At 39.5% G+C, this 67,626-nt stretch overlaps 2 protein-coding genes across 2 annotated transcripts; both read right to left on the bottom strand.

Moving 5' to 3' along the window:
- Nucleotides 1-19,228: 19,228 nt before the first annotated feature.
- Nucleotides 19,229-21,314, bottom strand: bola1 (bolA family member 1). Its single transcript, XM_062422735.1, has 2 exons — nucleotides 21,258-21,314; nucleotides 19,229-20,310 (listed from the first exon to the last, which is right to left on the bottom strand). Exon 2 carries the CDS (start codon nucleotides 20,256-20,258, stop codon nucleotides 19,806-19,808), a length of 453 nt encoding a protein of 150 aa, XP_062278719.1. The 5' UTR covers nucleotides 20,259-20,310; nucleotides 21,258-21,314; the 3' UTR covers nucleotides 19,229-19,805.
- Nucleotides 21,315-26,092: 4,778 nt separating this feature from the next.
- On the bottom strand, nucleotides 26,093-61,654 carry sv2a (synaptic vesicle glycoprotein 2A). The gene is made up of 12 exons (XM_062422561.1): nucleotides 61,042-61,654; nucleotides 48,395-48,575; nucleotides 46,472-46,623; nucleotides 44,869-45,002; nucleotides 43,467-43,556; nucleotides 42,845-42,952; nucleotides 42,197-42,285; nucleotides 39,764-39,928; nucleotides 39,428-39,561; nucleotides 27,883-28,089; nucleotides 26,999-27,158; nucleotides 26,093-26,276 (listed from the first exon to the last, which is right to left on the bottom strand). Exons 1-12 carry the CDS (start codon nucleotides 61,652-61,654, stop codon nucleotides 26,093-26,095), a joined length of 2,217 nt encoding a protein of 738 aa, XP_062278545.1.
- Between the last annotated feature and the right edge of the window lie 5,972 nt (nucleotides 61,655-67,626).

Genomic DNA, 67,626 nt, shown 5'->3' with positions numbered 1-67,626 from the left:
GTGGAAGCTATGGAAATAAGTTTCTTCAAGTCCTTGTGTGTCTTTTTATGTGTTTGTCATTTGATAAATATTTGGATATGTGTGTCATGTGTATGTTGTTTTATGACAGAATTAATTTAAATAAAACCAAAACCAATCAAGATGCTCAAAACATAAAGAATTAAAAGACAAAAGAAAAATCTGGAAAACCTACAGTACATGTCTGATTTTCAGTGTGTCCTGAACTCAGTAACTTAATTTTTATGTAAACATACTGAATCTATTTTAGATGTGTTTTATGGCTTCATTTTCACCTGTGTGGTAACAACCAGATCATCCAAGACAGATTTTAAGAAGCAGTCTGAACAGGATCATGAGGATTTTTTAAAATATCATAACTCATTCAAAAACTTTTTGCGTAATTTTCTAGTATTCTCATTAAGACATCATTATGAAAGTTAATGTTTTTGACAACTTTACAGACTTTTATAACGGTTCCCATGATGCACTGACCTTTTTCACCTCCCCAATCTTTGTTTCATAAGCCATTTCAAAGGAAAATAACCCAATTACAGGCAAATCCAGTGAATTCCTTTCCCCAGATCAGTCCAAACAAAGCATTACTTATGCATCACTTGACTCCCAATACATGACCCTTCGGACAACAAACTGCCCCCCCTCCTTCTCCCTATCCCTCCTCCCCTCTGCGAAAGGGTGTTAAGACCTGTCCCCTACCCTCCCCAGGGAATGCTGGGAAAGGAAGGCCTCCACATCTGTCCCCAGCCTCAGGCAGACAGAGTGAGGCAATGAGACGGAGTGGGAAACATTCCTCCGTCCACAGAAGAAAAGAAAGAAAAGAGAGTAAGAAAGACAGAGTCAGTTGACCAACAGAAAGTATGAGAAATAACAAAAGATGTTATGACTGACATCAGATACAAAATGAAAGGAGACGTTGAGAGACGGACAGAAAATGAAAGAGTAATTTAAAGACGTTGAGATCTTTGTGAATGAGAGATGGATCTCGTCTCCTTATGAAGCCATCCATCACTCCTTCAATAGCCCAGTGGGCTGAGAGAGAGAAGCAGGCACCCAGGGCCCTCCATCAAAAGGCCGGGAGGAGAGGAGGGAGGAGAGGAGGGAGGAGAGGAGGACGGCTGCAATGTGCTGGTGGAGCTGTGATCTTTACCTCCCTCCCTCCTGTGAAGTCAGCAGGGAAAGTGATTAGGCCTGCCTCTCTGCTCCTCCTCCTCCTCCCTCTTCTTCCCTCCTTTTTCACTTCTAATGCAAGTTGTAACAGTTTTGGGCCTCTCAGTGAGGCCTGCTGCTAATTTCTTCGCCTCACTAACGTACCACTGATGTAGGCTTTCATCTCTCAATACACAACTGCAATACACCTGCAATTCCCTTTAAAAACACTACACAACCTGTTATTTTCTTGCTCTTTTCCGTGTCATTTTGAAAAACTCTAAGTCGTAAAAGTACATCCAACATTTTTATTTGCCTTTATAGCTGTCTTAGTATGCCGTTTGTTCTTGAAAGTTTCAGATGGTTATTCAAAATCCTGCCCTATTTGCATAGACTCTATGTTAAATGTAAATTGCACTTTAAAATAACAACAAAAAATGATAAAAATGAAAAATGAATCCCCAATCAAATGGATCAAAACATAAAATGCATAGAGATTTAAAGTATTACCTTGCTATATCTATTTTCATTTCTTTTTTTACATGTTAACGTTTCAATTTTCCTTTTCTCCGAAAACGCAAGCAGTACTAATTCAGAAATGAGATGTAAACACACTTTCACACCAGGGTGTGACAAGTGTGAGATGTTGTTGACCCCTGTCTGTCCCCTCTCGTTCTGTTAAGGTCCCTTAACGTTAAGGTCACAACCTAGCAGTTTTATTGGCCCTCTAAAGTCATCAGTGCTTTGGGATTGGATGAAAGCCTTCTAATGGAGTCAGTAATTGGTCCAGTTTATCAGTTTATTAGGTGGTCTGGCTGTGGGAACAGCTTTGGTGTATAAAGTAAAGTATACATCATTAGCACAGAACTGGCTCTTTGGATACAAACAGAACCACCAGGACTAAATGTCATCTTGTGTTTCAAGAGATAATTTTAAATATGTTGTTAGAGAAAGTAGAAAAATAGAAACCACACACGCAGGATTTTGAAGAATGAAAGGTTTTAAGGTCTATATATGAGCTGCTATCTTTAAATACTAACCTCAATTTTGATATTTAGCCTTTAAAACTTGACAACAATTTGCACCTCCGTTTATATGTTTAATAACTTTTAAGATAAGGTGAAGAATGAAACCTGTTGAAATTCAACCACGTGTCAATTATTTAAAAACAGGAGTCAAAATGTGACGAATTTAGCACATTTTTCTCAACTCCAGAAAAACTTGCTGTTACTCTAATTAATAATTAATTAATTCACAACTTAATGCACACCTCATTTCTCACTATTCCTAAACCTGCAAGTGAAATCACCAACTTAAGCTGTCATCTAGATATATTGTGTCCTATTTGTTGTCTGCTACTCAGAGGTGTGACAGGCCATCAAAGGCTCCATCCACGATATTCAGCAAAGAGGAAAGCTTTGGTCTTTAGTCTTTTCTCTCGGGTTCCCCATTATCTGTGTGACCCGTCACCTTAAAACACTCGGATGAGTGAAAGGTCCTGACTTTGCACTGAGCTCTGGCATAGATGTCAACCTTTGCTATTCAACCTGCACGCTCGTACACCCCCACTGCAAGCAGAAGCCACACACTCCTACAAATCTAGAAAAAGAGCCACATAATTACATGTAATTTGTAAAAAAAATTTACCAAAAAGCACATTACACATGGATATTGTTGCTATTTAATGTTTGATTCTTAAGCGCACACACATGTATCCACACATGATTAATCCACTGAGGTTTAGAGGACCACAGGAACGTGGTTCTGGATGAGCCGTCAACAAAGAGGAGGAAAACAACTGTATAAAAGCCCCCTACCCCCACCCACTGACCATCCCTCTTCCCTCCGCACCCACGGACTCCTTTCTCCCACTGACCACTGTTAAGAATTGCCCCCTCACCCCTGTGACCCCCCCAATGGGCCCTTTCACTCTGCAACAATGGCTGCCGGGGGCCGTGTTATTTGAGGCACTAAAGAGCCGTCCCACCCGCCCGCCCCCAGGACAATGCCTTCCCCCGCTGAGAGCTTTCTTCCCCTCACCTCCCTAATGACAGGTTTCATCCTCTCTGCCCTGACCCCCAGGAGAGGCTGCGGCTCCCGGCTCGACCCACCGCCTTTCTGCCTGCTGAGCCGCTCCGCCATCAGGCCCGCCTCCCGCTCACTAATACACGTGTAGACACTTTCACTCACTGACTGGACTGTATGCATGTAGGGTGTCAGGTGTCTGACAGACTGTGTTATGTTTGATTCCCGTGATATTTCCGTCCGTTATTGGGAACAAGATGCTTCAAAGAGCTTGGACACTTGTGAATACCACACATTATAAATACCTGCATACTGTACTTTAGCTACCCACTCATTAATTTGGAGGTATTGTATTGAAATCCAGCTTCCTACTCCCAACAATGCCAGTAGCGCTATTTCCATTTATTTCATTCATCGCTCATTAATTGACTTCAATATAGGTTTCATTTTTCATTGTTGCGACTTTTCAACGCTGCAAAAATCAATTAAAATACATCCAAAAGAGAAGCAAACATGAGAGGTCAGGCATTCTGTACATGTAACAACAACACATAAGCCACAACTTTAACTGGAGGTGGGAAAAAAGCCTCTTCATGTCGCTGATAATCCAGGTAAACCATGAGGTAAACCATCAGTAGGTAAACCAGGAACAAGGAAGTCAGCTGTGGTAGATCATTTGGGTACATTTACAGTGCACCTTTAATTTGCCTTTCCAAATACATTTTACTAAATTGATAAAAGCTGTATGATCATCTGATCATCCTATTTTTAGCAGTTTCAAAACTTCACCAATCACTTCTGTTAATGTTATCATAACCATGATGACAGATGCTAAAAAAATAAGTTATATTCAGCTATATTTTACTCTAAATATGTTTCCATCCACCTGTTTTCATTCTGCACAATATGGCTATAAAGGCTAATGCTGACACATTTTGTTTTCACTCTTTTACCTATCTCTGCTGTATCTCATCTAGAAAGCCCCCAGAAAGTAAAGAATACAAAGGAGGAGGATATCCAGGTGGCTCATTGCCCTAAAGGCATCTGTAGGCTTCAGCTGAGATGCTTGTCAGTCACTGGAATTGGGAAGGCTGTGTCCACGAGTTGCTGTAACTTTACAAAACTGATAATCACAATTATTTTAACCCAGTGATTGGCCATGTGTTTAAAAGTAAGACACTTGAACTTCTCACCCAAGCTCTCTTGTTTCATTCTTTATTTTTTTGTGCAACACCATGAATACCTTTGAGGAGATACTCTCCAAAAGTATGCACCATTATCCCAATTTGTACGCTTATGGGATCTTGTCCCTTTTTTATGATAGCCAACTTTATAGTCCACCTTCAAGGGGAGTCATTTTGCCTTCAGACATGTTCAGACAATATACCACCACGGTCATGACAAATACTTGGCTGACAGGTGTCAATTAAGATACGGTTTAACCACAAATCAGCAAGTATGGTGAAGACAGTCCTCTCCTGAAAAGCAATAGTCCCAAAACGACATATGTTTATGTTAAAGTGACATGATTTGGACCAAATCTGGTACTCCTGAAAGGAAAATTGGCAGCTGAAGAAAGCTGAACTTTTCACTTTCATAGTTTACATCAAAACTTTTGTGTTATTTTTCACAAATCAAAGGAAACACTTTCATATACAAGTCATTTTTACATTTGTATTAATTTAGTTTGCTCTAATGCTCTAATTATGTTGGTCCTCACTTACTGTATTAATGGGAACAATGACATTTGCTGTTGAATGCAGTCCTAAAAGAAACATCTATATATCAATCTATCAATTATATTCCTTAATTAACAGTGACACCCCAATTTAACAGCAATGACAAATGTGGCCCATGGTTGAACTTAATTGCTGACCCCTGTCTTAGATGCTTTTGAACTACACACACTGTGTCCCATTCATTTCTGCACGAAGCATGCACAGGATATTACCGGAAATGTAATAATGATAAACAAATTGTAGTTTTTCTAGGGACAGGTGTAACGTCTTCCTCTTTGTAACCTTTATTTTCTGTCATAGTGCAAAAGGTTCACATTACTGTGGAAACACACAGCAGCCTGCTCACCTCACTCCGCCTCACCTCACACACAGCTTATGGCTGTTGACAGATGAAAACCACTTCTCTTTAACCTGCTTTAGAAATGATTCAGCGTGTTCCAAACGCCCAAAGGGTAATGAAACATATTTAACATATTAACAGCCTAACAAGCTTTTGAAGTTGTAAAAAGACACAAAAATTCAGTTGGACATTTTTCTATGACAGCTGCATTATTCTCTTGTTCGGGATGGTAAAGGAAACCTCTAAGTCATCACTTACAACTTGTCACTCAAAGGCTAACATAGGTTACTGGTCACTCATTATCTAAGCCTAAAGCAACGCAACACTTTTCCTCACAGGAAAAATCAATCTCTCTGCTTTTATGTCATGTCTGTCTTTGTGATGATGATGTATCACTGTCAGAGAGACCAGCATGTATTGGCTAGTTTTGCAATTAAGAGCTGGGAAGCTCAATTACCTCGAGCCAGTGAAGAGAAATTAACTTTGCTGTAGTTAATTAATGACCCACTGACTCAGAGTAACAAAAGTCGGTCATTTTCATTCAGTTGCGTTGGAGAAATGAGAGGAAAACGTTCTTCGTGGTGTCTACAACCAGCGTATACTTCCCTATTCATTCCGGTCTCATGACTTTAGTCATGATCTCATTTTAATCCTGATAAATTGTTTCCTTTGTTGGGTATTACAGAGCTCCTATCCTGAGAACCCGGATTGGTCTAAATACAACAGGCAAAGCTTGTAAATGTCAAGTCATATAAAATGCATAATAGACATTATGATCACGTGTGTTGTTAAACCAGCTGCTGTTCTTAAAATGTGAAGATCAAATGCAGACATGCCTGTCATGTTTGAATACACATGTACTCCAGAACTATTTTATGATATACGGTTGAATGTTTTTTTTTCATTATGGTGCTGATATTTCTTCACCCCATTGGACTAGGTCTGCTAAAGTTTGTGAACCATGAGAATGGATGTTTGACTTTGTAAAACAAAAAGACAAATGGTCTTACTGGTGAAAATTGTATCTTATCTTATTTCAAATAATTGGGAGTGTCTGCAATCAGAGTCTGCATTGCGTTCTGGTCTCCAGAGGCCGATGTGAGTAGAGGAACTGGTTTCTCTGCCTCTGTTTAAGTAGACTTCCTTCTGAATATTGAAAGTTAATGAAAAATTGTCAGATAAAAACCCATATGAGCAGCTGTTGCTCAGAGGTAGAGCGGGTCGTCCACTAATCTGAAAATTAGAAATAAGAAATATTTTAGATAGCTGATCTGAACAACAATATGGTTACAAATATCTCAAAATCTAATGATCTAATATTGAGTTCCTATTGTAACCAAGACACCAGAGATGTGAGGTGCATGATAACCAGACTTTGCTTAACAATTACTCACCATCTCTGTTATTAATTTTTGGCATCCCTGGAAGTCAAATGCATTGGCAGAGAAATGAGTTTAAGCTGTCAAACTCAACACTAATGGGACAATAAGTTCCAACAGTTTATTAAAGAAGTGTATTTGTACTAGAGGAAGTTAAATATGGTGCCACCCAGCTGATAAGCTACGGTAGCTTCCTCCATTTTGGACTCTCCAGCTTTTAATTAGTGTAAATCACCTAAAAATAAGAATCATTGTGTTTTCGTTACCTTAGAGTGAGCTGTTTGTATCTCCATGGAGGCAGCTGTGTTACATTTTTCGCAATTTTCACAACCCCTGTAAATTCTCCTACACACTCGGAAAAGGAGGGTGAAGGGAGGTGTATTGATTTGGTTGCAATCTTCAGCCTCACTGCTAGATGCCACTAATTCTTCCACACTGCTCCTTTAAGTTTAATTACCACAAAAGATGGGAATCCACTAATTACAGCGAATCCAATAAAATGAACTGATTTGGACTGTTTGTTTTAAAAGCTGGTGAGACCAGGCCATATAAGAGGATAAGAAAAAAATGTCAAAACAAGGGCATCCAGCAATTGAAATCACAGTACATATTGCATTTACAGTGAATTTATATTTAAGGCCTTAAACCGAGAAAGCGTGGAAAACCACCTCATTAAGAATGTATGTTATTGGCACCATGGCTTAAATTAACCTGAAACTATGAGTCTCTAGAGAAAAGAGAGACACTTGCTATCATTTAACAGAAGTGGAGAGTGAGTGGCGGTGGGAGTGTCACTGCTGTCGTGCACTGAGGTGGAGAGAGGGCGAGAAAAGCAGCCACTGTGCAACAGTGACATGAAGGCAACAGGGTGTGACAGGATGAGCCATCAGACTTCAGGGTCCACAAGTAGGAATCCTTCACTTTCTCACACACACACACACACACACACCCTAATCCATTTGTGTATCCTACCCTTAAACACAACCACACTGCACAACTTACCTTAATTTCAAACCTAAAAGTAATGATTAACGTTAAGGGGGCTTGCTTTTTGTTCATAAGGGAGCTACCTGGTACACGCACACACATACACGAACACACATACACACAAACTTGAACACACTTTAAGCAACGCACAGACATCAGATTTTAAAAATATACAGAGATAAAAATGAGAAAATATATATAATGTGTTTATAATTTGTAACTAATTTCTTTATTAATTTTTTTTGTAAGTGAGTCATGAATGCTTGATACATTCGTAATAAACCAATAATGACAACAACCTTTGCTTAACACATTGCAAAAACATTATAAGGCTTATTCTAAAATTCTAAACTCATGGTCCTTGGCCAGCTTGCTCTCCACATGGATGGGACTTTCTGATGAATTAAAGGGCCAAATAAAAAGGTGAAGCAAGTTAAACTGACAAACCAACCCAAAGGATTTTTTCACAACCTTAATGACTACTTATAGATAAATAGCATATATAAAGCCATTTTTTTCGACTGTAATGCTTAACTGTTAACACATTCTTACATAGAATGTTTGGGTGGTGAAAGATAAAACATACAAAGATCTTTCATGCAAAGCAAAGCATGTCCTCAAGCACAATGTGGACACAGACATTTTAGACACTGTAAATAATAAACCTGCATGCATTTGAACACACACACACACACACACACACACACACACACACACACACACACACACACACACACACACACACACACACACACACACACACACACACACACACACACACCTGTATGAAGCTGGATTTTTGCCTTTATCTTGAGAGCACTTACCAACACTGCCTAACTGGAGCATTTGTGCTCCATTAGATGTACCTGCTGCGCATTCATGCATTTCTGTCTCAAGGTGCGAACAGTCCGTTTTCTCCTCAGGAACATCTGATGTCTGCGTTTAAAACAACCTGCCGACACAGAGAGCACTTTCAACTGGGATCGTTCAAAAGGCCTCAGCTTGGACATCGGTAACTTTCCTCAGGGTATCAGTGAGTTCACTGAACCATTCTCAATTGTATTTGACAAATTTGTCACTGAGCCTGAGGTTAGGCTGTTTTTCAAGCGTGTTCAGACAGATGTTGTTTTTCTAGAAATATCTACCAAAGAGTCAATAGAGTATCTCTTAATACACACATACAAAATAAACCTACTGTAGGTCAATGTTACTAACCTTACACTATTACTAACATTTAGTTTGTTAGACAGAACCATCTGAGAAATCATCCTTTGAAACAAAACATTGCAGGTGATTAGATGAACAATCTGTCATCACTGTCACCGTCTATCAGCGTTTTACATTGCGAAGCAGCTGGATTCACAAAATCATGCGAAAATCCAGGTGCACATAACTTGAAGCCTCACAAGATAGATTGTTGCGTTATCTCATGATGTCATGACCTGGTCAGGAGTCAATGAAAAATATGTGTGACACCTGCAAGTATTCATCATACAGTGTTTTTGAACGGACAGGTATCAGTTTTTACAACTAAATAGGTCTTTTGGGTACTGATACTTGTTGGTTATGTACTGGGCATGACTGGCATCACTGCCACATCTTATCCTTTAGTCTTAACTCCACCACACTACAACTACACACACACATATGCCTCACTGCTTGTCCACAACTCCACCCTGGGGGGTCACAGTGGCAAGGAGGGAGGGATTTCACGCTTGACCTTCCCCTCACAGCTTTGTGAGCCCCTTTACTCCCGCCTTGATTCTCTTGACCTACTTGGTCATCCTGGAGCAAGCCACTTATAATACCTACATCTTACCCAGCAGCACACACTCTCTCTCTTTCTCAAAACACATACACATCTGTCTCACTGATCTGTCTGTTGGTTTCTCCCTCTGCAGCGCTCTCTATGGCTGTGGCCTCGTGCTGGATGCTAAAGTTGGAAGATAAAGATTTAATCCCTTTGTGCCATATATTGTTTTTGACTGCTCACTGAATTCTGGGAAATCCGTTGCCCTGGCTCCTCAATCCTTTTATTTGTTTTTTAATCTAAATCTCTCGGGACCTCTCGTGTGTTTTCACATGTGTGGAGGCCAGGCCTATAATGTTCACATCAACTATACAGAGATGATTCCTTTGAAAACACATGCAGTCTCTGTCTAACTAGCAAAGAGGATATAATTACAGAGATAATCTTTAACAATTTAATGCTGCATTAGTAAAAATATGAGGACTGTTTTGTCTGTGGTGGTAACGTTCGGATGTCATGATAATCAACCAGTCTTGTGTTGTTTTAGAAGATTTAAATCAGCAAGTGTCACAGTCTATTCATCATGTGTTTTGCTTCTGATGATATGCCTCCACTGATCACAGTGCAGTCTCTTTGTGCCAAGCTCTGGGGATTCCCCTCCTCTTCCTCATCCTTTCTCCCCCTCGTCCCTCTACACCCCCAGAGGAGCTGGGTAGAGCGTTGGCTGCACTCAGTGGCATCCAGAGCCTCTGTTTCTCCCCTGGCGAGCACCACTTAAGGCCTCCTGTCTCACACTGCAGCCCCGTCAGTAGTTGGGAACTATTTTCCACTCAGATGAGCGCAAACAAAGACATGCATGTGCAGGAGCGAGGGAAAAAAGAGGGAGGAGGGGGTGAGGCAGGACAGAGGAGAGGAGGAGGAGGAGGAGGAGGAGGAGGCCGTTGGTGTGTTTGGTAAACAGTGAGAAAGCCGAAGGGAGCGGCCACTCGGGAGGAGAGAAAGAAGGGAAGGGGAAGTGGAGGATAGGGGAACGTGAGAAGGGGATCGTATGCTGAGGTATGACTGAGTCGGAAGCAGGCGAAGAGTTCAGTAAAGGAAATTGCAGGGGTTTCCATGTCACAATCCGCAGATGGGCTGATCACAAAGGAACGGGGTGGCACACCTAGCACTGAACAAACACATATGTATACACAGACACACAGCTGGCACTGTACATACCGCTCTATGTGGCACACATGCATCCTACTGCAATGTAAACCATCAGATAGTAGAAAGCTCAATCAGAAGTAGAACTCATTCATTCATGCTTCTACGATTACAAACACACTCCAGAGAAAGTGTGCCCATCCCTTAATGACACTAAGCTCTTCAGTGTTGCCCTGAGCCTTGTCCTATTCTGAGGATATGAGGGTTGAACCCAAAGATGACAAAGTCCTCATATCAAAGCCCACACACTCCCGGTTGACCCAGAGCTTCACCCTGACCCTGTTGTTTTATTTGGGGCCTAATAACTCTCCTAATTAAAGCCCCTTCCTATTATTTTTCCCTCCACTCCGCTGTAAAAGGCCTGGGTTTCAAAGTGCTAATAAAATAAACTGGAAGGGGCCCGTTTCTTTATTTGTATGTGTGTGAAGAGTGTGTGGGAGAAGGAGTCAGGGAAAGGAGGGGGAGTTGGAAGGACACAGGTTTTAGGTTCAGAGGGGGGTAAAAGAAACAGAGGTCAATGGAAACAAAGAAGCGCGAGACCCCGGGGTCAAGCTGCCTGGTGTCCACAGTCACCGGGGCTGGCGTTGTTGCAGGGCGAATGGCCCCGCTTGTATTATCGCCAGGGTATGTTTTGTCCGCTAGTGTAGCGTAGAATATATCACTGCGCTGCTGACAGACGAACAATAGATCACGTTTTGTGGAAGTCCGAGCGGAGCCTTCGCAGATCCTTTGAGTTGGCTGGTACATCTGGAAGAGCCAAGATTAACCCTCTGTTTACTGGCCTCGCGTATGGCTGACCCCTTTGACCTGAACTGCAGCCTGAACAATATCGCTTATGGGTTAATATAGGACTCAAAGACACCCTATAGGGGAGGGCAGCAGTGAATCATCCTCTTAGAAGCGAATGGGATACAATCAATACAAAAGTAATGCAAGTTGTTGGCAGATTAACTGGCACTTTTCATTTTGGATTCAAACTGAAACAAGACTCGGAGTTTACAGCCACACTAGCAGCTCTGTGAGGCTGCGCCTATGCTAACATTCTCAAATTAACAATGCTAACATACTGATGTTCAGCAGGTTGACCAATAATATTACCATTTTAGTTTAGCATGTTAGCATGACAACATTTGCTAATTAGTTTTAAACAGAAGGCAGATGGGATGGCCTTTATTTTAGCACATATTTGGCAATAAACTAGTATTGCGAAGTTCAAATTTTCTTCTGATGGTGACATGTGATAAAAAGTGAAGGGATCACCAAACTAATCCCAATTCATCATGATCCAATAAGTGTGGGGAAATCTCATTCTGAATCGAAAATGTCAAACTGATGGCAACTTCAGTTTTTCCTGAGGAAAAGTCAGGGGATCTGCTTTTATGTAATTTAATCTATTTTCTAGCAGAATTAATTATTTCATTGTATTCTATATTAAAATATTTTAACACACTTTGTCTGACTTTGCTGTGTGTGTGTGTGTGTGTGTGGGGGGGGGGGGGGTCCTGCAATATATAATGACAATTGAACTAACCTTGAACCTTTGTGGCGCAAAAGGAAATGTCGGTGGATCGTCAGAGTTATTAGGATTAATTCTCTGGGCACTGTGGATATACAGTGTGTGTATGTATGGCAATCTATTCAAAACCTCTTGAGACATTTCACTAAATATCAAAAAGATTAACAAAGCCCTCAGGATTCTTCTTTTGGGCACCATCAATGTCTGTACAAAATTTCCTTGCAATCCATCCAATATTTGTTTAGATATTTTAGTCTGAACCAAAGTGGTTGACCAACCAATTGATCAGCAGACCAATGTTTCCCTCCCTACGTCGCTAAAAGCTGAGAAATAATAACTAATACAAACATTTATGTGTATGATCTAAAACCAGGGTAGAGCAGGTGCAAAGTGACACCACTGACCGCACAAGAAAACCTGGTGCTAATCAAGTATTTTTTATGATATTTGAAGCTCAGCCATAAAAGTGGTCAATCTCTGTTAACTCTCCCTTTGGTTTTATGATGATAAACATGTCGGAGTTGAGGTTTACAAGTGTGGCTGGGTCTCTCTGCAGCGACTGTAAAAGCAGCTCTGTGAATATCATATGCTTCATAAGTCTGCTGCCTGTTCAGGTCCGCTGTCATTCAAATCCCACAAAATATTCTAAACACTGGTGTTTGAATAACTTACAACCTCTCGACTAAAAACATCAGTACTGAGTAATACCCGAGGGGAGAAGCAATAACATAATATGGTGATATGATAATAGCTTCAGGCTGTGCATGAGATATAAACATGATCATATAGGGTATCGAGTACTCCAGGGGGTTAAGTGAATGTAATCCTCCTTGAGACACAGTGCTAAAGAAGGGGGGAGAGAAGGGAGGCAGAGAAAGTCAGGGTTCAGCCATGAGCAACCAGGAGCCCTGGAGAGGCTGAGGAAAGATTGTTGGGAATCATTATACCAAGAGTGGGAATATGGAGCATGTTCAGCTCACCTAGACATGAAGAGCAATGTTGAAAATTGGGAGAACTTCGATGAAAGTTGATAAGAGGTCAAAAGAAGTTTATGGGGAGAAAGCTGCTGGAGGCAAAGGGTAACTAGTCAAAGTGTACAAACTGGGTCATAGCCTGCACAGACCATGATGTGATTGACAGCGAGTGGAGAGGGACGGGGTGCAATAAGAATGAAGCACATGTTCAAAGCTAGAAAGCAGGAGTGGGACGATCACAGAGGTTGAGCAGAAAGGTTGAGAGGGAGTTAAGAGAGGGTACAGAAGGAGCCCAAAGACAAGGCCTTATCTGTGACCCATCTGTCTTGACATGCACACTCCTCTGTTTAGTGCCCTTGAGGCGAGGGAAGGGGAGCTGCATGCGTGTCAGTAACTGAGTGTGCAGGGCTCAGGGCTTAGGGCGAAGGCCTTGGCCTGTGCACTCTGGCCCAAAAACCAGCCTAACCAGCCCCATGCCTTAACACCCCCAGGAAAAACTCCCATGACTTACTGCGGTGATCATGTGATTGCCTGAGCTGCGCAGGCAGAACAAAAAAACACATTAACACAAAGGCTGTCACACATCAGCGAAGACACAGATGTTACTTTCTTTGACAAATAACTTCTCAACTTTACTGTCAGCTGATCTGTCACAAACTTGTCAGTGGCTCCATTTTGTGTGTGTGTGTGTGGGGGGGGGGGGGGGGGGGGGGGTCATTTGGATAGACTCAGGATCACCAGATATGCAGTGGGTCTGGTGACTTTGTGCATTCAAAGAATTGTTTGAGTTGATTCACTTGAATAATTTGCGAGGAAGGTAAAGTAAGAAATTACAACCAGCTACCCGGCTGCTGAGAAACTGTGAGGACATTTGAACCTCTTAAAAGTATTTTTTAAAATAAAATAATTTAAGGAAGGTATTTCAGCAGGACTGCAGGTGATTACATCATCCCGGATCTCATCACAGTTAAGAAACACTGGGGTTTGTTGAGTTTAAATGTATATTTCACTTGATGCTAGCTTATTTCTCCAGGGTGGATTAACCTCTTGACTGTCTGTCTCTCACTTCAGTAGTTAATAGAGTTGTTGGTCTAACTGAAATAAAATATAACCTCAAATATTTTGTTTTGATCAAATAGTTGTGTTATCTGCCGTGCTGCAAGCTACAGCTGATTTTGACCCAATCTTAACACATCATTTTGGCTTTGGTCATGGCAAAAAAAACAACTTTTAATGCCCCAGCAGCCTCAAAAAATAAGGTGCAGAGGTTTACCTAAAATTGCACCATTTCCCAGTGATGGTGTGCAATAATCAAGAGATTTTTTCAGTCTGCTGTATTACACAAAGGTGTTTTAAAAATCTAATTTCAGAATAACACTTCAGCTGTGACTGGAATCAGTTTGTGAGGTCCCCGCCAGTTCCCATGTCTACTGTCCACAGCAGTCCAAGTTGGTTTGCATCAAATCCAACCTCCTAAGATGTTTGACTTTACTTGCATGTACAGCACACCTGGGAGATTTACCATAATGAATACCTGATGTGGTGAAGCAGTTAATTCCGCCTATAAAATAACTCCCTTCCTCCTTCCTGTGGGCCCCGGCTGTTGTTTATCAAACGAGGTAACGTCCTGTCATGTGACCCCTCCTCCCTCCCAGCAACCCACCTGTGTGGACTTTTCTCTTAATCCCTCTCTAGCCTCCCCCCTTCTTTTTTTTTTTGCACTGCGCTTTGAATACTTAGACTACTGAGTGTAACTAATTCTCCCACACAAGGATATTGTCTTCTCCCTATCTCTGCTTTTGTCCTTCCCTTTCAAGCCGGCTATTCACTGATTTCATTAGTTGGCGGTGTGGTGTGAGAGAGAGTTGACGAAGAGGGAGGGGGGGCCTTTCCAATTAAAAGGCCTTAATAGCCTATTACCATCACCTTAAGTTCAACATGAGGCCTTTTTTTACAACATGAAACCAACTAAGGATTAATCACCAGACCGGTGTGCAAGCTTTTAAAAGCAATTATTTTATTATTTAACTGTAATTAGGACTGATTAATTTGGGCTGCCTTCTATAATAGTTTTGCATATTATTCCAATTAACAATAAAGATTAAAGGGACCAAACAGTGCTACTTCTGACTGCTAATGACAAATCATTCCTATTGTACAACACTATCAGGTTTAGCATTACAGATAATAAATGTAATGATTGTTGTTCTTAGTGGGGGTTTAAATTAAATGTGTTTAGCAGGCTGCTCTCCCTGCACACATGCTGCACAGATCCTGCAGCTGACCAGGGGGCCAGAGGATGAAGCTAGTCCCCTGGGATGACCAAACCACCCTTTCTCAGACACCCATTTGTCGTACCCACCCCTACACCTCCACTCCCTCTAGCCCCCTCCTCCTCCCTCCCGATGGATGACCCTGCAACCAGCAGGGGTCAGCTGCGCAGAAGGAGCCCCCTGCACCCCAGCCCAAGGTCCGGAGCCGCGTAAATCAGCGGCTGTTCATCGCGGGAACCCTGCCCTGCCCGGGGTCCCAGCCCAGCCTGGCACCATCTGTCCCGGGGCTCTGACGCAGAGGCAGCGCTGCCAAGGTGGGTTCCCACTGACCTGCTGTACCCTCCAGGCCATATGGGCAAGACCTGGGCCCAGAGACAGATCCATCACCAGTGGAGTCTGGACATGGTATAAGAGGCTTTGTGTACATATGTGTGTGTGTGTGTGTGTGTGTGTGTGTGTGTGTGTGTGTGTGTGTGTGTGTGTGTGTGTGTGTGTGTGTGTGTGTGTGTGTGTGTGTGTGTGTGTGTGTGTGTGTGTGTGTGACTGTGGACAAATAAATGGTAGATAAATTAAAAGAAAATTCCTTATTATACAATCAAAACCACAATACACCAACAGCAAGTTTGATCTTTCCTGAACGTCTAAAAAACGTAAAATATAAGCCAGTATTCAGCTGAAGCTCATTTTTATTGCAGATCTACTGTATTTAAAAAAATATTAAATTACAAAGTTGTGTCCATGATCTGCAAGTGGGGATGACAATAACTGGCCTGAAATACTTTTCCTCTCAAATTAACTCTGAACTGGATGGATGTGATTGAAAACATATCCATAAATGGCCACTGCTATTAAAACTACCGCTTTTCATTATGCTGACAGGTTTCTACAATATAAAGCATACCAGCAAAAAAAAAGCTACAAAATCTGCAAGAATTTCCTTCTCAAGTAGAAGTACTTTTACCTTTGACACAAGTATTACTAAAGTAAATGATTACCTGTCTAAAAAGTAAATCAAGCAGCCCTTTTGAAGACAACACAGTTACGTAGGGTCAGTGTGAAAGGCCAAATGTGTCGTCCTGATTGTAACCATTTCACTAGGAATACGTCCTCCCTCCAAGAGAGGATCTTAGAAGTACTGACCATCTCATCAAGAAAGCTTTCTCACAGACAGCCCTGTGAGGTTTTAAAACAAACTTAAGTGGCGTCTTCTTCTGATTAGGCCTTAATTGCATAGCTGTAGGCTACTCTGAAAATTCCTGGTTGTCTTGCCAAGAAGTTCACTACTTTGTTCAGTAAGGGCAAAAATACTGATTTTAGAATATAGTTGAAAAAAAAGAAGTAAAAGTACATGAAAAAGCACTTGCAATTAGTTATATTCTACCTTGGGCCAAAACAATTCACGGCCTATTAGAGACGACCTGACCAACCCTGTTATTTAGCTGAAAACTGCCACAGACTAAATAGGTGATGTGCTACTCACACATGTAAAACTGTCCAACGGTTTAACTGCAAGACAAGTCCCTGCACTCCTCCTCATCACCCTTAGACGACTTGACGTCTTTTCCCTCTCCATCATAACAGCACCTGGAATAGTGACACGTAAATCTTATCGGCAGAGACAGTCTGCGGGTCCCCGGGCAGTACAGCCAGCTTATTGCTTTCTTCCCAGCCCGGCCTTGCTTCTCAACCCCCCTCCACCTACCCCCCTTAAGGCCTGACTCTAATGGGCGAGCAGGGTCATAAAGTGGTCGTGTTACTGTTTTCCTTTTTCCAAACCAGTGACACCAGTTGTTCACCTTCCTCACCGAGGCCTTTTGTGAGGCCTGACAGGCTGTCAATTCCAGGCGGAGGATGATTGTAGAAGACAACACGCATTACCTTGAGGTGACACCACATTCCTCCGAAGGCTCGTCTTTATGAGCTAACAATAACTTTGAATAGCTTTGCAGAAAAGCATTAAAAGTTCTGCTTTGGGTCTGTTGTGAGCAATTGGTGCTGTCTCATTTCTCGCTCTGTGTTGCATCAAATCTGGACAAATCTCTAAAAATATCTGGAGCAAATTAATCTAGCAGATGGATGATAATTGGGGTAAAAAGATCACTGTTTATTGAGACTCCCACCAACAGTCCCTGATGTATATTTGTTGTCTTATCACTCTCACATGCTCAAGGAGTGATTCTTGGCCGTCATCTGGGTTGAGGGAAGGACAAGAAGACCTTCACAGTGACACATACAACCCCCAAGACAGAAATAGACGCCCACCCACATACGCATGCACACACACATACTGTAAAAGAGTGTGTCATTCTGGGAACAAGCACAAACTACTAAACATTTTGTACTTTTGTCCTCTGGTTTGCTCGGCCTGTCACAGTAAAGTTGAATTTAAGGATCATCTAAATCATAAGTAAAATTAGGCAGATAATAGGTTGATTGTAACAAAGACTTGGCCCTTGATTTATGATACAGACCCTACTTTTCTGTTTTTCATGTCCTGTCATCAAAAGCATTTGGTACTGGATTTAAAAGTAGATTTTTAAGTGAATAAAATATATTGGGTGGTTCAACTTTTCCCTTGAATTAATGCTGTATTAATATTCATTAATTTACTCTTTTAGTGTAACTACATGCACCATCATAAGGAGAAATTTCAAAATGACTCCATAACTTATCAACATTCATGGTAATAATGAAGACATCTTGTATTCTTTCATCAGCCCACCCTCCTGGTTCAGTTTGTCCGAGGATATGTGTGCATACTGCCCCCATGTGTTGAGACAGTACTACTGAGATTGTCGTTAGGCGCAAAGGCACCTCACATGGGAATTACATGAGGCATTTTTTGCACAACTTGTGTTACCATTAGTACCATTTTTATCAGAGTGCTGTTATTGGAGATGATTTTGAAGTAGTTAACCATGTTCTTTAAATGTTCAATAGTAGCATAATGATGTTAAGGGCTATACAGAAAGATGGTAGAAAAAATTAAATTTAACACAAACTAACTGGATAATGATTTATTTTATTAGGGTTACACATAGTAGGTGAGGGTTACCTGAAGGCACCAAGAAAGGAACGTATCACGAGACTGACTTTCCTTAACTGTTTTTGGAGTTATTTTTTGTTCTAAATGTGTAAAAGTCACAGAAAAATTTGAACTTTTCACTCTCACAGCACCCTGTTTTGGTGTTTTCTTTGCTCTGATTGTAACCTCTATTACAAGGATGACTATGTTCAATGTAGAAGGTTGAATACTCGGTTAAATCAAGTTGGAGGACCAGTTTCTTTCAGAGTCGGCAAATGAAAAAGGTGCAGTGTAGGATTAAGTGACATCTAGTGTCGAGGTTGCATATTGCAACCAAGTGAATACCCCCCACTCCTTCCAAGCATGTAGGAGAACCAACTGTGGCCGTGTAACTTACTTAAAAAGTTAAATTTACCCTCTAGAGTCATTCTGAGCTACATGGCAGTCTCCGTGGACGAGGACCCACTCCCAATTAATATATAAAAGGCTCATTCTAAGGTGTCACAACACCAAACACAATTTGTACTTTCAGGTGATTATACACTTATCAAAACATACAAATTACATTATGACCTACTGCGTTTGTTGTTTTTTTCTTGCGAGGACGGTCTTGATTCACTCACTGTTTCAGTCCAATATAGTTGACAAATTTAATATATCCTGCTCTGTTCATTTGTTTCACTCTTGTGCTTCTGTAGCATTTAACAATAGGTCTTCATAACTGGGTTAAAGTGTTATCGCTGCCACTCTCACTTACCAACTGCATGTGCACATGTGACTTCATTATTAATTAATATCCTGCCTGGTTAAATGATCCGGTGTGAACATCAATCATACACAGAAATGTATGTACAATTTTAAAGGATACGGTTTATTTTCATTAACATGCAGAAATGCAGACATGAACGTCCATTTTAACATCTGGGATGTGATGCTGTCACACAGACGCACTTTCAGGTCATCACTGAATAGACATATTAATGCACAAACACCTCTGCAACATAGATGCTGTTGGTGATTAGGCAAGAGGGGATTTTCTGACAGTAAAATCAGCATTTCAGACAGAAACTGGGAACTATGAGCAGGAGCATAATAATGGATTTGTTTAATAGGTGTGTTGCGAGCAAAATATCAGCAACCACTAGTATAATGGGAGATTTTTGATTTAGCAAAATTAACTCTAAAACACACTGTTGATTTATTTTTACAATTATGTTTTATTGTGATAGAGTAACCATAGAAACACATTTTTGTATTATTTGTATTATCATTTATTCTGCACAGAATCCTAAGAGCCATTAAAATACCTCCAAATATCACTGTGTAAAGAGGAAACACTCATCTTTATACCTCTTCTAAAACATCCACCTGCATTTTTCACAGTTCAGTCTGACAGCAAGTGTAAAACTACTTCATAGTCCAACACTTCACTCTCGCCCCGCCTTCAGTTTCTCCTCCATCGTGTGATCTCCCCTCGAGCCTCCCAGGCAGGGCGGACTCTTAGCCAGGCTGGGGTTACTCCCCCACTGCTCAGGAGTCTTTGCTTGGATAGCCAGCGCATGAACACAATTGCTCAACTCCTCCTTCAAAGCCTCATTAACCAGACGGTGGCGCTGTATCAACGACACACCCTCAAACTGGGAGCTGACAACCAGAACACGGAAATGGGATTCAGAACCAGGGGGCACAGCGTGCATATGGCTTTCATTGTGCACCTCTAAGTGGTCCGGCTTGAATGAGTTGGTCAGTTTGGTTCTGATGGTCCTCTCAACGGGCCGGCTGGGATCTGGGTCCATGTGCGGTCTGAAGTGGGCCAGAGGCCGGGTTAAGGCAAGACTGGTGGAGACGGGCCGAGCACAGCGGAGGACACTGGGCAGCATCAGAGATTGTGGCAGGAGACCACTTAGAGGAGCCAGATGTGTATAAAAACACCTGGATGATGGGGGGGTTGAAATGAGAGAAATTAATCTTTTAGCAGGCATATTTAGTTTATAAAAGACTTTCAGGTGTATTAATGAAGGGAGTTAGTATTTCAGAGAATGGCCACTCTAACTTAATCACAGAAATACAATTCATCGATTGGCTAATGGGCAGAAAAATAATATGCAACAGTTTTGATAATTGATTAGTTATTTAAATACACAATATTAGTTTGATGACATCTGATTCTGATTGTGAAACAGCGAGGGATCGTTGGAGTTGTTGTTTCCACTGTTAAGCAATCAGCTTCCCAGTTAGGATTCCTTCAGTGTTTATCGCTTTTACTGGGAGCCTAATTATCCACAGAGGTCTCTTCCTCTGTATAAACACTCAATAAAGCAGTTTCACATTAAAAACCAGTGTTTCTCCAAGGCTGTTAGGGTGACACAGGACGTCCAGGAACGCTGTGTGTGAGACGAGCCGCTGCTAACATTGCTCAGCTTGTTCCTCTGTTGTCTGTCTCTTGTTTCTGAACTTAACATCTAGACATCCTTTATCCGCTTAAAAGATAGACTTAGATGTCAATGATGCAACCAGATGTTTTGAAACTATAAATCCTCAACACACTGATGTCTGGTGTGACAGAAATCACATAATGAGTCACTTTTACAGTGCAGGATTTTAAGTTAGTGACACTATTTCCAATAACGTTACAGCTAAGTTTACTAAATTAAATCTCTAGCTTTACATTAACTAACATGACGTTTGCATTCTAGCATTAGCCTTTAGCTTGTATTATAAACATTACACGATATCTACGCAAACTGGAACAATGTCAAAGAGCTTCTGCGCCGATCAGCTTCATAAAGAATAAACTCACACCTGTGTTAAACAGTAGAGCTAAATAATAAGTGATGAAGCTACAGTTATGAAAGGGTAGGAAGATTTTGTGTACTCACCTTGCAAGTGAAAACAGTTGCGTCCCTTCGCTGGCTCCGTCACGTAACACTCACCGGAAGTGCTAGTGCTGCTGGGTTTTGTAGTTTTTTAAGCGCTGTGTAGTTTTCTAGCAGCGTCTCTGGCTCTGGCACATTAGTAAGCTCTTTTTATGTTTAGTTTTTGTCAGCAGTACCTCATCTATGCAATTTGTGTCACAAACCGGGGGGCTAAAGGGTGTAATAAATAGATTAGAATAGTTTATTGTTTGCTCAAGCACCCCTACATTTGACATCAGCACCTCTAAAAATGAATAAATAATTATTGTTTTTGGGGTTTTGTTTTTTGTAACACTTGCAGGGCATTGTCTAATTCTCATTAGAAGGTGAGCCCCCCTAGAGGTCTGATCCTACAATCGCCCCTGTGTACAGGTATACAACGCCGCCTGAGTGGAGCTCAAATGGAAAGAGACTTAAAAAAGAAAAAAAAATATTTAAGTTAAAATCTCTCTCTCTCTCTCTCTCTCTCTCTCTCTCTCTCTCTCTCTCTCTCTCTCTCTCTCTCTCTCTCTCTCTCTCTCTCTCTCTCACACACACACACACACACACACACACACACACACACACACACACACACACACGCACACACACACACACACACACACACACACACACATACACACACAGTGAAACATACATACAGTAGCCTATATATCTGTTTTCAGATATAGAAGATGTGTATTGTTTGATATGAACAATCAGCTCTGAAAAGTTAGGTTTTTTTCCTTAAGAATTTTGATTTGTGAATATAAAATTAGGTGAAAATAGCAAATTAAACTTAACTGAGCAGATTCATAATCAGTGAATCCAAACATCGTATTTGATCAAAGTAATGTAAAGTGGGGGTGGATATGATCAGCAATAAATCATGACATTTTACTCCACAGATGTTTTGTATGCAGGCAAGACTGTTATGTGTGTCTGTTATGAGCAAAATCAACAATATTCAGAGATATTTAAAATAATGACAAATATTTCACTTTTCATAATTTTTATTCTTCATGGTTCTTTGTTATTCATTGTGATTCTAAAGGGTCAGGCGCACGACAAAGTGCAGACCCGATCAAAAATCAACAATGAGAAAAATATAAGAAAAAAAATCTCACACACCTTTTAAACAGAACTGATGTTGTCACATTTAGGCTAACTATGATTCATAACCGGTATTTAACATTGATGTATTTACTTATATTTCATTCTCATTTACAAAATACACAAAATCAAAGACAACATACAGCATTGTCCATTTGCACTTCTTTTTTTTTGTAACTTTTTTTTAATATTTATGATTCCACGAACAGTTTCTATACTTACAAACAATCAACTACAGTTTCTACAGCACAGTACAATGACAAAGGTGATAAATTCTTTGTTACATTTAATTAATGGCAATGCAATCTTATTGACAAAAGCCTCAAGGCCTAGGGTTGTTTTAGAGAGTACACACAAATGTTAGCTGTTAAGTCCTGTGTCATCAAGCCAACACTCAGCATTTTTAGTGGACAAGGCCGGCATATAGTAATGTGCTCCGATTCCCAATAGCTTCAAAGGAGAGAATAGAGACAAATACCCAAACACTTATTGCTTTGTTAACTTTTTGCACTCACGATTGACTGTTGCTCAGGCAACAATAATTATACAAAAAAACCCTGTAACATAAGCTAAGATATGTATCTGCGAGAGACAATCTTGACTTGAACGGAGCCTGAACTGAGTCACTGAGACAGGTTAGCGTTTTAACAGCAATTTCATGTTGAACAAATACAACAGTTAGCTTGACATCGTTGTTCTTAATTTCATTGGTGATACAGGACAACATACAGAGAATAGGACTGCTGACTTTTATGTGCTTAGCTTTTATATTTGTACAGTTAATGTGCATTTATAATCTATCAATGTGCTTTAAAGAGGGCAAATTTTTCTTTCTGCTTCCAATTTTTGGCTTCTGAAGCCATTATTTGTTGCAGTTTAAAAACAAGGGCACCTGGACCCTTGAAATCCAGCTCCTGGGTGAGTTATGAAATATTTTCATCATCATATAATAATTCCAGTTGTTCTTGTCTTCCAACTGCTAGATATCACATGACCAATGGCTGAGAACCTGACTGCAATAGTATATTTCTAAGGGTCAAAAGGTTTGAAGAGCTATATTATTAGTTACATTATATTTATTTGTATTTACATATATTCATATCTATAACAGAGATTTGATGGTGTAATGTGTAAACTCAGGCCATACAAAATATTTGGCAATAATTAATGAGGTGGTACTCATGGCACACTCATGGATAATAGGTCAGACGTCAATTTTGGATTCAGATTAGTGTGAGATGGGAGAGGGGGGGGGTGAAATGTGAGGAGCAGGTCATTTTTCTGGTAGAGGGCTGTGGTAAAGCTCGAAGCCCCAATGTTCACAACTGCACTTATGTTCACAAACTTGTCATTTGGAAGATTTTGGTCATTGTGCTCTTGCTAAACGCTGACCTTGTTCTTCGTTAAATTTCTTGCAAGGCTGTATCAGGATGTGTCTTGAAGAACTCAAGGCATTCACAATTGTGCATGTACAACTGTGTGTGTACATTTAGTGCAATGGGTTGTCTATTTATTCAATTGTCTTGAGTCTACGTATGGCTGCTATCCTACAAAATGGCAGTTTGGACAAAAACTTTGTTTTTTTGTTGTTGTTTTTTAATATGGTATGTCAATGATTGTTTTTATTTCACCATGCAATTGTGAACATATCACCCTTGTTTTTCTAGATCAGGGGAACGTGGCAATGTGTCCACCAACACTCTGTGCTGTTACCGGTGTGGGATACATGACAATCAGCCCTTGGCAGTGAGTTCTCTATGGTGAATCTCATGTTATATCCAGCTACATTTGTATAATAAAGCACAAGTTAACACAATGTCCCGTCCTAACTGTTCAACATGTTATGTGCTCCGAGGACAAAACACAAAATATGAAAATATGAAATAGAACAACTCTGCTGTAACCCACTATTTCTTACTATGGGTGCAGTATATTCCAACAACTTGAATAACTACTCTACTGATTTTGTGCTCTAATTTTCTGGACTTTCTTGAACCCAGAGCAAAAATCCCAGTTAACATCAGACAGCTACCCCACATGCTTAACAAAATAGAATTTGCCAAATGTGAAATGGTAAAAGATGAAAGAAAGAAAACCCCAAAACAAAACAGATATTCAATATTGCACAGAGGTTCAATATTGCACTAAGAAGCACGCTCACATTAATATAAACATTCAGTTCACACAATTAGATTATAGTTTATCTGCCATCTCTTACACACTTAACACAATTTGTGTCTGCACTAAAAACATCAAAACTAAAAGTGAAGCCTTTTTTGTGTCACTTTTTTTTCTCCTTGTGATTACCTCTTTTTCTTTCACGTGTTATGTAAGTTAATAAAGGAATAGTTTTTCATTCGAACCCATCCTGTAGAGTGTGCTCTAAGAAGAGTGTGGTAAGATTCATCTGCTGTAAGCAACAGCATAATAAATGCATTGTGCTGTCTTTTGTGAGTAGGAAATGTCCAAACATTACAGCAACTTAAGCCAGACTGACTGATAAAAGGAAATGCAACATGTCCAAAATGCTGTTTACATGTTATATTCTCAATTTTCATGAATTTACATACATACTTTTTGACATGCATAACACCCTCCAAAACACAATTATAAGAGACAAACATACTGTAAGTCTGGGAGGAGAGGTACTAAAAAGGCATTTCTTACAAAGGGATATACAGTATGATTGAAAAATGATGATTGAGTGTGAGCTTCTAAACATTTTCGTCAAGTCAAGAAAATGTTAGGGACATTCACACTGGCAAGTGGTTGTGCTTTAAATGTACATTTGAACAAATAGCGAAATGGCAATCATGACAGCACAAAGTCTTCACTTGGCATGGGAAACTGATTGATCTCATGACTGGTTGGAGGTGATCAGAAACAATGTTTTTAAAGGGAAAAGGGGCTTGTTTGATCGCTTTGTCACATTCTAACAATAAGAAAAACAAACCTGGAATGTTTCTATAATCTATAAAATGGCAGTTAATCTGTACACCGACACAAGACCTCAGGAGATACATAATGAGGATAGGTCTTTGTTAAAGAAAAAGCCAAGAGAGTTGTGTCTTGGTTTTACCCCGCAGAGTCAAAAATGCTTCAAATCAAGGCATAAAATGTTGCATTTTTGATCTATGTCCAACAATGGTAAAGTAGCTACTCAAAACTTGAGAGGTGAGTTGAATTTGCTCAGAAGAATGAAGGTGACTACAGATAACTCTGCAACAATGGCTAGTGGTCATTTCTATGAGTCTATTTGCATGGCTCACCATCAAGAGCCCCCATCCCTGACCTCCAACCCCAGGTGTATGTACAGATATTGGGGGTAACTGATCTAAATGTACTATTATATTCCAGGGAAATCAAGTTTCTCACCCTCACTGAACATGTTAACATTATGTTTGCCTCACATTCTTTGAGACCAATTCTGAGCAATCATCAATAATTTGTCCAAATCAGCCAATCATCGTTCATCACAGCTCCAGTTATCTTTATATCATGGAGGGATACCTATCAGATAATGACCAATACCAAATATTTACAGCTCAGCAGATCTGTGTGGATCTTCTGCATTGTGTTATGTGCACAAACTTGATTCTGTTATTGTGTGGAAGGGGTTAGAGGGTAGAATAAGGAGGGCTCTTGAGCTGTTCGTTCACAGTGTGGCGAAAACTCTTCTGCCCCCCTGGAAAGTTGTTGGCGCCACATTATTGCAGCACCTGGCCACGCGTTTCTGGTAGTTTGAGGGCCAAAAAACTGCCTGCCGCCAATGCTCCCGAGGCAAAGAGGATGGGCACAGCCTTGGTGATACCAACGAAGGAGGTGAAAATACTTATGCCTAACACCGCTGCTAATTTACACAGGGCGTTGAGGAAGCCAAATGCCGTAGTTCTGAGGAAAGAGAGTGCACAGACAAACAGTACAGAGTTAGTTTGTTGTCTGTTGCTTCATTGTGTTTTAATTAGGAATAAAACAACCAAATGAGAAAAAAAATTGAGCAATATAGCAACAACAATACATTAATCTTTCACTTTGTACATGAAGTACAGTCATCTTACTGAGACAGTATGGTGAGAACTTTCTCTATTTTTACACCATACACTGTAAATAAATACAGTATATATGTAACATATTATCTTTATATACAGTCCATGGTTTACATACTGTACCATAGTGGAACTCCAGACAACCACAAGGTGGAGCTACATCCTCTTAAATCAAAAGTCTCAAAAGCATTTCTTTTGAATACAGCAGGGCAGCATAAACAATACATGTTGTTACTTTGGTAATAATTGAGAATTATGTTCCTCGCAAATAGTGATATTTTATTTTGTATGAGGCTCCATTTTAATGAATAAATCAAAGTAAGGTTTACATGCGCGGCCATTCAGGCAAAAGCACATCCTGCTAAAACCATTAGATGGCAACAAGGCAGCTAAATGCTGTACATCACAAGCACTACCAATGATTTCCCTCCACAATGTCATCCATCCACGTAAGCCGACCAATCATGATGGAGCAACATTTATGACATAATTTAACACATCACTCAGCACCACTGACCCTGCCTTCACAGTGTCAAGGAGATTTCGGGGCATGCCTGATTTGCCTACCTCTTGTCAGATGGGTAGAGCTCGACGGTCAGCACATCCAGGGCGTTCCAGGAAGCGATGCTGATTCCCCCAAACAGGCAGAGCAGAGCAATCATGGCTGACTCGCTGTTGCCAAAGGACAGGAAGAAACAGCTGATGCAAGAAATCACACTGGAGCCCGCTGGAGATAAGACAAGGGGAGAAAAAGGACAGATATGGGAAAAGAGTGACGTATGAAGAAATGAAGGAAATCCTGCATATTTTGACTGTAATGTAATTATACCAGATTTTACAAGCTAAAAAGTGTCATAAACATGGTTCCCTTAGTGCTCTCTCTGTCCAAATCATTCAATATTTTTACACACAAAACTGATTATTTTTGGGGACTTTTATTGAGAGAGTCTATTAATATTTAAAAATGCATACGCACCTGGACCAATGACAAAACTTACATATACGTTTTTACTTACATAACGTCATGTAACACTGCAATTAGATTTGCAACTGACACTTCCCTGCACTTTCTCTGTGTAAGAATATAGCATAATTGAGTTATTTCTAGTCTTCTTAACAGATTTTACTAAACCTCATTCCTCATCAGTAGATGTGAAACTTATCAAACCTATTCTGCAGACTTATTTCAATAAAAGCCTTCTTTTCAAACTTTGTCAGTGCAGTAGTAACAAAGTATGCACATTCTGTTTTCTGCTGTTGGATGGTACAAGTTCTGACCTCTACTGGCAGACACTGAGAAGCTGAGTTGAGTAAGGTATTTTGAACAACCAGCCCATGGTTTAAGGTAAAAGAAACAGTCTTAACTCCCAATCTCAATCTCCCAATTTTTCTTTCAATACACATGGTACTGAAATATTATGCAGGTCTCCTTGCTGTCTAGAGTATATTACCAAGCATCCTCAGCCGTCCAATCTTGTCCATAAGGAGCGCAGAAACAATGTTGCCTGGCAGTACAGCCAAGGTGCCCAGGAAGCTGACAAAGTAGACCATGTAGGCATTATTATCATCACTGACGTCACTGAGCAGGCAGCCTTCTTTGTTGTGCAGGAAAGTGCTGTTGATAAGCTTGCAGTTGACCAGCCTGTATTTGAAGAGATCTGGAGAGAAAGGAGGGAGTGGGAGAACAGAAGGTGGTGAGAGAGGAGGCAGAAAAGAAGCAGGGTTAGAGAGGAAAAGTGGTTGACTAGTAAATGTGATGACAGTCTCTAGGCCTAGTTTTACCTCAAATCACCCCACATTACTCAATGCACGGGCCACCACTCCTGATTAGACACACCAGAAGTTATAAAACTCCACTTTCTAAGTCAATTAGTCAATTTCCCTCCAAACCATTGTTGTGTGAACAAAGAAATAAAGAATGAAAGTTTAACGGATGACTTTTCACCCTTAAATGTATGTATTCTGTTTGTTAATATTCCAAGGATTTGTTTGAATGTTTCAGTAGAAGAATGGGCAAATGCACACCAAATTCTTTGTAAGGTGCTGGTGCTAATAGCAGAATTCATACAGGATGAATAGGAAAAAGACACGCAGCTCCATTTTTAGTTCTGTTAATCACCAACACTTCAGCAAAGTCAAAGCTTTGTTGAAACACTGTCGAAACTACAAATGAAGGTTTTAGTTTATTACTGCCAGTGTTCTCATGGTGTAACTTTTAGCATAAATTAAAAAAATCATCCACCATCCATCATCCATGCAATCATTTTTTATTTCAATTTATATTTTTTTGGAAAGTCCTTTTGGATACTGTGTTTAAATGTGCACTCACATTCAATGTTACATGATCCAATGCCATCACTATCTACAAAGGTTTTTTTAGTGATGATTAATCCCCTAGTTTTGGACACTCAGGCAATGAGTGGTAATTGAAAAACTTGAACTTAAATGCCCTGATTTTCTGTAATATGAATGAATGAATGCCTTTATTGTCATTGCATGTTCACATACAACGAAATATACTGTATAATATAACATCAGTAAACTCCACTCCTAGGGAGTTTTTCCATTTTTTGAGACGTTACCCTAATTTCATACACTTTAGAGGACGAATATTGTACCTTTTACTCTACTACCTTCATCCGAGAACAGCTAAGTCTGACTAGCTGTTATTTATAAAAGTCAGGTTGTATAAAAAAAAATGTCTGCCAGCCATTCAGGGTAATACTTTAAATGTCAAATACCTGATGAAAGTGTTACTTTTTATTAAAGGACCAGTGTGTAGAATTTAGGAGCATCTAGCAGAACAGACCTGTCAGCAGAACAGACTTGGCAGAAATTGAATAAAATATTCATAAGTATGTTTTAATTAGTGTATAATGACCTGAAAATAAGGCTCATTGTGTTTTCATTAGCTTAACCACCACCATGTTTCTACAGTAGCCCAGAATGGACAAACGAAACACTGGCTCTAGAGCTGCTTTAACGGCAGCTTAACATCATTAAAGCAGACAAGTAGAGTGTATAATTGTAGATGACAGGGGACATGTAGGGAAATGTTTACCTATCATTGTTTCTGCCAGGACATCACAACACTTACATTTCCCTTTTTTATACACACAATTATTGACAGCTATGTCTTTCCTAATGATGAATGCAGAGTAAAAACTACACAAACATAATCTGCAGCTTTTTAAAATTATTTTTAATTATAATTTAGATTTTTTATATTACATATTATATTTACATTATATTATTATTTACATTATTATTTACATTATATCATTATTTACATTATTATTTACAATAATATTTACATTATATCATTATTTACATTATATTCACATTATATTTTTTTTCACATTATATTTACATTATAATATTATTTACGTTATATTTACATCAAATTTACAATCAAACAACCTTCCCTAATCAGGTGGTGGTAAGGCACCAGTTTCTTCCACCACCCGTTCTTAATATTCCCGAAATCCTTGTCTTGGCCTCGACAGAAAAGGTAGGATTCTTGCTTGGGCCTTGAAAAGGCTCTGGCCATTCTTCTACGAGGCCTGGAAAATGCAGCTGCACCATATCTCCAGAGTGTATCAGGAGCTGAACTGATCCAACGAATCATCGGCACCCTCTACCTCTGGCACATCTTCCTCATAATAAGGGAGAAAACCATTACATTCCATTGCTTCAGAAAATGCAGTTGCGGCTCCATATGTTAAATGATTATCTACAGGTATGGTATCTTGTTCATTATGATTCCTCACTGAAACATTCCCACTTCTCGATCTGGGAATGGTAAATTCATCCTCTCTGAATAAGTTGGTGATTCTTACTCGGACTGTGTATAAAACAAGGTACGTTCTTCTCATCGCCATGTTGAAAAAACGTCCTGCTCTTGCCACGGGCAAAAAGGACATGACTCTTCTCCTGGTCATGTCAAAAAAACCTCTAATTCCTGCTCGTGCCATGGGCAAAAAGGACATGACTCTTCTCCTGGTCATGTCAAAAAAACCTCTAATCCCTGCTCGTGCCACGGGCAAAAAGGACATGACTCTTCTCCTGGTCATGTCAAAAAAACTTCCAATCCCTGCTCGTGCCACAGGCAAAAAGGACATGACTCTTCTCCTGGTCATGTCAAAAAAACTTCCAATCCTTGCTTGTGCCACGGGCAAAAAGGACATGACTCTTCTCCTGGTCATATCAAAAAAACCTCCAATTCTTTCTCGTGCCTCGGGGAAAAAGGACACAATGTTTCTTCTGCCCACACTGAAAAAACCTTCAATCCCTGCTCGTGCCACGGGCAAAAAGGACATGACTCTTCTCCTGGTCATGTCAAAAAAGCGTCCAATCCCTGCTCGTGCCACAGGCAAAAAGGACATGACTCTTCTCCTGGTCATGTCAAAAAAACGTCCAATCCCTGCTTGTGCCACGGGCAAAAAGGATATGACTCTTCTCCTGGTCATATCAAAAAAACTTCCAATTCTTTCTCGTGCCAAGGGCAAAAAGGACATGACTCTTCTCCTGGTCATGTAAAAAAAAACTCCAATTCTTTCTCGTGCCTCAGGAAAAAAGGACACAATGTTTCTTCTGGCCACATTGAAAAAATCTTCAATCCCTGCTCGTGCCACGGGAAGAAAGGACATGACTCTTCTCCTGGTCATGTCAAAAAAACTTCCAATCCCTGCTCGTGCCACAGGCAAAAAGGACATGACTCTTCTCCTGGTCATGTCAAAAAAACGTCCAATCCCTGCTTGTGCCACGGGCAAAAAGGATATGACTCTTCTCCTGGTCATGTCAAAAAAACCTCCAATTCTTTCTCGTGCCTCAGGAAAAAAGGACACAATGTTTCTTCTGGCCACATTGAAAAAATCTTCAATCCCTGCTCGTGCCACGGGAAGAAAGGACATGACTCTTCTCCTGGTCATGTCAAAAAAACCTCTAATTCCTGCTCGTGCCATGGGCAAAAAGGACATGACTCTTCTCCTGGTCATGTCAAAAAAACCTCTAATCCCTGCTCGTGCCATGGGCAAAAAGGACATGACTCTTCTCCTGGTCATGTCAAAAAAACTTCCAATCCCTGCTCGTGCCATGGGCAAAAAGGACATGACTCTTCTCCTGGTCATGTCAAAAAAACTTCCAATCCCTGCTCGTGCCACAGGCAAAAGGGACATGACTCTTCTCCTGGTCATGTCAAAAAAACTTCCAATCCTTGCTTGTGCCACGGGCAAAAAAGCCATGATATTTCTTCTGGCCATGATGGTAACAGTTTCGATCCCTGCTTGGGCCCTGGGGACAACAGCTCCAAACCCTGCTCGGGCTCTGATAAGGGCAGCTGCAATCATTGCTCTGGTTTGAACTCTAATTCTTGCGTGAGCAATGGCAAAAATCATCATAACTCCTTCTCTGGTCCTGTTTAAAATTCCTTGGTCCATGTAAGCAAAGTGTCCTCTAGTGATGGAAGTTTGAGCTGCATTGTTTGCTGTGGAAACAACTGCCAATCTGCCAGCATCTTGTGGCATCTCTAGTTCCGGTGATGTATCATCCCTGATTACTTCATTTTCAGGGCAGATATAGTGAAATAGGTAGAATGAGAGACCAGGAACTGGAAGAATCTCTCGTCCTGTATCTCTCAGTTGGATAACAGACTGGCTGCAACTCCCCGAACTCAGGCTTTGGACATTGCTAGGTTGTATGAGGTCAGTCTTGGATGAATTGGGGTTAGGGTTAGGGTTAGATTGTTTGCTAGCTTGTGTGAGGTTAGTCCTGGATGTATTAGGACTGTTAGGGTTAGGGTTAACTTGTTTGTTAGATTGTGCAAGGTCAGCCCTCGATGAATTGGGGCCATCAAGCACCAGATGAGGTCTTAAGATGTGACCAGCAGGCTTTGCGACCCACATGCGAGCTCCAAACATTGACATGTTGACAATATTTATACTTTCTCTTATGCAAATACGGCTGGAAAGTTTTCTAAAATTCACCACAAAGGTTCTAAATTAGTCAATGGATTTCTCTGAGTACCAGTGTATTTACATTAAACTGGGAGTGGAGCCTATTTGACGTGGAACGTCTCCTTCATGCCTCAGATGAAAGCCATAGTGACGTCATAGTGCTTTAATTCGCAATGCGTAGACGTCATCGGCGTCTACGCCGATGACGTCACACACACGCACAAACATTATAATATGAATGATGTTACGTAATACTGTAATAGAGTTAATTATACAGTAATAAAATATATGTGTTGAGTTTAATTAGTTATTTGTTATAATTACACAAGATCTCTACTACCACGGCGTTCACTTTAAGTTATGTCTCCCTCCTGTGCCTCTCCCTTTTCGTTACTGTACTCCATGGAGAGGTAAGCGTCTTTTCTGTTTCTTTGTTAGCTTGAGCTTTTTTTGGGGGGGTGTCCATTGATTTTTTTAGGGGCTGGAGTGTTTCATGCTAATTGACCGGAGGGTTTTGTCACTAATTCTATTGTCAGAATAAACGGAGGTCGCCTCCAAAGACTCGTCTGAGTCTGCATCTTACACAACGCACACAACGGTTACAATAATATGACATTGCCTATTTTATAGTTTAGTTTTTCTGTCTGTGCGAAGATTTTGGCTCATCCCACATTAGAGTCTATATATACGGATAGATCAGCACCATGGACAGCGGCCGCCAGGAGCTGAAATTAAATGTCCTGTTTCACATGTAAGTTGCACTGAATCCAATTCGTAATGTATTACATCTTGTATACTACGTGTCTATGTTTTGTATGCCATAGACATGAGATGCATGTGTGTGTGTGTGTGTGTGTGTGTGTGTGTGTGTGTGTGTGTGTGTGTGTACCTATTCAATTGTGCTGACACTTTGCTGCTAGAAACGAAAACACAAAGAGGATGGACAAAGCGCATTTTAAGGTCAGGAATGTGTGTATGATAACACAGCTGCTTAAATCCCCCTCAACTCTTTACATGAATGAAACGTCGGTTGAACTACATGTTCACGCCGTTAACCTATACTTGGCGTTTACAAACTAAAACACTCGTAGCAAACTAATAAAAAAAAGGTCATACTAATTTCTCCCTTAAATGGACGCAGTGCGTTGTTCATTCGACTTTGTAAGGACATTTTTCAGCACTTAACACAAACTTAATTTATTATTTACAAAATAGGTTAAGAGACTTTTACATGTTATTCTCATTTTTGTATTTATTCCTGTGTTCTTCTCTCCATGCCTTTCCCACAAATTTAGATCAAGTACCATAAGCCTTCAGGTGGCACTTAAGACAAGGCAAGGCAAGGCAGTTTTATTTATATAGCGCATTTCATACACAGTGGCAACTCAATGTGCTTTACATAAAACAAACATTTAACAGAAAAAATTGAAAAAAACATGGAATTTGAGAAATAAAAATAAAACCCAATCATAGTAAACACATACATACCCCCCCCCCACCCCACACACACACTAATAATAAAAACAAAGTACAGAAACATAGAAAGAGAGAGAAATAAAATACTATAATAGAGCATTAAAAATAAGATTGCAGCATAAAATAATGATTTGCTTTAAAATCATTAAAAGGACATAGTGCAAATGAAAGATTCAAATTTAAAGTGCTTTGAAAGAGCTCAATCATAAGCACAGGAGAAGAGAAGTGTTTTTAACCTGGATTTAAAAATATTTACAGTTGGGGCTGATTTCAGTTCTACTGGTAGTTTGTTCCAGTTGTGTGCAGCATAACAGCTAAAAGCTGCTTCACCATGTTTAGTCTGAACTCTGGGCTCCACTATCTGACCTGAGTCAGTAGATCTCAGAGCTCTACTGGGTTTATATTTTACTAACATGAGTTCAGATCTGTCATATGGTGGTTCCCTCTCTCCACCCCACTTTCCTTTCTGTAGTCTAAGTCTAATCAAATGATAAAGTTTAGAGAGGTATTGTTTGGTACTTCTCCTACATGAAACATCCATCATATGATCAATAGTTAATCAACCTGCCATTTGACCAGGATAAAGGTGCTGTTAATAATAATGAGACATTTTCTTGTTATAATGGGTTGATTATCTTGTTATCTTGTGTGTAATCAAAGTGTGACAAGTGAGCTGGTTAGTCAAATTCCTGCCAGCCCTGCTGAGTGAGAGCAGTTCAGAGAATACCTTAAATTGAAGGAGAGTGATAAAATGCAATCTGAAGTAAGAATAGGACACAGTAAAACCTGCAGTCCCGCCAACAAAATAAAATCCCCCCAATTTTGAAAAATTAATGTCAGGCCCTGTACATAAATGAATAATAAATACATGTATAATTATTATTATTATTATTTTATTGTTGCAATCATGCTCCTTTTTTCCCTTGTTTAGCTTCATTGGTCAGACAGTCAGCCTCCTGGTGGAGCACTCTGAGTTTATTGAAGCTTCGGACTTTAAAGTCTGTGATTGAGGGTTGCTTGGTTGCAAGGGATAAAAGTAAAAAATATATTTAAAAGGGGAAACAAAATAAAAAACAGATGTAAAATACACCAAACAAATAAATGTATAAACTCATTATTAATAACATTAAATACTAATATTATAATATGATATTATGTGATATAGCCAATGTAGCAGCTCTTCTGCACTTTATACTTTACACTGGTTGAAGCAGCAATATGGACAGGAGACTCCGATTAAAAAGTCATGGACTGGAGGTTTTCATTTAGTGAACATTTAATTATAATTCTTCATCAGCAGATGGTACAGGTGATGGCATAGATGATTATCAGGTGGATGATGTGAGGATATGAGGATATGTGTGGGTGTGTGGTTTATCATTTAAGGGAAAATAAATTAGCCAGCTTCATAGCGTGTAACGCATTAATCAGAAGAGAAGGAAACCATGGCAACAACAAACTTGAGTTTCGCCCTCAGTCTTTCTAACAAAGCCGTCCCCAATTATCTGACAAGATAATTGTCTATCACTCATAACGACCGCCTGGGGCGTCCTCAGCCTCTTCAGTAGCTGAGGTAGCTGAATCAGTCTGAATGACTGGACGTGTATAGGTCTTGTCCTTGACTTTCACAGTAGCTGAATGCACTCGGCTGTCTGGCCCTGAGAAGGTCTCAGTCACTGTGCCCATGGGCCAGAGTGCACGTGGAAGTTGTGAACCGATAACGAGGACCACCTGACCCACAATGAGTTCCTTGCCATCAGATCTCCACTTCTGATGACTCTGTAGGGTTGGCAGATAATGCTGGATGAATGAAGCCCAGAAGTTATCTGCCAGCACCTGGCTATGCCTCCAACTTCGTTTTCCCAGCAGGTCTTCGTTGTCATACAAGGTTTGGGGGAGAGATGAATCTCGACGACCCATAAGTAGCATGTTGGGTGTTATGGGGTCCAAATCTGCTACATGTGTTGATACATATCCCAGAGGTTTAGCATTTAAGATGCCTTCCACTTCATTGAGGAGAGTCTGCAAGATGGGTTCAGGGACTGACTGCTCTTTTAGGATGACTCTTAGTGCTGATTTTACTGACTTCACCTCTCGTTCCAAAGTTCCTCCGAAATGTGGAGCGGCTGGTTTGTTGAACCGGAAATTTATTTTCTGTTCTTCTAACTGCTTCTGCAGCTGGGGGGCCATTACCTTGAAAGCCTCCTTGAGCTCACGACATCCTCCAGTGAAATTTGTTCCATTGTCGCAGAGTAGCTCGAACTGTTTTCCTCTGCGAGCCACAAGACGACGTACGTACAGCAAGAAGGCATCAGAGTCAAGACTTTCCAGGAGGTCTAAGTGCAGGCATCTTGTTGTCATGCACTTGCATCTTGTTGTGGTTTATCATTTAAGGACACAATAGAAAAAATTATTTAGCCGGCTTCATAGCGTGTAACGCATTAGACAGACGGGAAGGAAACCATAGCAAAAACAAACCTGAGTTCCGCCCTCAGTCTTTCTGCCTATAACATATGTTGCCAAGACAACTTAAATTAAAATTTGTGCAAAAGACATTTCTTACAGGGCATTATTTCATGCAACATTGTTCTTGTGTGAGTGATTTTTTTCTTGTCTTTATCCAAATCAAGGGAGGGTATCAAATATTGCACAGACTGGAAAACCCTCCTTGAAAAACTTTTTGGTTCATGCTTTATAAATACAGTTGGCACTAGTTAACACTAATGAGTTACAAATTGTCACTGATCATTTGAGCTTAATACGATGCACCTTCAATATCTCATCTGATTTCTTGCAGCTCTACAGGTATAATATGGTTTCATTTTCCTAGTGCAGAATTGAGGCTCAATATAATCTGCAATAAAGGTGTCAATTTAATTTAATAAAATGTGAATAATAGCTCTTGGATCAGTACAGTACAGACCAACAGGATGTCACACCTGTGCAGCTCACCTGCATTCATCATGTGGTTTATTCCCATCATGCTGCACTGTAATAATAATAATAATAAAGGTGCACCATGGCAACTATCCAGCCGCCTTAAGTCCTGAACAGGGAGCTCAAAGAGAGATTAAGCCATAATAAACACAGAAGTTTAATTCACAATTTAATAAGGAACTCCTGGCCAGCAGTGATAGCAGCTACGACGTGCGAAAGACTGCAAACAGCTAACAAAGCAAAAAGGAAGCTTTGGCTATGTGGACACAGCTGCTGAATCTATAGTGGACAAGTGTCCTTTTTTCCAAAAATAGACAAAGATACATTTATTATCAGCTTTCTGTGCATGTAACACCTTTTATGGGAAAAAATCAATTGTATAGCTTGAGATGAGACACAGCTGTGCAATTTTAAAGCTGGGGAAGAAAAAAAAAAGGTGATTTTTGTCTGGGTTGCTAGGAGACGTTGCAGCTCTGCAATGCTGCATTTGGTGTGGTGCCAGTCAGTCAGTCAGTCAGTGAGTGGAGAGGGAAAAAGAAAGTAATTGCACCATTTTGACAAACAGTTGGAACAAAATGTTGCTGCTCTTCTTTACACGTCAAAAGAAGGAAAGAAAAGGTTGGATAATACACTGTCCAGTAAAGCTGAATATTATATGATGCAGGAGTAGTTTATGATTATATTATATTAATTATAATAGATTTTATTGGTGATTAACTGGTAATTATATGCTTGCTGAAAATTCAACAGACTCCACTGATTTTCTGTGCAATATTAGCACTTCATGTATACTACTAATTTCAATTCGACTGTACAATATACATATATGTTTTCTTTCATTTTAATCTGTGCAATAACAATATCATCTCTGGTATATTACCATTCAATACCAATATTACTCTTGTAAACAATGTAAATAATGTCAGGATTATTTTATTATAAGGGTCAGTGACAAATAAGTGTTGGCAAGATGAGCAATTCAAAAATATCTTTAAAAATAGTTTTAAAAGCAGCATCAGGTTTGTTAAAATGTACTTTTTATATTTTTGTTGGTTTTATGTCATTTCAAATTACATTTGCAAATTTGTTTATACCAAAAGTAAGACTGAATGCTGAAAACGTCAAATGGTGTAACCACAAAATAATGATAAATATTAAATAATTGATCCACCTACAGTGTATTTAAGTGTACTTATACAAATAATTACTTAATTTTAAAACATCAAAAGAAAAGACAAATATTTGAGTACTTCTACATTTAAATTTTAAATCATTTCATCATTATTGAGCAGGACATATCCTAAAAACAATAATTTTTTTCTAAATAATTTTTTGACAAATGATGTAAAATTTGTTACAAAACCATAGTGTTGCGTTGTTAAGAGTGGATTATATTTATTCCACATTTTAGTTTACATTTATTTTTCTGTATACAATCAGATTTGTATGAAAACAACAATTACAAATACAAAGTGTACAACAATTGACACTGGGTTACTTCTGGTACGTCATTGACCCATATCTTTTTTTTACTATTATTGTTCTTATTGCTTTTCTTATTGCTGCTCTTCTATTTTACTGTCCACTTGCTGCTGTAATAATGCACATTTCCGCATTGTGGGACTAATAAAGGAATATCTTATATTATTTCAAATGTATTAATGGATAGCCCCTTGAGATGAACCATCTCGTTTTCAAAGGGGGTAATGACATTACATTTGTGGACAGCAAACACATATGAGTGAAACTGTACAAACAGCTACTTAAAAGGAAGTTATTTATACAGAGATTTGTGAAAGCTCTATAAATAGCACGGAGAGGAGAAGGACAGAGAGAGGGAGAGAGAGAAATATGAGCCTGAGGCACCTAAACACAGCTTACAACACATTTTAAATAGATTTTATTCACTTTTTTTTTAGGAATTGCTCAAATCTCAAGTGAATTGTTCATTTTAAGAGCAAAATACATAAAGTCAGTCTTTTCTTATGACCCTCTGTAGACATTGTTCTCTTACTTCATGACCTTTCCCTGCAGGAGGCTGGAGGGCAGAGACGACGGTCGGATTTAATCTTTTAGTAGGTCAGCCAGTCTTTTCTGCTCCCTGACTTCCACTGTTGTTTCTTTTTCTGCATCATGCAGCATCTCCACAGCACATCTTCCACTCATTCATCCAACAAACACAACTGATTTTGCTAACAGACATTCCTTCAATGTCAAACTTTGGTTTAATGAATGTTGTTGTCTCATTTGTTAGATAGAAAATACACTTTTCTCAGTTCCAACTCGTTTGTTATCCCCTTTTTTGTCCCTCCTCGAGCTGTGTTGTAACAATACTTGTTATAATTTGTTGCCTAGTGGTGTTCACTGACTCCAACCATTCTATCTTGTTTAAATCCTTAAAATTACATCTCCTCCTTCTCTCCAAACTTCCTGAATCATTTCAGGAAGCTGCTTGTAGGCCCACCACTTGAAAACAGATTTATTTTTAACTTTTCATTTTCAGAAGATGAATGTGAAACATACATCATTGTGCACAGTGAAGCTGAAAAAAACATTAGAAAACTAATAGAAAACCACGTTTTTGAGTGGAGGGGGACTATAACTGTGTGTGTGGGTGTGCTTTTCCTACCTGTGTTGTAGAAGAGGGTGGCGATGAAGGTGCAGTTCTTGAAGAAGGTGTTGCTGGAGGTAATGTCTTCAAAGTAACACTCCTCAAACAACGAGTCCTCAAACACCATAGACCTCATTTTCAGGTTCATAAACCTGGAAGCAATTAGGTGAGAGAAGGGAGGGAATTAAAGAATGGAGGCAAAGAGACAATGAGTGTGGTAGGTAGAGTAGAGGGAGAAAAGAAGGATATTGCAAAGAGATAGAGAGATATGCCTGTTAGGATGTTTATTATTACATTAATGTTTAAATTTGAACAACTCATTCACCATAGAAACACTAAATGTGGCTATCTCACTTGTCGTTGAAGTACTCTCCCTGGCGGTGGATCTGGTTTTCCAGGGTGAAGTTAAAGGTGACATGTTCTACTTTCTCCTTGGCGAAAAACTTGGTGCGTGAGGAGTACTCCTGTTTCTGCAGGTACTTGATCATGTCGGGGAACCACACTGTCAGGCCGTAGTAGCTGAAAGAGGAGAAGGAGGAGAGAAGAAGACAAATCTAACAGGCCTGCTGTGAAAAGATGAACTAAGTGACACATGAGCAGCGTTATACAGGGTCCCTGCAGATCCTTAAAATGTCTTTAAATGTCTTAAATTTAGTTTTTGATATTCAAGGTCTACAAAAAGTCATAGCTGGGGTGGAGTGAGTGAGCGTAATTATATTTGTTCAGGTTATGTTTTTGATCATTATTATCATTATTTTCTGATTATTTTACATAACCAACCAATGAACGTTTTAATTCAAGTAAAAAATAATCAGCATTTGGAACGATAATGAAACAAATCATTAGTTGCAGTCCAATAGCCTTTAAATTACTTCAAAATTAGCTCCATTTCAACCCACTTACAACTATAAAATCCTGCTTTTGCATTATTATGTCTCAGCAATGCTATTATTTTTTTTCCTTTAAAGAAGGTTGTAAAAGGTCTTAAAAGTCATTACATTTGTTCTTAAAATTGTGAAGATGCCCTGTTATACTGTGTACAAGACAAGACACAGAAATTGTATTTGCAACATGTTTTATGTGTACACTATGGCGCAAGTTTTACAAACGTTTGCACCTAAGGAATTCAAGATTATTGTGTGCTCATAAAAATATTGGGTAAATCGAATAAATATTTTAACTTTAGTTACTTTAATTATAGTATGTTACTGAAATTGTTCTTTAAGGTGTTACATGAACTTGATGAGTTCCACATCTTGAGTTAATTAAAAAGATCGATACAGCTCTCATACACTAGCTATGGTGACTTAATTTAAGGCAGACACTGTGTGGTAGATGCTCACATAGGAGTAAGAAAGCAGGTGCCAGAACAAATAACAAAAATCAGTAAAAGCAGGGAAAAAATTCCGCACCATGCAGCTCCCATTGCAGGTACATTTAATAGGATATCATGAGTGACGTTTCGAGCTTACTGCTCAGACATGATATCCTATTAAATTTATCTGCATTGGGAGCCGCAGGGTGCAGACTTTTTTAGACTTTCACGACTTAACTTAACCCTCACATACTGTTTATATCCTAACTCATAATTAGTCTCTACAACCATTCACATTCATAAATTCCCCATCAGTCATTAATAAATGTTTGATTAATCTTTCTGTTTGATTAAAATACATTTACAATTACTATTTTATAGTCTAAGAGAACATTTTATACAGTATGAAGAATACATGTTTGAATGCTGATTTTTACATTTTCTTTAAATGTCAATTTTGTACTTTTGCATATATAAAAATGCAATAAACTGCACTCAAAAAATTTAAAAGATGCATTTTATTTCCATTTTTTGTATACTGTGGGTCACATTAGGAAAAGGGCAGCTAAAATGAATATGTATAGGGTGTTTTTACAACTCTCAAATGTAAAAATGGGTCAAATTTGACCCTGAACAGTATGTAAGTGTTAAGGCTACATCAAGCAGCCGGTTAGTTTAGATTAGCACAGAGACTGAAAAACATGAAAACAGCTAGTTTACCTTTTGTCTAATGTCAACAAAATCTGGTCTGACGCTCACTTACTAACACAGTATATAACATTTGATTAGTTTGTCCAAAAACCAAAGGGTAAAAGCGATCATTTTTAATTTTACAGAGGGTTATGAAACTGGCTCAGAATGGTTGCAAGGCAATGAGCTGAGGCTCCATTATGTTTCAGCCAATAGCTACAGTAGTAGCTGTTTCCCGCTGTTTCAAGTCTTTATTTTTAACATGTTAAATATGTTTTGCTGATCATACTATGTAAAATTGAACTTGTTGTATTTCTATAATGTGGTATTACTACTTTTAATCGAGGAAAGGATGTGAATTCTCTAAAGCTTTTATCTTCATCATTGTGCTTCTGCTTTTCTGTTGTTTATTTCATTCTGACCGAAAAAGAAGAAAAAGACATACTGAATTCACTCACTGGCATCATTAGTTTTAGCCCTGTCTATGGCCATTTTTGTGAACAAACATTAATAAAGGCTGTTCACAGTCAGCAGGTATGACCCTAATAAGTGCAGCCTGGCTGTGTCATTTTTGGCGGGAGATTATAGACCATTTTTGAGCATTTCCTCTGCATTCAGATCGCCCACTGCTAGCTGAGTGCTGTGATCAACACCAGCAAGCTCTTTTTGGTTGCGGCACATAAATTACCTTCGCTGACTGATTGCCTGAATAAGTGGCGTTGTGTGCAAATTATGAGCCAGAAAAATCTGCAGTAGTGCTATACTCTTCACCCTTATCTCACCTGAAGGACATAGAGAACCACACAGCCATCATCATGTAGGTGGTGCGGCGGTACTCGGGGGAGAAAACAGCCTGGAAATTACTCCACACCTGGAGGAACACACATACACAAAGATACAGGGGAAAACATGGACAGAAAATAATAAATACAAACTGTAGAACCAGATAATAAGTCAACAAACACCGGTCTTCTCTCCACTGGCTGCAAGAAATAAACATCATGACCCAGAATCCCGTTTCTTAGGCAGGGGTAAATATACTGAGGCGGATGCAGCAGCGCTCAAACTGAGAGACAAATCTCATGTCTTGTACCTGAATATACAGACAAATAGAACTGAGCTGTGCGGAGCGGAGCAACATTTCATCCGAGCTCTGACTGATGTTTGTGTTTTCCTTAAAAACAAATATACCTCTTGACTGTCTGCAGTATAGTACATCTTATTTTCTATTGATTATAATACAACACACACTTCCCTCATTAAGATATCAATTTCTGATGGTGTAAACCATATATAGAGGGTAATTATCCCCCAGTATTATAATACTACACATTGCTTGTTTATTTTTTGGCAAGCTCTTAATTGTATAACCATTCATTAAGCTGTAGAGGAAAATTTTTAACAACTGAAATCAATGCAGCGTTCGTCACCTGACGGAAAAGTGCACCGAGCTTCTGCCTCCATTTCTCATGCCAGGCAGCGCTGTCGCTCATGTTCACCAGTTCATCCATCTGCTTCACTGTTTTGATCGTCGTCACCTGGAAAGAACAACACACTCATTAAATATTTAGACTGCTGTGCTTAATGATTGTTAATTTTGTTTTTTCCTCTAAGTGGTGTTTAGTGGAAACGTTTTCACAATATTTATTGATATAAAGCAAATTGTGGATAACCGTGCAAAACTAGATGGCGATGCGCAATGACGCAGCGACCTGGAGCTCTCACCATTCTCACCATAAAACACCATTAACTCTATGATATATTCAACATGGCCAGTAATGCTAATTGATTTTACTCATTAATATAGTAAAAAGAAGTTATAAAGTCATTTAATGTCAGCATATTTAAGTATTAATATCAACTCTATTGCTTGAAGCATTAAAAGGTTATAGTAGTTTCAAGAAAATCTGTTTTAACTTCTTAATATGCAAATGTATGCAGCACCGAGCTCAAAACCTACTGCTCTGTAATAAGCCTGCAGACAAAGACTCCCACCCACCATGATGATGTCATTTCCTGCTTAGTTTTGAGACAACCTTGAGTGAGACTTACAGAAAAGACCCTCTCTGGGTAGCCCTTGGCCCTCATGTTGGTGTCATGGACCTGCTTCAGGATCATCCATGCCTCATCATGTTTCCCGTTCTGGAGAAGAAAAACAGCTTCATTACATTACCCAAATACATATTAATGAGCACTCACTATATTGTAGACATGTTGTAAAAAAAAAAAAAATGAAGAAGTGTGTTCAATATTTTAATGTCTCTCTTGCACTTTACTGTAGTTTCTGAAGTCTCTATTTTCTTGGTTTGGTGTCAGATTGACTGACGTTTTGATTCAATCATTAATTAAACAGCTTGATGTGAGAAAGTGCACCGGCTGTTGACTGCTGCCGCCCCCCCTGCTGCGATTTAAGACAAGTGTGACTGGATGTGACAACACCGCAAAACATTTTGAAATGAATTCCTCAAATGTTACATCTACTGAAATTCTGCCAATTAGGTACAATTTTATCAAGCTGATAGTCGAGGGAAAAGACGTGACAACCTCAGGCCCTTTGGTCAACACCTTTTTTTTCCCCAGCAATTTTGTTCTTCACATGTGTATAGTTTCACTGGAGCATACAGTATGTGGTGTAAGTGTAAGTGCTCGAGGCTTAAGGCCATGTCAGCCAGAGTGGTTGAAGAAGCGGAGACTGTTACTCATTCAGAAAGTGCACTTGTGGTGATTTGGCGCTATATAAATAATTCACTTTTTCTGCACAGATTTGTCTGTTTTATGTTTTTGTGTAATGTTTAATTTTAATTTTATGAATGATATCTCACTCTATCATATGCATATTCTTGTGGATATAGTTAGAATGACAAATACAAACAGAGAGTAGGGAAGGAGGATTAAAGTCTTACTTTAAATAACTTTTGTAATGCAAGTAAACAGAAATATTGTAGGAAAAAGTAACCTTTGTTCACTTGATGTGTATATTGTGACTAATTACACATTGTATTTGGACTGCAAATCACTTGCATAGATTGAATGTCCACATATACAAGCTGTAAAAGACTCCTTCATGCATTAAACATTTCAAAAACTTTTAAAATTTAAATCATTTAAAAACTATCGAGCAGTGTTTTATCCCTCTAACTTTACAGTCCAGCTTTACTGTATTCAAAATGCATTGAAAAAAGAAAAACTTCAGCAATATTTCATGTATTTTACCTTGCAAATGTATTTTAACCTGCCCAAAGATTGATATATGTACATATTTATTTATTTATTCATTCAAAATATTCTGGAAAAGTGTGTAAGCAGCACTTTGTCTGCAGCAAAGCATCTTCCACTTTGTGCGAGTGCACCGATGCTTTACGTTCTCATGACTGTTTATGCATTCAAGAAGTCAAAACGCATTCGAGTAATATTTCTACAAGGTCTGAGTGTGGCGAAGGCTGACAAGGCTGACCTCCAGGTAGAAGCGGGGGCTCTCAGGCATGGTGGTGAGGGCAGAGATGGCCGCCACAGCGGGGAAGGCACACACCAACACAAAGACACGCCAGCTGTGGAACTGGTAGGCCGAGCCCATCTGGAAACTCCAGCCTATATGAGGAAAGAGAGAGGAGGTGTCAGAGCAGACGGCAGCTGCAACACTCAAATTTTGTGTTCAAGGAGCTGCCTCTATTGATACTGTAATGCTCAGATTGCATCCAAGTCCTTGAAGTGCAGTGATTAAGAACTGTATTGCAGTTATTTGTCGCACATGCTCTTTTTTTTTTTTTAAATCAATGTTTCATTGTTTTTTGCATTACATATATTTTTTATCACTTTGCGCTTGTGCAAAGGTGAATATCTATGAGGTTGAAATGAATTGAGTTGAACTCTATGCATTAAAATTCTGGGTAGGTGCTTCACACAAAAAAAGTGATGAACTTGCACTCCACTGATAATACATTTAAACTCACTTAACCTCAGTTGGTCTTTGTCAAGGCATACTGTACTGAAAATAACACTGAAGTATATCCAACATTTAGTGTTTCTGACTCAGAACTCAGTCCTGATCTCAGTCATTTGTCATGCTGACTCAAATTTGAGAAAATAAACAGTACGTAAACACATCATAGTCCTTATTTCTGCATGCTAACACTTTTATTTTACATGAGATATGTCTGGAACAACCATAGTAAGTGGACCAAGATAAAGAATGTAATTTTAATATTCATGAGTTTTAAATATATTTATAGACATTTTTAAATCTGCCTGTGAATTCTCTGCAAATGTGTACAAACAGTTAATACATGCTTTATAACACACTGTAAGTATTTGGACATGTGTAGTCATACCTAAAACATCAAATATGATGACAGCTATATTACACTGTGCTTTCAATCTGAGCTATTGAAGACTTGCAAACCTTTATATATCTCTTTTAAACTATCTTACTGAGTGTTACAATGTAAACAATTCTTATGAATTCTAAACAGGGCAGGTTAAATTTAAATGTTATCTGATCTGTAATAAAACTAAGGTGTTCTTGACCTTCCCAGACAAGATGATTGCGATGAAGATATGGTCACAGAGATCCTAAACTTGAAACCACAGTAAGCGTACCACAGACTCTAAATCAATGAAAGTGTTGCAGGATTGTGCACGAACAGGAGCTCATTACACAGCTATTCTTATCTTTGTGCGGGTGTAATTTGAAGACAGGGGTACAGCAGAAATGTTCTCATCTTCTTTTATTTTCTCCCTGAAATTATACTCTTGTATTACTGTGAAAACTTTCAGACTGGTATTGTCAGAGATTTCTCTAGCAAAGCAAGAGCTACAATTTACTTGAAATGTTGTTGTGCTCTGCTTTTTTCAGGAGGCTGCAAGTGACTGAAGGAAACAAGATGAAATAAGACTAATACTCCACTATTAAACTAATGCACTGAAATCGCCTCAACCAAAACATCTTCACATTTTGTAAAGAAAAATAAGACTAATGCTGAGCTGTCCTGCTAACTGACTATTGCCAAAGATAACGATTTCCTGACTGAATGATCTCACTGCCTGTTTGTTTTTCTCACCATAGTGTGGGATGATGGCCCAGGCCATGGCGGAGGCGTAGATACCACCGATCATCCAGAACATGCAGAGCCAGCTCAGATGCTCTCCTCGCTTCTCCTGGGCCAGGAACTCAGAGTAGTAGGAGAACACGATGGGGATGGAGCCGCCGATGCTACGGAGAGAGGAAGGCGGTGATGAAAATAGGGAAAGATAATTAAAAGAAGAGCATGAGGAGGGTTGGCAGGTGAGATAAGAGGGTGGGAAAGGTGGAATGCAAAGAAAAAAAGACAGTGGTATTTAAAATGGTGGCAACAATGAAAAGAAAATTAATTAAGCAAAATTATGAAGAAAAAGAGGAGAGAAATGGTTTTGTGAAAATGCAGCAGGAGAATGGGAGATATGGGAGACATTATTTTGCAGTTTATATTTAATTAAGAAGGAAATTTAAAGTCTGAAAAGTCACCAGTAATGGCCCAACTGACTGTAATCAATAGTACCATCTTTATAGTCTCTGTGCATCAAAACAATTTACAATCTGATGCTGGTACTGCTGCCAGGAGCATATTTAGACTCAGAGCTCTACAGTTACACAACAACATTGACTGCTTAAGTAAATGACACTAGTTTGGAAAATGTTAAAGTTCACCACAATGCAGAATAAATAGGCCACCATGCACATTTCACATGGTGTATAAACTGCTTCACAGCCTGCAGATATTTTTAACTGTGGAGGACAGACAGAGAAGCAATAAAGAATAATCGCTTTTTGATTGTTGATGTGTCTTCTTAAATCTGAGAATCTTAATTCAAACTGTTCATTTACATGCAGTGCGTCTGTTAAAAAAAAAAAAAAAATGTTTGACTGCCAGATTACACTGTCATTGTACTCTGTACATTAAAGCCACTATCTAAAGAATTTAAATATTTCTGCCTTTGGTGCCCTCAGTAGCGTTATCACCCAGATTAAAAGACATGCTAACAGCGCTGAGGCTGCATGTACAGTTGGCACATTCAAGCTCAAAACTGTCATGGTGACATTAGAGGTGAAGTCAGGTAATGCCCAAAAGTATTCATTGTTTAGTAGTTATACATTTCATTGCAATTCAATGTCACATCTGTCCAATATTTATTGAGATTTCTGTCTGGACTGACATTTCCACTGCTAGGACTCCTGTCATGGTTTAAAACAACTGCACACAGACTGCACCAATAAATATTTGTAGAAGATAGTAGATATAATATATTGCGCTTTGTTATTGGTGATTTGTTTTCTTATTTCTTTGCATAACTGATGAAGCAAAGACAACATGATGTTATATCAAAATATAACGTGTCACTAAAGCTAGATATTTAACATCTGAAACAGCTAAAACCTGGTGACCGTCATGGTTTGAAGTCAGGCCCTGACAATCAGAGTAGAGGGCTGCCATTTCACTGACATTTTGTTATTGCCATCAGCATTAAACAACACACACTGAAATCCACTGACAATAGCCTTAGGGGACCAGAATGCAAGGAAGCCACAAATCATTCATTTCAAATGTGGAGTTTGACCACAATCAGATTTACTCCACGAACTACAGTAGCTACATTTGTGCTGTATATGCCTTCACATCCATCTTTAATCAAAGAACAGCTCATCAGTTATTCTGTGAAGGTCGCTGACTCAAGTGTATGATGTAAGACAAAGCTGTTTGAAAGAAATAGGCACACCTAAAAAGCACATTGCAGCACTTCATTGCAAAATAGCTCCTGAAATGCATTAAAATCAGACATCCAAGTACTGTATCTGAGGGGGATATTTTTCCTTATAGTAATACAAGCACTGCATCTTTAACCGTCCCCTGATGTGTGGCATTGCTCTGCTTGGCAAGTGAACTGATCTATCACAGCGGTCGTGACTGCCTCATTTCCAGGCCCGCGTGACTCATCTGTCTCCTTACCCCACACCAGAGAGCAGGCGGCATAAGAGGAAAGAGCTGTAGCCCTGGACGAAGGACGAGAAGAAGGCAAACACGCTGTTGATAGAGAGGGAGATGAGGAGTGTTTGCCGTCGGCCAATCCGGTCGGCCAGGCCGCCCCACACGAACGCCCCGACCATCATCCCCAGGTACACAATCAGACCTGGAGAGAGGAAGGAGAAAAGAGGGAAGAGTTAGTTGAATGAAAGACAAGAGAATAATGGCAGGATAATGTGATGGGAAGAGATAATGAAGAGGGTAAGAGAGCAAGAGGGCATGATAATGAGTATTATTCATCAGTAAACTCATTGATATTACTTCCAGCACTCACTTCCAATCTCATTAGATTCCCAATGCCCAGTAAATCAGCTAATTTGGCAACGTTACTGGACTGTAGAAATATTTTGAATAAAGCACAAACCAGAGAGAGAGAGAGAGCAAAATCATCTGAACCGTATAATATCACAGCAGAGGAGGGGTAGGGTCCCATTTTCATACTACTAATAATAATAATTATACTAACTATACAGTACAATAACATGATATCAATGTATTTACATAGCAGTTTTCAAATCAAACTAACAAGGTGCTTCACATAGGATAGCAGGATTATAAATTAATATACTGAGGGGGCAGGTGTGCAGGGATCAGGTGATGGGGGAATGGCAGGAAGGCAGGCATGAATTATAGTGGATAACTACAGTGTTGGGGAGTAACTAGTAACAGCGTTATGTAATTTAATTACAAAATAAATGTAACTTTAATCTGTTACAGTTACTGAGAAAAAGTGTTGTTAAATTACAGTTACTTATGAAAATGTTGATGATTACAAAGGGGGTTACATCTGAAGTCAGACCTTTAAGATTTTGCTCAGGAGGGTTTTTTCCTCATTTTTTAAAGATTTAACATGTTACTGAATACATATATTGCCTTTTTTAATTCTTTGAAGTCAATATTTTTTCATATTTTGTAATTAAATTGTGACGTGGGCTTAAATGGTGTCACAGTACCAAAAACTGTCATGCCAGACTTTTGACTTTTTTCATAAAATACCTTTATTTTATATTCCAAAATCTACATGAACTAATGAACAAAATGAATAAAATGAAATATTGTTTTATAAGAAATTATATCCCTTATAAATCGTGTCAGTATCCATGAAAAACACCTGAACTTACATTTTGGTGCTTAATGTGTACACTTACCCTAACATTTTACATTACATTACATTTTAAATCGGTTAACTGAAATCCTTAACCTATTATATTTCCAAAATAAACTTCCTAACCCTGTACATATATATGTGTGTGTGCGTGTGTGTGCGTGTGTGTGCGTGTGTGTGTGTGTGTGTGTGTGTGTGTGTGTGTGTGTGTGTGTATATAGATTGAGTAAGCAATAGCTATATATAGCTATGTCAGAAAAGCAGTGCCATGTAGCAGACAGGCTGCTAACAGAAACAAACAGCACCTTTATCATCCTGGTCTTGTGATTTGAGGCGCTAACATGACTCACATCTAACATGCTATCCAAGCTAGCCTGTGTTTCTCTAGCTTTCTCTCTCCCTCTGCGGCACTGATGATGCTCCCACACACACACACACCAGTTGCTCGTTTGCAATTGCTGCCTTATTGACATCCTGTCAACAGTCTTCTCACCCCCTGAGCCTGCAGTGACACAAGTTAATGTTGGGATCACTCTGAATGAAAAAGGCGAGCGTTCAGTGCCGGCTCCTGACATCTTTGTTTGCATAAAAATAATGGTTTGAAGATCACTTTCAAATCCGTACATGGTCTGGCTCATGGTCACACCCTATTATGCACCGAGATACCTCAGATATGAAAATCAGATGTTCTTACATGTACCAAGGTCAAGGCTTAAAACCAAAGGATACCATGCTTTTACTGTTGTTATCCCAATGCTGTGGAACAAACACTAAGTTGGTGCCTCATTTTAAAAAGCTTTTAAAGACCCACTTGTACAGACAGGCATTTTTATAATGTTGTATAATTGCTGCTTTTTGTCATTTTTTGATTTGTTGTTTTATTTATTATTTTATATTTAATCTATTTATGCTTGATTATTGTTTTTTTTTTATTGTGTTTTTGTGTTGGTTATTCTGTTAATATTGTATTTTGTGAAGCACCTTGTAACTTCGGTTTTGAAAAAGTGCTACAGAAATAAAGTTTATTATTATTCATCTACAGTTTTCCTTGACAGCTGAGCAAACTCTCTCTGTTGACGGAGATGGTTGAAAACATTGGACACGGTTGAAAGTTACCGAAAAAGTGAATAATGAGGTTAAAAATGAAGTGTCGATCTTGAGGCTAAACAGAACTTGTGTTTATTGTTTGACTGATGATTAGAAGCTGATTCTTATTTGATATTATGTCAGGTTTACTATTAATAAGGCAAATTTTGAGGCAGATGAATGTGCTTCGCTTCGTTAAAAGTACAGACAATGTACTCCAATCTTCTGTATTCTGCACATCTCTGTTTAATTTGGTGTACATGATTTACACGCCAACAATCAACCAGATAAGCAGCAACATCGAGGGTTGTGATGTTGTGTTTTCAGGACTATAAAGGCTTTAAACAGAGCTGTTGGATCAGCTCACATAATCCATCACACAGTCTTAACGAGCTAACTGCTGAGATGATGAAGTTGGACACACGGATAGTGTTAGCTAGAATCAAAATGTTGAGGGAGGAAAAGCAAAGGTTGCACCAATGATGGATGTTCTTGACTGAGACTTAGAAGAATATGAAGGGGGGGTGTCCTTTTCTTTTAGATGAAAGACCTAAGGCATCTGCAAAAGTGTGTGTGTGTGTGTGTGTGTGTGTGTGTGTGTGTGTGTGTGTGTGTGTGTGTGTGTGTGTGTGTGTGTGTGTGTGTGTGTGTGTGTGCGTGTGTGTGTGTTACTTGTTCCTTCTTTCCGTCCTTCGTCTGTCTGTCTGCGTAAACACTGCAGTGCTGATTTGGGGAAGAAGGTGACTTTCACTCTCTGCTTTGATTGACTGCAGGAGTTTCTTTGTGTTTGTGTGCACATGTTGGCATGTTTCCCATGATCCTGTGTGTGTGTGTGTGTGTGTGTGTGTGTGTGTGTGTGTGTGTGTGTGTGTGTGTGTGTGTGTGTGTGTGTGTATTTGTTCACTGTTTTTCCCATGTCTGCATGTGTACGCCTACATGTTTTAGTCAATATCTCAATGTTCTCATGTTCTGCACATGGGTGAGTACTCCAATTTTCCTGCATGTGCACCTGTCTGTCTGTGTGTGTGTGTGTGCGTGTATGTGTGTGTGTGTGCGTGCGCACCCTGGCAGAGCAGAGAGACAGCTGCTAGACGCTTCTCCTGACAATACAGTTTGTGGCGGCAACAACGAGCCAGTGATGATGACTGGGCTCAATAACACATCACCGCAATGCAGCAACATTGAGGACAGACAGACGGACAGATACACGACAACAGTGACCATAAGTATCACCACTTAAATTGCAGTCTTGGAATCCAACTGCTGCGATGACCTGTCACCCTTTCAGTATCGCTACCTCGCCCTCTCTGTCTCACATTCAGCTGGCTCAGGCCTGCCAATCTGTGCAAATAGCTTGGATGCATTAGCAGCTGCATTTGGCTCAAGGATAAACTGTGTGCCAATTTATCACTATTCACCTGAGGGGCAAAATTGTAGGTCTAAGTACAAAGCCCAACTGAAAGTCAAATCTCGCAGTCATCAATATTCAAAGGTAGAGCTGTGTGTGACTTTGCAGTTTGGCCGCTAAATAACAGCAAATAGGAGAATTACTGAGGGATTAAGTGATGAATGTCTCAGTTTATCCCTTGTTAATTGCAGCAGTTTGACAGAAAGTGAGTGTACACATTTGCACTGAAAAGCACATATTTAACAGATGTCATAAACAGGCACATAATAGACCTACTTGACACCATATTTGTAGTTAATTATTCACCGTAAAAGGTTTCTGATCCGTGACCTCTGTGGAACAAATCTGCATTAATTCAGTCTGAACTAAAGGTGGAATTACTTAAAGTCTCCATGAATATCTTTAACATCATCCTGCACTAGTGGGCGTAAATTAAAATTGGCAAAGGCTATTTGCACCCCTGCTGCAAATATCAATGAATTCTATTTGCACCCCAGTACAATTAGAAGTGGATGCTATTTGTACCCTGGTATATATAGCAAAGTGTTCTATTTGCACCCCAGCCTTGTGCAAATATCAATGTATGCTATTTGCACCCCAGTACAATGTGTGTCGGAGGGGAGTGTCTGGAGATGCTGAAGACTCCCGTATCCCACCGGGACAGCGGGATAAATATAGGTCTCTGTTCTCTTCTGTATATTATATAATAATTTCTATCCGTTGAGATCTATCACTTCCCGGCGTGAAAAAATGTCAGGTGTGGTGTGTGAGCGTGAGAGCAGCTTGAAATGCGAGTCTCACGGCCAATGACTGAGACTTCAGAGGTCTGAAATGTATTTGGTATCCATGGCAACCATAGACTTATCTGTCAAGATTTGATTTCCATCATATAACAACCTGAAGGTTGTAAATTCAGATATTTTAGGGTTGTATGCATTTACTTAACACAGTTGCAGCAGGGTTTTTCCGCTGAAAACATTATCAATATATTACTGCTGCTGCAAAGACTCGAACCTGAGTCCGCTGTACTAATGACGGACACGTTGCCCATCACGTCACCGCTTCGGTTCTACGTAGTGACGTGCCAGCCCAATATGTTTGCTAATACGGAAGATAGATATTGGCGACAAATGATTTCTAACTGACAAATTGATGCTTGTATGCATTCACTGAGGAAAGATTATGAAAATATAATACAACTTTCCCACCAGAAATGTCTTTAGAACAAACATTAGAGATGAAACCTTTCTAAATTCGCCCTTTTCTGTTGGCGTGGAAGATGAATGTCCGCCATGTTTTCACATTGTTATACGTCTAGGGTGCAAATAGCTCAGCTGTGTGGCCGAGGCTATTTGTACCAGGGGTGCAAATAGACACTCCGATTAAAATTTCAACCAATAAAACCTTCATAAATGTTTAAACATCGTCTCATGCGCACCAATGCCTTAAAATAAAATTGTGTTTCTTTCTCAAACTGACATCTTATTAATTTACACTTGCAAATGATCCCTTCCTGCACCATGTCCCGCCCCAACATCCTGTTTCAACAGGAAATACTTAAAATCAATGAAGTAAGAGTGTCATTTCACAAGTATTTTCATATTATATTGGATGACATGACTACTTGTATGTACCTCGTGGAGCTTGTTGGAGCTATTTGTTGTTATTGTAAAATGTAATAATTAAACTTTAATGTATTTATTTTTTTGTTGCTGTTTGTTTTGAGGAATGCAGCTGAATTAGTTTGATTATAATACTAGTATAATTTTATTTTGTTTGATGCTTTTATTTTAAAGGTACTGGGCAGCTGGGGCTCACGAGGTGAATTAATTTATATATGTAGGCAGGTATAAGACCAGTGGGCACCAGGAAGGGTTTATGGTTTTTACCTGAACAATAGAGGCAGCAGACACCATTGTTCCTTGTCTGCTTGCTTGCAAAAATGATCAAATAAACCACACTTCATGCTTCCCTCGACAATGGACTTATTTTCCTGTATAAGATTTAATCCTTAGAAGTCTCAGTGGCCGTTTGATTTTGAGTTTATTTATTTATTTATTTTCCCTCATATTTTTGTCATTTTCATTTGCCACTACAGAGCTTTACATCACCTTTCAGCTCATTGTTTTACAGCTCGCAATTTTACTGTTTTGGTCACTCTCGCCACTCTCATCAGTGTCATTTTCAGCTGCATCAGACAGCTGTTTTCACTGCTACCTGCACCATCACCAAACAGCGGACAGATAAAATTAACAACTAGCTGTTGAACACAATAGGAAACACGACTGGCAGTGTTGGCTTGTTCATCTGATTACACCTGGTTGGTACCGAATGTGGGAAGAAGGGTTGAAATAACTGTTGGGGAGAAAAGGGGGGAAATGCCTAAGCAAAAGTAGCACACTGATTTTTCTGATGTGCCTTTTAATGTGCATTTTTGTACATTGGTAGGTATGATATATATGTATGTAAAAATAGACTTGTAAAATATCTACACTAGTACAGGATGCAGCTACGAGACTCTGCATTCCAAAAATCTGCTGCTTCTGTATGAGTGTATCTGACATTTGCATTTATCTCTTTTCCGTGTAATGAAAACAGCAACAAAGGGCTTCAAAGGCCACAACAAGGTTTGAGGTTGACACACATTCTGCCGACAGTAAGCCTGCTATCATCAGCTCGTTTTTTTTTGCATTTGAAAATATTTAAAAAATCAACAGTAGTAAGCTGCCAAACATTTCTTCATGTTATATTTCTTTGGCAATTTCACACACATGTTCTTCCTGTTGGAGTTCAACTGCAGAGTTGTTTCTACTGCAATGATATTTTGGCTTTTGATATTACTATCAATTTTACTTTCATATTTACTTACTGTGACCTTCAATTAATTAAAATGCCTAATAGTAAGGTGTAGGGAGTGTGCAATATCACAAAACAGCTATTTCCCCCCATTATTATGATACACTGTAAGAGCCCTTTTTTTTAGATATAGCTGAGAACAAATGAATGGTACAGAAAAAGAAAGATGAGCACGAGTGAAAGGACGAGAGCACAAGGACCCAGACAGCTGAGCACCTCGGCACTTTGGAGAGGGAGTTGGGGGAGGGGAGGATGGAGAATGAGAAGAGAACAAGCAGGAAAGAGAGAGAGAGAGAGAGAGAGAGAGAGAGAGAGAGAGAGAGAGAGAGAGAGAGAGAGAGAGAGAGAAGGGGAGGGGAGGACGGTGGCAAGTCTGCACTGTGACAGAGCTCCCAAAGGCTGCAGGGTAGTGTACGTGTGTGTGTGTGTGTGTGTGTGTGTGCGTGTGTGTGTGTGTGTGTGTGTGTGTGTGTGTGTGTGTGTGTGTGTGTGTGTGTGTGTGTGTGTGTGTGTGTGTGTGTGGTTGAACATGTAAAGATGTGTGTGTGCATCACTGCAGGCTTGTGCATGTGTGTGTGTGTGTGTGTGTGTGTGTACATGTACGTGGGTGAGGGATGGGGCTGGGCAGGGGACCACTATTAATAGCCGGTTTTCCCCTTCCTGCAAGAGCGAACAGGGCTTTTTGAATGAGCCAAGGGGGGCTGGAGGCTCTTCAGCACTGGAGGAAAATGTAGTCTCTCATCAGTTGACTTAGCCAGTCAGCCATCACACTCCCACTGCTCACCACCGAACATTGAAATAAAATAAATGATATAAGTGATTTAAAGCAGCGATCTAAATCTGTGACAGTGAGTGCTGTGATAGAAGGGTGAAAATAACATATATACAGTATAGCTCTATATGGCACAAGGATAGAAACCTTCGATCCACCTTCAATATTAGTGCAACATTTTAAAGACTATGTTGTTTGTGCTTCCAAAGTTAGAACAAGAAAATATTACTCTCTTTTGTTTGTAGTTGGTATTGTAGGTGCTTATTGTTAGAATAGAGTGTAGATCTAGGTTTGTATTTTACTGCGTTGCTGTGAATAAGAGTATCAGAAAATGTCCAAAAATGTAAATTAAATTAAAAGGAAAATGTGCAGTTGATTATTTTTTCGCTTTTCTGAAAAGAAATCCAAATTATAGCAGCATTATTTTAAAAAGTCCTGATCACATACACAGGAAATGAAATAATAGGTCCCTTTAAGTCACACCTCTGTGTTTGACAATTTTATCAAAGCATTAAATTAAACCATCTGTCGCCTGATAGCTTGCATATTTAGTCTAGATGTTAGCTGAATATAATTATGCAAGCTTAATTCCTCTCTGACACACTCATTTGCATTTCTACAACAATGCGTACTACATTTGTGTTGCTAAAAATAGTTCATTATATCTATCAGGCTGCAACATCCAACCTGGTTTTCCTACAGTTTCCTCCGCCAGTGTCTCCCCAACAAGAGGCAATAAATGAAACAGACACTGACATCCCTTCTGTCTCCGCTCGTCCTTCATCTCGGTTCTTGAGTCCACGTTCATCAGAAGGCCAAAGATAAATTACGATACCAGCCTCCGGAAAAAAGGTGAAATATATCTCTCAAAGAAATGAGCTAATGGGGATGTAGCCACAATGATTAATGGAGACCATGCCAGTGGGAAAGGCTGCAGCTTCAAACTTCTTAAGGATATATCTTACAAAAGTGTGGCTGTAAATATCAAGATAAATTATATGCAGTTGGGGGGGCATAAATACCAGATATTTTTTCCCCTTCATCCATAAAATGTTCCCAGCAGGAAGGAAGAGTGCACCGAAATCAAGTGGCTCAAAAGTGTGAAATCTGCTTGACATTAAAAGTACTTATGCTTATCCAGCATTACTCCACTGCTCCCAGTGTGGCGGAGCTTCTGCATGTACCAAACCCCCCCCCCCCCCCCCCAGTTTCTTCTTCTCATTATGGCAAGCCTAACTACGCTGCAGTTTCAAACTCTGCAGCTTCATAACAAGGGCAAATCAATGACAAACCACTCTGTGCTTCCCTGCTACCCTTTGAAAGTGTCTCCTTTTAGCTCAACGTGCAAAAACACAGACGCGTTGCTGCTGTCATCTGAAAGCATCGCTGCGTTTTTAACTTGATTTTAAATATTCGTGTTGCTGGAAACATTTCATGAATATGTGATCCATGATGTGTACTTAAAACACATATTATAATGTCAAAAATACAACAGGTTCATGTCAGAACTGCAGACATGATGAGTTTTTATGTGTGGTGACATTTCTGTCTCTGAATTATTCTCTCTGAATAAAAATGGGATGTTTTCTGCTATAAGAGGGTTGATATTGTGCAGGCGATTACTCCTCACACATGTACAGACGCTCACTTTCACACACACACATACACACACACACACACACACACACAATACGATTCCACCACAGTGCATCAGGTTAATGTGGCTGGCACTATGATGACAGAGGAAGCTCCACTTGGACCGTGTTGAGAAGGAGAGTGGTAGTGGTGGGGGTGGAGGCAGAGGACACTAGGAATCATGGAATGCAGAGTAGACTGAGCAAAGGAGGAGGCTCTCTAGCATGAGTCAGGCATGTTGCGTAACCAGGAGGAGAGAGGAGAGGGGGGATCAGGGACGATCACGTCTCCCTACTGCCTCCCCGCTGGCATCACACAAACCCAGCCAGAGAGAGGAGAGGGGGGAGGGAGGGAGAGATGTGGTGAGTAATTATGTATTTTGCTCAAGTATTACAGCTTTTTAGACTTTCTACTAGGGCTGCAACTAACTATTATTTTTATTATAAATAAATCAGTCGATTATTTTCTCAATTAACCAATTAAGTAATTTGGTCTATAAACTGTCAGAAAATGGTTAAATGTGTCAATTACTGTCCACAAACCAAAAATATTCAGTTTATTATAATGAAAAACTAAATAAACCAGGAAATATTCATATTTAAGATTTCCTATCTTTAAAAAAAATGACTCAAAATGATAAATAGAATATCAAACAGTTGAATATATTTTTCTATCGAGCCTCTTATTGTCACAGCTCTACTTTTTACTTTTACTCCACTACACAACAGGAACATATATTGTCCTTTTTATTCCACCATTCATCTGTCAACTGCAGTCACCTTGAAGATATATGTTTCAAAAGGTAGAAAATAGAGAAAAGGACAGTGCTCACTTGGTATCAGACTTCAGAAAATATCAAACTGAATTTAAAAAAGTATCCGCTTACTCAAATCTGAGCAAGAATCTCTTCAATTAGCGAGCTTTTCCGAGACCTTCTTGAAGGCAGGTAGTAAGTGAATGCATCAGTATAAAGAACTGATGTTCTTTCAGCTCTTTATAGTGATGCATTCACTTACTACCTGCCTTTAAGAAGGTGTCTAAGTCTCAAATCTCACTAATTGAAAAGATGCTTGCACAGATTTGAGTGGGCGGATGTTGTTTTAATTTTCTAAAAAGTATTTAAAGCTCATACAAAATCAATGACACAACGTTTTCTTTCTATCCTCCCATCACTTCTTCCTTCCTTCCTTTTTTTGCCTATTTCCTACTCTAATCTTAAACAGTTTTTCTACTTTTCATTCTTATTTTCTTCCTGCAACCTTTCCTTCTTTCGCTACAGCACCTTTTTCCAAAATGTCCTTTCTTTTCTTAGTTCCTTCTGTCCTTATTTCTTTCACAATTATTATTATGTTACTTTTATTTCTTCCTTTTTTTCTTTTCTGTCCTTTGTTCCTAATATCTACTGTAGCAAAAGTTTTGTTTCATTTCCTTTGAAAATAAGAAAATCACCCAGATTAACGATGTTCACCCTAATAGTGAAAAATAAACTCTACACTTCTTCACAATAAGTGCTTTTACTGTACTTGGGTGAATTTCTTTTTACAGCTAATATTTATTTATCTACATAAGCAAATTTCAATGGACTTTTACTTGTAATTGAGTGTTTCTCAGCATTTCTCTTGCTACTGCTGCTGCTACCAAACACAATAACATATGCACATTATATTGTACACGTGTCTCTTGTTATGGACATTTGAGCAAATCAACATGTTCACTCGAACACAGGATGGTCACTGTACATGTCGGCACTGCAATCCATACATTATCCTGTGGACCATGGTGAAAATCACACAACCCAGCACCCAATTAAATGAAATGCCCACTAAATGTAGCAGTGTGCATTTGAGTAGTCCTACTTTATTGTGAGTTTGTGTGTGTTCATTTATTTTCCTGCACATACAGTGTTTTATCCCCACAATAATAGCAGTATAACGTAATTGCTAGAAAGGTGTGTTTGTTACTGGGACAGCTACAAACAATCAGACAGGAAAACTGGAATTAACTGTTGGGCTGACTCATTTACAGGTGTGAAAGTTGTATTAGAGCTGAAAAATAATATACTGTACTTCATTAGGAAACCCTTCTTTTTCAAACTTTAGAAAAAAATCTAAATCTAAATCTTGTAAATCTGTAAACACTATCTGCAAATACATTAAAATTAAATAATGCAATCGAACATCTGATTCTAATGCTGTGTCTCAAATCACATATTTCTGTTAGTACACTGTGTACACTTTATACTTGTGCAATGCACACATTTCGACAGGGTAGTGTCATTAAACACTGCGGTTAGCTAGATAGCAAGCTAGTGTAAGCATGCACGTTAACATTCGCAGTACCAAATCATTACAGACTGCTAAATTAACCCAAGAAACCTACTGAGGCTTAGATGTGTCAACAGTATAGCAGTGCTTAGTGCAAAAAACACATATATAATTTACATTTGTAAAATGCAGAAATGTTCACTGTAGTTACAGTCCGTCATTTCCAGTTTGAAAAATGGTCCGCTACGTAGCTAAGATGGCGACTGTTGAGGGCAAGAAGTGTCTTAAGTTACACACTCAATGTTTTAACCATTTTGAGTGCACTATCCGGGTACTTACAGTGCACTGCATTTTTCCATACTTCTCAGTGTGAACACACTTATGCATTTGATGAAATTCTTCGGTTTTCATCTACTTTAAGTTTGAATCAGTATTTCAGTGCAGCTGAACTAAATGCATCCCTGAATCAGTATAATTTATCAGTATTTTGGATTTAGTTACATAAATATATAATTTGAGTATAGTTATATTTACAGATTTATCAATATGTGACAATACTGCTTCCAACAGTCTGCAGAGAGTGAGTGTGAACATTGCATGTTGTAACCGTAGCATCTATTTACCACTGGCGAGCTCTAACGTTGCTGCATATAAATATCTCAATATCTTATCCTCAGGAATAAAACAAATTATACACTTTTTGTGTACTGTATCTCCACATGGAGGTACATTTCCTGGCAGGCTTGAAAAATATATCTTCAGGAGAACTTTGACCCTTGTTCACGGCGTCCTTGCTGTGTAGCCAGTGACAGATGGCGAGGCAGGTTTGGACTCTGATTGGACATAAGCCCTCTGGACAGGAAATGATCACGACTTCTTTGTGGACCTTACAGCATACAAAAAAAAACCAGACACAGTAACACACATGCATTAACTATTAAAATCACCTTCTCACACACACACATACACACATTGTCCAACAGCTAAACTGAAGCAGAGAACAGCGTGTTTATATTGGCCGAGGGTTCGATTTAACATTCAACTGCCGTTCAGAAGCTGCACGGGCAGTTGAATCTTAAATAGCTATGGTTCCCTCTGCCAACAAAGCTGCAGAGAAGCAATTACTGCAGGATAAGCTGCAAAGGTAACGGCTAAGATGAGACAGAGATAAACTGTGAAGCGGTGGCAGAAACTCCCAAAGGAGCCATTGAAGCAAAAATAAACGGAGAGAGAGGGCAAAGAAGATAGGAGATGAGTAGAAAGGAAACAGTTGCTTGGTGGTTAAAAACACAAGACTGTGTTGGTACTGGGGAGTCCTCAAGTGTGTAATCCCTTCTTCCATGTGTTCATAATTGGTTTATAATTTTTTCCCACTTCAAATAAACACTAAAAAGTGTCTATTTTTGTTTTATTTGGAAGCAAGAGAGAGATATCTGGAAATCTTACCCAGCATGCCCTTGTTGGGCTCAGATAGACACATGTCCTTCTCTGCACTGGGCAGCACGAAGCCGACCACAAAGATCTCCACGCCGTCCGCCATCAACGCCAGCCCCAGAACGAAGTAGAGCGTCCACTGGAACCTCCCGTGGCCGCACTCCTGCAGGATGGCCTCGTACTGCTCGGCCAGCTCCTCCTGGTCTTTCCGCCTCTCGGCTTCGTAGGCCGCCAGATCCCTGAACTGCTGCGCCTGGGCATCCGTCACCTCGTCCATGCTGCCAGCCTTGCCTGAGTCGGCCCTCGGGATGCCTTGGTACTCGCCTTCGTAGATCTCGTCGTCCTCATCGTGTCCCTCGGTGGAGTCGCTGTGACCTTCGTCGTCATTGGCTCGGCTGTCATTGCGATAATATCCACCGTCGTTACCTTGTGTGCCGGCGTAGTCTTCGTCGTCATCTTCCTCCTCAAAGCGCTTATAGGAGCGCTTGGTGTACTCGTCGGCCACTTTGTCCGCGCCTCGCCCCATCTTCTTGCCGACCTGCTTCTTGGCCACTTTGGCAATGTCCTTGGCGCCGCGGATGAAGTCTGAGCGGCCGTCTCTGTAGCGTCCATTTTCGTCGTCCATTTTGGATGTTGAGGTGGTGATCAGTTGCTGCTAGGAAATGGGAGGTATCAGGAGCGGCCCAAGTACATGAGTGTGCAATGTGGATATCTGTTGGCTGATGAATTCAGCACCACGGACAGCTCCCTGCTCCACTGCACTGCTGCTGTTGGAGTTTGTCCAGCGTGCGCTCGGACACCAAATCCTGTGGAAAAGCAAAGAAAAGGATTTGTGTTAGCATTGATTTATTGCACTGGCAGTGTAGGACGTGTGAGGAAGAAACACCAATTTTTAGCACATTTTTAAACAGTCTAGATCATAGGCAATTAATACTGAAGCACAAAGAACCATTGGCATTCACACTGCGTTGGCATTTGTGGGACCCATTATCTGGCTCAGCACTAATGGCTGAAAAAAAGGAGACATGACAGCTTTAAGGAGCTGACATCTGAATCTAGAAGCTCAGTGACCTATATTGACTGAACAGCAGTTATCTCATAGCTCTCCTCAGCTCAGCACAAATCAGTGTGGCATTTACAGCGACGCACAATCAACGTATAAACGACACACTCTGCGACACCAACGTCTCTAATTAACAAGGAGAGCAGCGACGTAAGGCTCTATAGGTCAGCGTGTAAAAGCGTGAAAGTACTGCCACTGCTGCTGCTAAGGTTACATTGCAGTTCACACTGAGGCCACTAGTGATTATAATCGGTGAACTCAAACTGATGTTAAAACCAGATGTTTGTTGCTGCAGAATATAATGTTACTTTAAGAGAGAAATCATTAAGTACAAAAAACTTGGTAAAAAATATCTCTTCAAATCAATAAAACCGTCACCACACTAACTGTATAGAAGAAGTCTTGTTAGTCTATTGTTTGTAATATCTACTTTCTTGTTGAATTTATTGTCGTCTTAACACCTTTTTCTTCACTGTCACACCTTTATACTCCTCCATCCTATGTCATTTCCGCCTCATCCTACTCTTCACCACACCCTCTTAATCACGTTCAAGAAGAGAAGAGAGAAGAAGACAAGAGAAGACAAGAGAAGAGAAGAGACAGAACAAGATGAAGTACAAAAAATTGTGAGTCTATCAGCAGGCCACCCTGCCTTTTTTCTCCTTGACACTTCTGTCACTGCAATGCTTTGTTCATCTTCCTGAAGGAGACAAGCTGTGCCGAGGAAAAGACTGAGAGTGATACAAATGTGCAAAAACAAACTCAGCAAGGAGAGAGAGAGAGATTATTAGTAGCATTTGATATTCTATTCATATTATGCTTTTACACATAAAGCATCTACATGTGAATAATTTGGTTTAGATTATCAATCCTCTCCTTCGTACTCTCCAAAGACCAATTACAGATGCTCTCACTTTAAAGGAATAGTTTTACATTTTGAAAAATACATTTAGTTGCTGTCTAGGCAATATTTAGTTAAGAAGATCGATACATGTCTCTGTCTTTCTGTCTGTAAAGTTTAAAGCAACAGAGATGAAGATCATGAAGATGATGAGCTTAGTTTAGCATAACGACCGAAAGAAAGGGGAAAAGATAGCCTAGCTAACTCCAAATAAGGAAAACACACATATAAGCACCTCTAAACTTCACTAATAACACATTGTATCATATAAGTTTAATCTATATACAAACACAAATGTAAAAAAGGTGGTTTCATGTCTGTTTGAAGTATTTCTTGGTAAAGTTAATTGGACAGTAAGATATGAGAGTGATATTTTCTGTTTAAGAAAGCAAATGGAAAAGTATTTCTAAAAATGTCAAACTAATCCTTTAAAAATATACATTTACATCGAGTATTAACATCTTTGTGTATCTGACATTTTTTGTTTAAATATGTTTTTCTATAAAAGTCTCAAATGTGTAATGTTCTTATAACAAAAACAGCTGCATAAGAACTTTGTTTCCTTATCTGAAAGATTAATAAGAATAAGAGTCTGACTGTGAATTTGATGCAAACGTTTAGTTGAGTTTGTAGCCAAAGATTATTAATATTCAACACCCAGCCTAAAACCTAAACTAACTAGAATAAATCTGAGGGGTCAACAGTTGATTAACGGGATAAAGAAAAAGTCTGTTGCAGAGAAATATTATTTTGTTGTTTGCTTTTTCACACACACACAGATGCTCACGTTCACCTCTTCAGAAAAGCCATGACCTGTGATCACAGGTCACCAGGTCCTCCATTTTAAGGAGCCCCAAGCAAAGAAGTTTGGGAAAAACAAACCCGAGTCTACTGAAGTCCTCATTCCTGCCTGACACGTGCAGTTGCTCTGAGATAAGAGACTGTTTACAGCTTGTCTGCAGCAGTGACACATCTTCAGCATGTATGTGCTGCGCTCAGGAGACAAAGAAGATATGATGTGCCCCCGGAGAGCAAGTCTCTGTGGATCGATTGCAGCTGCAGCCAACACTGAAATCATTCTGGTAGCTTTCCTCAGTCTCTTTAAAGAGTGCAACTGCAGCAGCAACTCAGCGTGAGGAAGAGTGAGAAAATAATCAGCCTGAGGGAGCCAACAGCAACCAATAACACGACTACAAACACTGAATTTACTGCAAAATATTCTTGTCAAACAGTACTTGTCTCCAAAGTGCTGCATTTTGTTCCTTACATCGCACCTAAGTTTTCACGCTCTGTCAAACCGTTTATCTATTTATACTACAAAGCACCATTACATTTCCTTCCTGGAAAACAACGCTATTTAATTGGTAAAGCTTTACATAACAGTTTATCTGAGCGACCCAGAGCCTGTTGCAATAAGCAATAAAAATCAAACTGCAGACAGTACGAATAGATGAAAGCACAGCCCCTCCCTCCACTCTACCATGCATAAAACCTGCAATTTCACAGCTTTTAAAGTTAAACGAGAGGCAATGCAGAGTTCTCTGTTCTCTGCTGCCTGCAGTAATAACAAGAGTGAAGCATGTTTTGCAAGAGCAATGCAGGCTAACATCCAGTTCTCCTGAGTCATCCACTGTTTCCAACTGTTTAACAACTATCCTTCCTCTGCTGCTTCAACTGGAAACACAGGAAAGTGTCTATTTTCTCCATATTGAAGTGAGGATTGGTAGCTGTTAGACGCATCAAACAACAGCAATTAACTGCAGTGCACCATCCTCCTCCCCTTATTTTCCTCTTTCCCCTTTCTGCTCTTTTTAAATTCCCCTTGCCTTTTCATGTCATATTGTGAGCATAAGACAGATAAACACCTTGGTTTCCTCTGAAATGTAATGAAACAAGATCACTACATCACACTATATGTTCAAGAAATAAAAAAAATGACTTGACTTTGTAGGAACAAAAAAACAGTATTTCCCACAAGCCTTGGAACATCAAGGGTTATTTGTTGCAGCTTGACAAAAGAGGTGAGTCGAAGGGTCGCAGTTAATTCAGACATGTCTGTAATAACAGCAAGACAAAGAGGAACAAACAGCGTAGCCTGATGTGAAGTGAATAACAATTTAATCAAAACCTCAACCTGACACACACCGACATTTTCAACGATGAATACAGTGAAAAACACTTTTACTAGTGTCTCAACCTGCCTGTCTCACCTTTTTATGCTTAAGTTTACCCCTCCTGTTGTCCTTGGGTCAATTTTGACCTGGGAGGAGAACAGGCGTTAACTCAAAAATGAAGTAAAATTTCATTTAAATGAGGCCTACTGACCATAATTTCCAAAAATATGTGTAAAACCTATGGTTATAAGTTAGAGTGAAGTTGGCTAAAAAGGCCTTTACACAGACCTGGGTGATAATGGACAAAAGTTGCTTGTTCGAAAGGAAGATGACAGCAGGGTTACAGACTTGGTTACACCATGAAGGTGTCACTTCTTCTATTAACAGAAGTATTGTTCATGTACGAAGTTCTGGAGATTAGTACTAAAATATCATCATTTAATGCGCTCTTAGTGGAAATTTGATTATCCCTGCTGCAGATGTTTTGGAATGTTGAAATTATAGATCAAAAGTTTTTACACCAAATTAATTTTTTTACACCAGGAGATGAATTTTATGGATATGAATGAAACAAAGTTACAATCACGTGAGTATCAGCACTGGTAGATTTTCACAGGAGCTGTAGTTTTTTAGATGCTCACAAAACAACTGGACAAACTGGATGCCAATACCTCCAAGAATATGGAAAGTAAACTCCAGGAACAGGTTTGCTTTTATCCAGAGAGGCTGATGAAAGAAATGCTGAGTCACAGATCGCACTGAGATACACAAACTAGTGGAGCAGAGTTTACCTCAGACTTGATGTCATGACTCCGGCTCTATTTAATCTCACCATTTACAAGCAACAACATGCCCTCAGTGTGCCCCACAGTGCTCTGTGTTTCTTGTTGTCTTGATGTCTAGGAAGTGATCAGACTGCACTGACAGTGTAGTGATCAATAAATCAATGAGCCATGTAATTAATATCAGGCACAACGGAAGGGCTGTATTAAATTACACTGGATAACTGCCAATAAATTTACAAACTAACCTCAGTGACACTGTTATTGTTGCTGTTCCTGTTCATTAAATGTTTCTAAACCTGTTTATTAAAGTGTAACAAGTCCTTAATGATTTTATCACAGCGAGAAAACACCAGCAGATGTAACCAGAAAAGAGGAGGGGAAGGTAGCCGGCAGTGGGAAGGCAGGAAGGAGGGGATGTTTGAAAGCTTCTTGTGTTGCCTCAGGGGTGCTGAGCAGACACAGACTACTGCCAAACCAACATCACATGACCCACAGGTCTGCTGGGACGACTGAATTTCTAAGAAGGCGCTCGCTGAAACGGGCTGAAAGTACTACCCAAGGAAGAAGGAGGAAGGCCTTGTTAGTGTTTTCCCTCAGATCTCCCTCTCTTCGCTCTGTTTGACAGCCTTTGGACAGAATAATACAATACAAAGTACAGAGATTACAACTTTTAAAAATCTCCTTTAGTATGTCTTTGATCAGTTGATAAAGCTTAACGACTTTAGCTGTGGTATTATGCAGCCAGATTTTTTAAAAAATGGATAGCTTTAAAATTCATACAGATAACCAAAATCACAAATTAAGAAATAAGGATTTTAAAATTGGATCTTTGGCTCCCATAAAGCATTTTCCCCAGAGGCCTGTTAGGAGTTAAGAATGTGAAAAACAGGAGACTACAGCTACGCTAACAGCTCTGTGAGTTGGAGCTTAAGCACAGCAGACAGCTGAGCTAGATACTAACGTAAACATGCTGCTCAGCTGGTATGACGGCGAGCGAAAGATCAAGGTGACGAGATAACTGATTTTTACAATCTGCAGAGAGAATCAGGTCAGTTTTAATTTCTGGCTCACTTTTGAGCAGCTATGATGATTCCCTCTGAACGATGGATGAGGCTTGTGGGTATAGTAGGAGTTTAGTAGTCCACCACGTCAAAATCCCAGACAAATCATGATTCCTCAGAAAAGAAACTGAAATAATTGAAACTGGTGGGCATAAAATAAACATATAAGATAGTCACATTATCCAAGAGAGTCCTGTGTTTCTATGTTAATACTGAGGAGTACGTAAAAGCTGAATAGAAAGGAATGCAGAATAATGAATGATGCTACGAGACACCAAATTGATTACAATTCTTCCTAAGGTTAGCAGGAATGTCAGTATTAAATTTCTTAATCTATTCAGTAAGTTGTTGAGACATTTCACTCAAAACCACAAATGTTGAAATTGTGGTGGCGCTAGAGAAAAAGTCAGTGGATCACTAAAGTCATAAAGTTGTTTTAACGGGTTTCTTCCTGTTAAAAGGGGAGTTTTTCCTTGCTGCTGTTGCCATGTGCTTGCTCATGTGGCAATGTTGGGTCTAGACCTGCTCTTTGTGAAAAGTGCCATGAGATGACTTTTGTTGTAATTTGGCGCTATATATATAGAGAGATTAATCGACTGATTCATTACGAAATCCTCTACAAATGTGTATGGCAGTCCATCTGTGTTGAGATATCATAATTATTCCTATCTTA

This window comes from Scomber scombrus, chromosome 7 (genome assembly GCF_963691925.1).
Source record: "Scomber scombrus chromosome 7, fScoSco1.1, whole genome shotgun sequence".
NCBI classification, from domain to species: domain Eukaryota; kingdom Metazoa; phylum Chordata; class Actinopteri; order Scombriformes; family Scombridae; genus Scomber; species Scomber scombrus.
Note: the sequence above shows the minus strand (reverse complement) of the source record. Positions and strands in the feature narration are given on the sequence as shown.

Coding starts and splice junctions, on each gene's coding strand:
- sv2a (XM_062422561.1), bottom strand. CDS start 61,654: ATGGACGACGAAAATGGACGCTACAGAGACGGCCGCTCAGACTTCATC. Junction 46,624..48,394: donor CGCCTGCTCTCTGGTGTGGG/GTAAGGAGACAG, acceptor CTCTCTCCGTAG/CATCGGCGGCTCCATCCCCA. Junction 45,003..46,471: donor GGCCATCATCCCACACTATG/GTGAGAAAAACA, acceptor TTCCTCATATAG/GCTGGAGTTTCCAGATGGGC.
- bola1 (XM_062422735.1), bottom strand. CDS start 20,258: ATGCTGCCCAGTGTCCTCCGCTGTGCTCGGCCCGTCTCCACCAGTCTT.